The 72,089-nt window shown below is 42.3% G+C and overlaps 1 protein-coding gene across 2 annotated transcripts; it reads left to right on the top strand.

The window, feature by feature from the left end:
• Window positions 1–17,389: 17,389 nt before the first annotated feature.
• Window positions 17,390–57,395, top strand: SLC5A7 (solute carrier family 5 member 7). Of its 2 annotated transcripts, none has more exons than XM_044287317.1 (9): window positions 17,390–17,527; window positions 18,214–18,467; window positions 19,481–19,594; window positions 23,487–23,642; window positions 32,570–32,718; window positions 52,114–52,257; window positions 54,470–54,623; window positions 55,093–55,310; window positions 56,241–57,395. In XM_044287317.1, exons 2-9 carry the CDS (start codon window positions 18,290–18,292, stop codon window positions 56,868–56,870), a joined length of 1,743 nt encoding a protein of 580 aa, XP_044143252.1. In that variant the 5' UTR covers window positions 17,390–17,527; window positions 18,214–18,289; the 3' UTR covers window positions 56,871–57,395. The 2 variants fall into 2 exon arrangements, with proteins under 2 accessions (XP_044143252.1, XP_044143253.1); XM_044287318.1 differs by lacking the exon at window positions 17,390–17,527 and adding an exon at window positions 18,080–18,114.
• Window positions 57,396–72,089: the final 14,694 nt, after the last annotated feature.

The raw sequence follows: 72,089 nt of genomic DNA, 5'->3' as shown, positions 1-72,089 counted from the left end.
GCCAAAATGGGACCCGGGTCTTCAAAATTCCCACCTCCCGGAAAACAACGTGACAGGGCATCCGCCTTCACATTCTTAACCCCAGGGCGGAACGTGACAACAAAATTAAACCTTGAAAAGAACAAAGACCATCTGGCCTGTCTCGAGTTCAGACGCTTGGCTGACTCCAAGTAGGCCAGATTCTTATGGTCAGTTAACACGGTAATAGGGTGTCTGGCTCCCTCTAGCCAATGGCGCCATTCCTCAAAAGCTAACTTGATGGCCAACAACTCCCTATCTCCCACATCGTAATTTCTCTCTGCAGAGGAGAGTTTCTTCGAGAAAAAGGCACACAGTCGCCATTTGGCAGGAGAGGGACCATGAGACAGGACCGCACCCCCACCCAGCTCAGAAGCATCAATCTCAACTATGAAGGGTAGAGAAATATCAGGTTGTACCAAGATGCGAGCGAAAGCAAAACTCTCCTTGATATTAGAAAAGGCCTTGTGGCGGTTTATAATGTCACGGAAGGTGTATAGAAAACTAGAAGACACAAAATGAAGATCCGACTGACTGGATCCAAAACTAAGGAACAAAAGGGAGAGCCCTGCAACAGACCTGGCTCTCTCCCTAACTGCTCAGCCTATGCAAAAATCTCAATGGTAGATGATCGCGTATCCTCGTACCTCAACTGTATAACACCTGAACACCCTATAATAGTGAGGGGACACGACCACCGGCTCCCTACACTTGATACGGAGGGAGTCAGGGTCACCTGGGATCCAGCAAACAGGAAAACACAAATGAATGAACAAAACTTATCTGTAGAAGACTCAGTAGTAGCATCCAGCATGCATACACTCCAGGAAGTTGTATAAACCGCAAAGTGATGCAGTATGGGAAGGGATTTAAAGGGATGCAATCAGTGCAACTACATGACAGCTGAGAGAGGCTAACAAGATGAGAAAAGGAAAGCAAAACAAAAGGAACCTCAAGGAGGAGGTTCTGAAGGACGTCTGTCAGAGCTTCTCAGATATCTGGTGGTGACACTAAGCCCTCATTCTGATGTGATAAAATCGAAGACTCTCAGTTAATATATTCTGATCAAAACACATCTGTGCCCACCTACCCACGCCAAGGTGGTCGTAGTCAGGCAGGTCCTACTCTAAACCTACCTATGTGTCACGGAAGGTGTGCAGGAAACTAGAAAACACAAAATGAATATACGACTGACTGGATCCAAAACTAAGGAACAAAAAGGGAGAGCCCTGCATCAGACCTGGCTCTCTCCCTGACTGCTCAGCCTATGCGAAAATCCCAATGGTAGATGATCGCATATCCTCGTACCTCGACTGTATAACACCTGAACACCCTTTAATAGTGAGGGGACACGACCACCGGCTCCCGACTCTAGATACGGAGGGAGTCAGGGTCACCTGGGATCCAGCAAACAGAAAGACACAAATAAATGAACAAAACTTATCTTGTACAAGACTCAGAAGTAGGAACAACATGCACACACTCCAGGAAGTAGTATAAACCGCAAAGTGATGCACTATGGGAAAAGGATTTAAAGGGATGCAATCAGTGCAACTACATGACAGCTGAGAGAGGCTAACGAGATGAGAAAATGAAAGCAAAACAAAGGAACCTCAAGGAGGAGGTTCTAGACATCTGTCAGAGCTTCTCAGATGTCTGGTGGTGACAGTACCCCTCCTTCTACGAGTGGACTCCGGACACTCAGAGCCCACCTTCTCATGATGGGACCTATGGAAAGCCCTGATGAGACGAGTGGCCTTAATGTCCGTCACTGGGACCCACATCCTCTCCTCAGGACCATAACCCTCCCAATGAACGAGGTACTGGAGAGAACCGCGGACAACACGAGAATCCACAATCCTAGAGACCTGAAATTCAAGATTACCATCAACCACAATCGGAGGAGGAGGCAAAGATGAGGGTACAATGGGTTGGACATAAGGTTTTAATAAGGACTTATGAAAAACATTATGGATCTTCCAAGTCTGAGGAAGATCAAGACGGTAGGCAACAGGATTGATGACGGACAAGATTTTGTAAGGCCCAATAAACTTAGGACCCAACTTCCAGGAGGGAACCTTCAATTTGATATTCTTAGTAGACAACCACACCAGATCACCAACATTCAGGTCTGGACCAGGCACACGTCTCTTATCCGCCACACGCTTATATCTCTCACTCATGCTCTTTAGATTATCCTGAATCTTTTGCCAAATAGATGACAACAACGAGGAGAATCTGTCCTCATCAGGTAAACCAGAAGACCCCTCTCCCGAGAATGTCCCAAACTGCGGATGAAACCCATATGCACCAAAAAATGGTGACTTATCAGAGGACTCTTGACAACGGTTATTTAAAGCAAACTCAGCAAGAGACAAAAAAGAACACCAATCCTCCTGATTCTCCGCCACAAAACAGCGCAGATATGTCTCCAGATTCTGATTGACGCGCTCCGTCTGGCCATTCGACTGCGGGTGGAAAGCAGAAGACAATGACAACCGAACCCCCAAGCGAGAACAGAAAGCCTTCCAGAATCTGGAAACAAACTGCTTGCCCCTATCAGAGACTATGTCTGAAGGAATACCATGCAATTTGACAATGTGATCAATAAATGCCTGCGCCAGCGTCTTAGCATTGGGCAAGCCAGGAAAAGGGATGAAATGCACCATTTTGCTAAAAGGGTCCACCACCACCAGAATCACAGTCTTCCCCGCGGAACGAGGCAGGTCTGTAATGAAGTCCATGGACAGATGTGTCCAAGGACGGGAAGGAATGGGTAAGGGAAGGAGAGGACCTGATGGCCGTGAATGAGGGACTTTGGCACGAGCGCAGGTCTCGCAGGCTGCCCTCAACCGACTTACGAAGCGCCGGCCACCAGAATCTCCGAGCGATGAGATCCACTGTGGCTCTTGCCCCCGGGTGCCCAGCAAGGACAGTATCGTGGTGTTCCTTAAAAATCTTGTATCTTAAAGAGAGAGGCACAAACAACCTCCCAGGAGGACAAAGATCAGGAGCCTCTGACTGGGCTACCTGAACCTCTGCTTCTAATTCAGGATAAAGAGCAGAGACCACCACACCTTCAGCCAAAATGGGACCCGGGTCTTCAAAATTCCCACCTCCCGGAAAACAACATGACAGGGCATCCGCCTTCACATTCTTAACCCCAGGGCGGAACGTGACAACAAAATTAAACCTGGAAAAGAACAAAGACCATCTGGCCTGTCTCGGGTTCAGACGCTTGGCTGACTCCAAGTAGGCCAGATTCTTATGGTCAGTGAACACGGTAATATGGTGTCTGGCTCCCTCTAGCCAATGGCGCCATTCCTCAAAAGCCAATTTGATGGCCAACAACTCCCTATCTCCCACATCGTAATTTCTATCCGCGGAAGAGAGTTTCTTTGAGAAAAAGGCACACGGTCGCCATTTGGCAGGAGAGGGACCCTGAGACAAGACCGCACCCACAACCACCTCAGAAGCATCAACCTCAACTATGAAGGGTAGAGAAATATTAGGTTGTACCAAGATGGGAGCGGAAGCAAAACTCTCCTTGATATTAGAAAAGGCCTTACGCACCTCTACCGACCAGGAGGAAAAATCTACCCCCCTTCTAGTCATATCAGTGAGTGGTTTAACAACAGAGGAATAATTCAAAATAAACTTCCTGTAATAATTGGCAAAGCCCAAAAAACGCATCAGCGCCTTCTTATTCTCAGGAAGCTCCCACTCAAGCACAGCGCGGACCTTCTCGGGGTCCATGCGAAAACCAGCGGAGAGAAGAAACCAAGCGGAGAGAAGAAACCCCAGAAATTGAATTTCTGGAATCATAAACACACATTTCTCCTGTTTAGCGTACAATTTATTCTCCCGCAGGATGAACAAGACCTGAAGTAAGTGTTCCCTATGAGTTTTGAAATCAGGAGAAAAAATCTAAATGTTATCCAGATACACTAATACAAATTTCCCCATTAAATGATAAAAAAAATGCTGTTCACAAAATGCTGAAAGACGGCTGGAGCATTCATCAAAGCAAAAGGCATAACCAAATTCTCAAAATGGCCCTCAGGGGTATATAAGGCCATCTTCCATTCGTTTCCTTCTCTGACCCTGACCAGGTTGTATGCCCCTCTTAGATCCAACTTGGAAAAAACTTTAGCCCCAACAATCTGGTTAACCCCTTAAGGACACAGCCCTATTTCACCTTAAGGACCCGGCCATTTTTTGCAAATCTGACCAGAGTCACTTTAAGTGCTTATAACTTTAAAACGCTTTGACTTATCCAGGCCATTCTGAGATTGTTTTTTCGTCACATATTGTACTTCATGACACTGGTAAAATGAAGTCAAAAAAATTATTTTTTTTGCACCAAAAAATACCAAATTTAACAAAAATTTGGAAAAATTAGCAAATTTCAAAGTTCCAGTTTCTCTACTTCTGTAATACATAGTAATACCCCCAAAAATTTGGATGACTTTACATTCCCCATATGTCTACTTCATGTTTGAATTATTTTGGGAATGATATTTTATTTTTTGGGGATGTTATAAGGCTTAGAAGTTTAGAAGCAAATCTTGAAATTTTTCAGAAATTTACAAAAACTCAATTTTTAGGGACCAGTTCAGGTCTCAAGTCACTTTGCGAGGCTTACATAATAGAAACCACCCAAAAATGACCCCATCTAAGAAACTACACCCCTCAAGGTATTCAAAACTGATTTTGAATACGTTGTTAACCCTTTAGGTGTTGCACAAGAGTTATTGGCAAATGGGGAGGAAATTTGAGAATTTTTTTTTTTTGTCTAATTTTTCATTTTAACCCATTTTTTCCACTAACAAAGCAAGGGTTAACAGCCAAACAAGATGGTATCTTTATTGCCCTGACTCTGCCGTTTACAGAAACACCCAATATGTGGCCGTAAACTACTGTACGGCCACACAGCGGGGCGTAGAGTGAAAGGTGCGCCGTTTGGTTTTTGGAAGGCTGATTTTTATGGACTGGTTTATTTACACCATGTCCCATTTGAAGCCCCCTGATGCACCCCTAGAGGAGAAACTCCCTAAAAGTGACCCCATCTAAGAAACTACACCCCTCAAGGTATTCAAAACTGATTTTACATACGTCGTTAACCCTTTAGGTGTTGCACAAGAGTTATTGGCAAATGGCGATGAAATTTGAGAATTTCATTTTTTTGCCTAATTTTCCATTTTAACCCATTTTTTCCACTAACAAAGCAAGGGTTAACAGCCAAACAAGACTGTATCTTTATTGCCCTGACTCTGCTGTTTACAGAAACACCCCATATGTGGCCGTAAACTACTGTACGTCCACACAGCGGGGCGTAGAGGGAAAGGTGCGCCGTTTGTTTTTTGGAGGGCTGATTTTTATGGACCGGTTTTTTGACACCAAGTCCCATTTGAAGCCCCCCTGATGCACCCCCAGATTATAAACTCCATAAAAGTGACCCCATCTAAGAAACTACACCCATCAAGGTATTCAAAACGGATTTTACAAACTTTGTTAACCCTTTAGGTGTTGCACAAGATTTAATGGAAAATAGAGATACAATTTCAAAATTTCACTTTTTTGGCAGATTTTCCATTTAAATTTTTTTTTTCCAGTTACAAAGCAAGGGTTAACAGCCAAACAAAACTCATTATTTATGGCCCTGATTCTGTAGTTTACAGAAACACCCCATATGTGGTCGTAAACCGCTGTACGGGCACACGGCAGGGCGCAGAAGGAAAGGAATGCCATACGGTTTTTGGAAGGCAGGTTTTGCTGGACTGTTTTTTTTTACACCATGTCCCATTTGAAGCCCCCCTGATGCACCCCTAGAGTAGAAACTCCAAAAAAGTGACCCCATTTTAGAAACTACGGGATAGGGTGGCAGTTTTGTTGGTACTAGTTTAGGGTACATATGATTTTTGGTTGCTCTATATTACACTTTTTGTGCGGCAAGGTAACAAGAAATAGCTTTTTTGGCAGCGTTTTTTATTTTTTTATTTACAACATTCATCTGACAGGTTAGATCATGTGGTAATTTTATAGAGCAGGTTGTCACGGACGCGGCGATACCTAATATGTATACAATTTTTTTTATTTATGTACGTTTTACACAATGATTTCATTTTTAAAACAAAAAAATGTTTTAGTGTCTCCATAGTCTAAGAGCCATTGTTTTTTCAGTTTTTGGGTGATTATCTTAAGTAGGGTCTCATTTTTTGCGGGATGAGATGACGGTTTGATTGGCACTATTTTGGGGTGCATATGACTTTTTGATCGCTTGCTATTACACTTTTTGTGACGTAGGATGACAAAAAATGGCTTTTTTACACCGTTTTTTTATTTTTTTATTTTTTTATTACGGTGGTCACCTGAGGGGTTAGGTCATGTGATATTTTTATAGAGCCGGTCGATACGGACGCGGCGATACCTAATATGTATACTTTTTTTTATTTATGTAAGTTTTACACAATGATTTCATTTTTGAAACAAAAAAAATGATGTTTTAGTGTTTCCATAGTCTAAGAGCCATAGTTTTTTCAGTTTTTGGGCGATTATCTTAAGTAGGGTCTCATTTTTTGCGGGATGAGATTACGGTTTGATTGGCACTATTTTGGGGTGCATATGACTTTTTGATCGCTTGCTATTACACTTTTTGTGACGTAAGATGACAAAAAATGGCTTTTTTTACACCGTTTTTATTTTTATTTTTTTACGGTGGTCACCTGAGGGGTTAGGTCATGTGATATTTTTATAGAGTCGGTCGATACGGACGTGGCGATACCTAATATGTATACTTTTTTTTTATTTATGTAAGTTTTACACAATGATTTCATTTTTGAAACCAAAAAAATGATGTTTTAGTGTTTCCATAGTCTAAGAGCCATAGTTTTTTCAGTTTTTGGGCGATTATCTTAAGTAGGGTCTCATTTTTTGCGGGATGAGATGACGGTTTGATTGTTACAATTTTGGCGTACATGCGACTTTTTTGATCACTTTTATTACCTTTTTTTGGGAAGTAAGGTGGACAAAATTTCAATTTCATCATAGTTTTTTATTTTTTATTTTTATGGCGTTCACCGTTCGGGTAAAGTAACATGACCGTTTTATAGATCAGGTCGTTACGGAAGCGGCGATACCAAACATGTGTAGGGAATTTTATTTTTTTAATTTTTAATCAGTGATAAATGTGTTTTTTGATTTTTACCTTTTTTTCACTTTTTTTTTGACCCAGACCCACTTGGTTCTTGAAGATCCAGTGGGTCTGATGTCTGCATAATACAGTACAGTACAATATATATTGCACTGTACTATATTTTACTTACACTGAACAGATCTATGCTTTCAGCACAGATCTGTTCAGCACCATGGACAGCAGGACGCCTGAGAGGCGTCCTGTTGCCATGGGAACCTTCCCCGTCTGCTCAGTTATGGTCAGAACTGCGCAGACGGGGAAGGGTAAGGACGGGGCTCTGGGGGGGCTGTCTGGGGGCTCTCTCCCTCTCCATCGGGGGGCTGCAAAGGCACTGCAGCCCCCCGATCGGAGAGGGAGGGAGCTCCCTCTTACTGTTAACTTTTTCCATACAGCGGTCCGTACGGACCGCTGTATGGAAAGGGTTAAACGGCTGACATCGCATCACAGATGTCAGCCGTTTATACCAGGGTGCCAGCAATGTGCTGGCACCCTGGTATACCCACTGTACACCAACGATTACGCAATAGGAGGCGGGCGGGGGATCGCGATCCCGCCTGCCGCACCGCCCGCCTCCCGCACCGCCCCCACCGCCCGCAACACCCCCCCTGCACCTCCCACCGGGCTAAAATCATTCAGAGGTGCAGGGGGGGTGATAAATATATATTTTCGCCACACTAAAGTTTCTGATCGCCGCGGTCAGGGACCGCAGCGATCAGAAACTGCAGAAAGCGCAACAAACCGCAGGTCTGAATTGACCTGCGGTTTGTTGCGATCGCGGACATGGGGGGGTCACGGGACCCCCCCGCGCATTTAGCCGAGGTGCCTGCTCAATGATTTGAGCAGGCACCTTGTTCCGATCACAGCCGGCCGCACGGCAGTGATCGGAACAACACATGACGTACCGGTACGTCATGTGTCCTTAAGGACTCGGGAAACATGCCGTACCGATACGTCATGTGTCCTTAAGGGGTTAAACAGGTCCGGGATCAAAGGAAGCGGATAAGGGTCACGAATTGTGATACTGTTCAGCTCCCTGAAATCCAGACATGGTCTTAAAGAACCATCTTTTTTCTTAACAAAGAAAAAAACTGCGGCAACAGGTGACTTCGAGGGTCGTATGTGTCCCTTTCTCAGACTCTCAGAGAAATAAGCAGGCATAGCGACCCTTTCAGGTTGGGGGAGATTGTATAAACGAGATTTAGGCAGCTTGGCGCCTGGGATGAGATTATTAGGGCAATCGTACTCCCTGTGCGGGGGCAAGTCCTGAACACCACTCTCAGAGAAGACATCCAAAAATTCAGAGAGAAAAGATGGTACAGTCTTAGTAAAAACCTCAGAAACAGATGTCGTGAGGCAATTCTCTCTGCAAAAGTCACTCCAACCATTTATTTGCCTCGCTTGCCAATCAATGGTGGGGTTATGTTTAGTGAGTGTCATGGAACCATGAACCAGACGTACAACAAGAGATAAGTGGAAATAAGAAGGCTTTATTGAAAACCAAGCTGTAAGGCAAAAGTCCAAACGGATGGCTAAACCGAAGCAGGGTCTTGCGAAGCCAGAGGTCAGGAACCAGAAGGGTAGTCAGACGAAGCCTGGATCAGGAACCAGCAGGGTAGTCAGATGAAGCCTGGATCAGGAACCAGCAGGGTAGTCAGACGAAGCCAGGATCAGGAACCAGAAGCAGCAGCAGTCTTAGAAGCATGTGAACACAGGAGGACCAAGCAAGGAACTGAAGCCACAGACCTCCTATATATTGAGCTAGGCATCCAGCTCCTCCCAGTGGGAAGGAGAAGCCGCAGGGTGGGAGGCTACAAGAAACCCAGAAACCAAGATGGCCGCCAGCACATGTCAAACGAAGGAGAACAGCAAGAAGGTAAGACCATGACAGTACCTCCCCCTCAAGGGCCCCTCCTCCGCGGAGTAAAGAACGGTTTCTGAGGGAAGCGTGCGTGGAAGGCTCGGAGCAAGGCAGGAGCATGGACATTTGCGGAGGGAACCCAGGAACGCTCCTCTGGACCATAACCACGCCAATGGACCAAAAACTGCACCCGACCGCGGACCAGGCGTGAGTCCAGGATATTGCTCACCTCATACTCCTCACGATTGCCCACTTGGACAGGACGAGGCCGAGGAACCGAGGAAGTGAAACGATTACACACCAGTGGCTTCAACAGGGAGACATGAAACACGTTGGAGATCCGCATGCCAGGAGGAAGCGCAAGGGCATAGGCTACCGGGTTTACCCTGCAAAGCACTCGGAAGGGACCAACAAAGCGAGGCGCCAGCTTGGGAGTGGGCACTCGAAGGTTGAGGTTGCGGGTGGACAACCATACGCGGTCTCCGACCTGGTAGGAAGGAGCGGGCGCTCGTCTGCGATCAGCCTGGAGTCTCTGGCGCTGCGCAGAGACCTCAAGGGACCTCTGGATCTGTACCCAAGAAGCACGTAGGACGGAAAGGTGATCCTCCACAGCCGGAATATCCTGGGGAGAGAATACCTCCGGTAACACGGCAGGTTGGAACCCATAATTGGCCATGAAGGGAGACGTCCCAGAGGAAGAGTTCACCGCCGTGTTCCTGGCAAACTCAGCCCAAGGCAGGAGGTCAACCCAATCGTCTTGGTGATCGGAGACATAGCAACGAAGGAATTGCTCCAAGGCCTGATTGGATCGTTCTGCGGCCCCATTGGACTGAGGGTGGTAGGCCGAGGAGAAAGAGAGATGAATCCCCAACTGGGAGCAAAAGGCGCGCCAGAACCTGGACACAAACTGACTCCCCCGATCCGACACAATCTCCTTGGGCAAACCGTGCAACCGGAAGACCTCCCTGGCAAAAATCGTGGCCAACTCTTGTGCAGAGGGTAACTTCTTGAGAGGAACACAGTGGCACATTTTGGAAAACCGATCCACAATCATGAGAATGACCGTATGGCCTCGGGATGCAGGGAGGTCCACAATGAAATCCATCCCCAGGTGTGACCATGGACGCTCCCCGGTGGCTATGGGTTGCAAAAGGCCCAACGGAAGGTGCCGAGGGGACTTACTCTGGGCACAAACGGAGCATGCCGCTACATATGCGGCGATGTCGGAACGTAGAGAAGGCCACCAGAACAGACGTGAAACAGCCCAGGACAGCTGATTCTTTCCAGGATGCCCCGCGGCCTTGGAGTTATGGTAGGTTCGCAACAACCGAGTGCGCAACTCCTCAGGCACAAAACATCTGCCGTTGGGTCTCCCAGAGGGAGCACCAGATTGAGCCGCCAAAATCTGCTCACCCAGGGGAGAGGTCAGGCTGGTGCGAATGGCGGCCAGGATCTGATTCGGAGGTATGACCGAAGTCGGAATCGACTCCTCCCCGGACAGCTCAGAGTACTGCCGTGATAAGGCATCCGCTCTGATGTTCTTGGAACCGGGTAGGTAGGAGACCACGTAATTAAAACGTGACAAGAACAGAGCCCATCTGGCCTGACGTGGTGTCAATCTCTTGGCCTCAGAGAGGTAGGTCAGATTCTTGTGGTCCGTCAGGATGAGAACCGGAACCACCGAGCCCTCGAGCAAGTGCCTCCATTCTTTAAGGGCCTGCACGATGGCCAATAACTCCCTGTCACCAATCTGATAGTTGCACTCCGCGGAAGACAGTTTCCGGGAGTAAAACCCACAAGGAAGCAGAGGACCCTCTGGTGTTCTACGCTGAGACAGAAGGGCGCCTACTCCCGTCTCAGACGCGTCCACCTCGAGGACAAAAGGCAACCCAGGGTTGGGATGCGACAGAATCGGAGCCGACACAAAGGCGGACTTTAGAGCCTCAAAAGCTCGGATGGCCTCGAGCGGCCAGACCTGGGGATTACTGCCCTTCCTGGTCAGATCCGTGAGAGGCTTGGCTAGCATGGAAAAGTCCCTGATGAACTTCCGATAATAATTGGCGAAGCCCAAAAAGCGCTGCAGGGCACGAAGACCACTGGGCTGGGGCCACTGTAAGACAGCCGAAACCTTCTCAGGATCCATGGAGAACCCCTCAGCGGAAATGATGTAACCTAAGAAGGTTACCTGGGATCGGTGAAATTCGCATTTCTCAAGCTTACCGAACAGCTTGTTCTCTCGTAACCGTTGCAACACTCGTCTGACATCCAGAATGTGGGCCTCCATGGATTCAGAATATACCAAGATGTCATCCAAATAGACCACCACACACTGCTGCAACAGGTCACGGAAAACATCGTTGATGAATTCCTGGAAGACTGCGGGCGCATTGCACAACCCAAAGGGCATAACCAAGGATTCATAATGACCGGTCCTGGTGTTAAACGCGGTCTTCCACTCATCGCCCGCCTTGATCCTTACCAGGTTATATGCCGCCCTCAGGTCGAGTTTGGTAAAGACCGTGGCCCCTTTGAGGTGATCGAACAGCTCGGAAATCAAGGGTATCGGGTAAGCGTTCTTGATCGTGATGCGATTGAGACCCCTGTAATCGATGCAAGGCCTCAACTCACCGCCCTTCTTTTTCACAAAGAAAAATCCAGCCCCTGCCGGGGACGAGGATTTGCGAATGTGTCCGCGTGAAAGCGCCTCCCTCACGTACTCCTCCATGGCCTCATTCTCCGCTACCGACAGTGGATAGACCTTGCCACGAGGAGGAACGGCACCAGGTTGTAACTCTATGGCACAATCGTATGGGCGGTGCGGAGGTAGGGCAACCGCACGCACCTTATCGAATACATCCCGGTACTCCTCGTATTCAGGAGGCAACAGAGAGTCCGAGGAAGTACACAGCAACTTGACAGGCCCATGGATGCAACTAGCCCCACACTGCGGTGACCACGAGAGGATCTCGGCCGATCTCCAATCGAAAGTCGGATTATGCTTCTGGAGCCAGGGGTACCCCAAGACCACCGAGTAGTGTGGAGACGAAATAACCTGGAGACAGACCGACTCTCTGTGAACGGCACCAATGGCCATCCCCACTGGAAGGGTCTCCTGAGTCACGTGTGGCGGCAGAAGGGGTCTGCCGTCTATCGCCTCAAGAGCCAGTGGGGAACCTCGAGGCTGCAGAGGAATGGAATTGGCGGCAGCGAACACACTATCAATGAACAAACCACCAGCACCAGAGTCCACCAACGCCTGGGTCGTCACCGAGCCCCCGACCCAGGAGAGGACAACAGTAATCAGTGGTTTGTCAACACGGGAAACCGGGGACGAGGAGACTCCACCCAAGATCTGCCCCCGACAGGATCTCAGGTGCGAGCGTTTCCCGGACGGTTCGGGCATGCCAACCGAAAATGCCCACCGAGACCACAGTACATGCATCGGCCCTCGCGTCTCCGGAGTACCCTCTCCCCCTCGGACAGGCGAGCAAACCCCAGCTGCATGGGTTCACCCCCAGACAAGTCATCCCCAGGAGGCGTGGGAGGAGAGGGAGGCACGGGTGGGACAGCAAACGTAGGCGCCAATCTGTTAGGAGACCTCCGCAGGCTCTCCTTAAAGGAAGGTCTCTCCCTGAGTCTGGTGTCAATCAAAATCAGGAAAGAAATAAGAGACTCGAGCTCCACTGGTAGGTCCTTAGCTGCAACCTCATCCTTCAAGGCATCCGAGAGACCATGAGAGAAAGCAGCGACCAGAGCCTCATTATTCCAGCCCACCTCTGCTGCCAGGGTACGAAACTCAATGGCGTATTCAGCTGCGGATTGTGAACCCTGTCTGATGGACATAAGGAGCTTCGCAGCAGAGGCGGCACGAGCCGGCACATCGAATACCTTCCGAAGAGAAGCAACAAAACCGGAAAACTCGGCAACCACCAGATTGTTGTTCTCCCATAAAGGGCTGGCCCAGGCCAAGGCCTTGTCCGAGAGCAGCGAGATCAAGAAGCCCACCTTTGATCTCTCAGTAGGAAAGGCATGTGGCAGCAACTCGAAATAAATGCCCACCTGGTTAAGGAAACCTCGGCACTGAGTTGGCTCTCCCCCAAAGCGCTGTGGAAGGGGGGCAGAACCGGTCATACCCCGAAACACCGCAGGCGCAGCAACAGGTGTCGGGGTAGACTCTGGCGCAACAACCGGAGCGGCAGTAGGAGCGGGCCCAGGAGCGACAACCGACCCATCGGCAACGGAAGCTAAATGAGCCGTGCTTTCAAGCAGGGTTTGCAACGCCACAGCGAACCGACCCAACAGGTGATCCTGCTGATCAAGTCTGGCAACCAGCGTAGGTAGCGAGGATGGCCCTGTACCGTCAGAATTCATGGCTTGGTCCTAATGTCATGGAACCATGAACCAGACGTACAACAAGAGATAAGTGGAAATAAGAAGGCTTTATTGAAAACCAAGCTGTAAGGCAAAAGTCCAAACGGATGGCTAAACCGAAGCAGGGTCTTGCGAAGCCAGAGGTCAGGAACCAGAAGGGTAGTCAGACGAAGCCTGGATCAGGAACCAGCAGGGTAGTCAGATGAAGCCTGGATCAGGAACCAGCAGGGTAGTCAGACGAAGCCAGGATCAGGAACCAGAAGCAGCAGCAGTCTTAGAAGCATGTGAACACAGGAGGACCAAGCAAGGAACTGAAGCCACATACCTCCTATATATATGAGCTAGGCATCCAGCTCCTCCCAGTGGGAAGGAGAAGCCGCAGGGTGGGAGGCTACAAGAAACCCAGAAACCAAGATGGCCGCCAGCACATGTCAAACGAAGGAGAACAGCAAGAAGGTAAGACCATGACAGTGAGCCAGGGTAGCCCCAACACTAGATGAGTAGGCAACCCGCTAAGGACGAAACATGACACATCCTCAACATGAGCATCACTCACAATCAAACGGATATTGTGAACTATGCCCTTTAATGATTTCTGAGAAAGTGGAGCGGAATCAATAGCAAAAACAGGTATATCCTTTCCCAAAGTGCATACCTGGAAACCATGAGTTATAGCAAATTGATTATAAATGAGATTGACAGCTGCTCCACTATCTACAAAAATCTCACAAAAAATGTTCTTGCTCTCTAGCGCCACCCTGGCAGGTAGGACAAAACGGGAACTACAAGCAAACGGAAAACCTTCAATTTCCGCATCAACCTTGCCAATGGTAACAGATGGAACATTTTTAAAGGATTTTTTCCTTTTTGTTTCTTTATTACTCTCAAAAAACTGCCTGAATCTCCTAGAGGGACAAACATTTGCCAAATGATTTATACCTCCACAACAGAAACAAACCTTCCCATGAGGGCTGAATCTTCTATTGTTAGAGGCAATCAAACCCAGCTGCATGGGCTCCTGCTCAGAAGGGGTTGACAGCGACTGAGACCCCTGTGCACAGAATGAGACCGCCGCACTGGGATTGAGTATGAAAGGAAGGAGTGATCTCTCCTCTCTCTCTAAGACACCTGTCAATACGAACGGCCCGAGACATGGCAGAGTCCAAGGAGGTAGGCCTCTCATGAAAGGCAAATGCATCTTTCAATCCCTCTGAAAGACCATGGCAAAATTGACTTCGGAGTGCAGCATCATTCCAACCAGTATCAGCTGCCCATCTCCGAAATTCTGAACAGTATATCTCTGCGGATTGTTTACCCTGACATAAGAGACTTAGTCTAGACTCAGCCAGAGCAACAGGATCCCAGGGCTAAAAAGAATTCATCCACTGAACGGAGGGGCCGTGCCCCCACCGGCAGCAAAAAGGTCCAGGACTGAGCGTTATCCCTGAGCAGCAATATGATGATCCTCACCCTCCGTTCCTCATCACCAGAGGAATGGGGAAGTAGGCAAAAATGGAGTTTGCAAGCCTCTCTAAAACGCACAAAATTCTCACTACCCCCGGAGAACGTATCCGGGAGCGAGATCTTAGGCTCAGAACAAGCTCCATGAACGCAAGCTGAAACGGTCACTTGAAACTGAGAAAGAGTCTTACGGAGATCTGCTACCTCCAATGAAAGACCCTTCATGCGTTCAGTCAAAAGTGAAACCGGATCCATGCTTGAGACGGTTTTGGCGGTTTATAATGTCACGGAAGGTGTGCAGGAAACTAGAAAACACAAAATGAATATACGACTGACTGGATCCAAAACTAAGGAACAAAAAGGGAGAGCCCTGCATCAGACCTGGCTCTCTCCCTGACTGCTCAGCCTATGCGAAAATCCCAATGGTAGATGATCGCATATCCTCGTACCTCGACTGTATAACACCTGAACACCCTATAATAGTGAGGGGACATGACCACCGACTCCCTACTCTAGATACGGTCACCTGGGATCCAGCAAACAGAAAGACACAAATAAATGAACAAAACTTATCTTGTACAAGACTCAGAAGTAGGAACAACATGCACACACTCCAGGAAGTAGTATAAACCGCAAAGTGATGCACTATGGAAAAGGATTTAAAGGGATGCAATCAGTGCAACTACATGACAGCTGAGAGAGGCTATTGAGATGAGAAAATGAAAGCAAAACAAAGGAACCTCAAGGAGGAGGTTCTAGACGTCTGTCAGAGCTTCTCAGATGTCTGGTGGTGGCACTATGCTGTTGGGCATCTACATTCAGGAGAGCAGACCCTGCACATATAGTGTGCTGCTCCTAGTTACCTCTGTGCGCATCAATCAACCAATGATAGGAGGAGAATATATAACTATATGTACCACCTAATCAAGGTCGCCTGTGGGATTAGCGGGGCAAAAGTGCACAGAAATGCTATAATGTTTGCATCTATTGTGTTAGTGCATTATTTTCAGTGATTTTTTAGTCATACAGAGACTACCCTGCAGTGAAACCCACATCCATGTGGCTAGTCCTTGCTCTCCATGTGCACCAATAAGCCTTGAGCAACTATGACTCCTTGAACCACTTTTTATTGGTGCTAACAGCTGCATGCACCCCACAAGACCTACAGTTTTTTTAGATACTCTGATCTAGTGGTCCAGCCATCACAATATGGCTCTTGTCAAAGTCACTCCGATTTGTACACTTGCCAATTCTTCCTGCTTCCAACACATCAACTTCAAGAACTGCCTGTTCACTTGATGTCTAATATATACCACCACTAGACATTGTCACAAAATGATAATCAATGCTTTTCACATGTTTTTCATATTATGGCTGAATATCATTGCCTAAATGTGAGCAACATTTTAGTTGCGAATCAGTTTGTTAATATTGTCTTTTCTCTACTCTACTTCACTACATTAGAATTTTCATTATGTTGACAAGAATGGTGGCTACAAATGTGGTGACCTGTTTCTTCAATCAATCTTTCAATTGTATTTGGCAGCTGAGCCTAAAAATTGCAGTCAAAGACTAGCCATTGAGGAATAAACCTTTCTCCGTTAATCAGTCAAATGGAAGAGGTGGAGAAGTCTGCAGTGCGTCATGGCCAGAAGATTTATTAAAAGTCATACGGGATGAGAATTTCTTGAGGTGTGCCTGGGTTATTTTAAGCTTCTGATGATGTCTATCCCTATTTTTATCTCATTTTTTCACACTACCATTTTCCTATATACGCGCCCTTCCCCATAACTCTTTGCCAATAATTATTCATTTATTCCTCTCAAAAGCCGCATAACGCTTTCTGACGTCCAGCAACTGATCTCTGACGAACAACCTTCTGGCTTTATAAGAATTTTTCTTTTAATAAAACAAACTAATTTGCCGTTGACTTCAGTATGTCACACGCCTGCCTCATTAAAGATCTAATAGGCTTATAATAATCCTAACTGCAATTTTTTTATTTATTTTTTAAACATTGGAAGAAGTGGAGAAGTCCTGTAGGTCCGGAATTCCCTGTACTGGTAAGACTATCGCTCTACTACTATCAATGACAGCCATTGTTTGATAGGGGGTGTATCGCATGTACCCCAAGTAAGGGTGCAGGAGATACGCCCCGTCTAGAGAATTAGTCCTATGAGAAGGCTAAAACTAGCTTCTTCCCTCTGTGGTCTACTTTTTTAGATTAAGTAGCTGTAAGGACTGTAGATTGGATCAGGACCTAGGACAGTTCCACTATGTATACATATTTACGATAAATAGACTGAGATAACAAGACTCATTATGATATTGAATATGATGTATATCCTCAACCTTCATGAGTAAAAAGAATACATTTCTCTGTTTTTGACAGCGCGATTTGACAGAGGAAAGCAGACTGCAGCTCTCAGGGGGTGGATTTTCTCTTTACTTCAATGAGAAGTGAATTGTGGAGCATAGGAGCAGCAGGGGGATTGTGCTTCTGCTTATGAAGCAGGGTGTGTGCAGCCAGAAGCAGAGCAGGGAGTGGGCATACACTGGGAGTTGAAGGTTGCAGATGGATGATGAGCACCCTTTGAACAAGTGTTTGATGACCTATGCATAATGTGAGTATTCTACATTGCCAATATATGAGCACTAAACTAAAGGTTTATTTGACCATTCAAAAATATACTTCAACTTTTATAGCAAAGTGGTAAGAATTAGAAATTCAACTGTTTATAATCCTGAGCAATCTGGGCATAGTTGTATGATGTTACCAACGTGAATCCGACAAAGACAAAAACTAGTGTAATTTTACTAATAGATTGTAACCTTTGCATCCCTTTAAAATCTATAAGGGGCAGGGTCCACTCTCTCTCCTTTTGTTTCATTGTTAGCAGATGTCTTAGTCACTATCTGGTTATTTTTGCATGTATTATATAGTAGTATGACTATTACTAGCAGACATTAGTTAGGAACAAAGGTTTTTATGGAATAATATTTGACTGTGAGATAAATACATACATTATAGAGTTGCAATAACATTTCCTACCAGTTATGATCTGGTAATACAGCCAGTAGAAGTAAATTATGATTTCCCTGCCTTTTTATGGTGGAATCATGCAGAGGAATTCTTAGCATTGTGAGACAGGCAGGAGTGATTGATGATGGCAGGAGCGGAGAGCAGGCAGAGAGGAGCAACAATTTACAGGTGACTGACTTGTTGATATTTTCCTGTGACTTCTTAGATGGTTATTATTCTACATAGAGGAATGTTGAGTTGACTATTTGTGTTCTGTCTTTTTCCTAGTTCTTCATGTACAGGAGACAAGAGTGCTGTACGGATATAGACTCATTCATGAAATAGCCAGACCTTGCTCTAGAAGATGGCTTTCCACGTGGAGGGGCTGGTGGCAATAATCTTTTTCTATTTGGCTATCCTGTCTGTGGGCATTTGGGCTGCCTGGAGAACTAAGAACTCACGTGGTGATGGAGACCCCAGGGAAGGCATTATTGTGGGTGGAAGAGATATAGGACTCCTGGTTGGAGCTTTTACTACTACAGGTGAGGATCCACTGTCTTTATGGAGTTTTATAACACTGATTTATGAGCGTTATAAGGAGTAATGGAAGATTGAGGGCAGAAAAGGACCGCATGGTCCATCTAGTCTGCCCTTGTATTACCACTTCTCTTAGGACAGACATGTGTTTATCCCATGCATGTTTAAATTCACTTAGTGTACATTTCCCAACCACATCTGCTGGTAGGTTGATTCAAGCGTCAACTACTCTATCACTGTAAAAATATTTTCTGATATTGGTGTTGATCTTCTCACCAACTAATTTTAGATTGTGCCCCCTTGTTCTTGTGTTAAGTCAGGCAGCTTATTACTGATACAAATAAGGCACCGTACACACAAAGTGTATGGGTTTCAGGTTAAAGATTTTACTGCCTGTCATGTTGACTAGAGATGGTAAAATTGATGTACCAGCATCTAAATTTACAGCATATTGGTCTGATTTGTGTCTTGAAGAGTCACAGAAGAGAAAAAAGATCCATTCATCTCGATTTCTGATTCCTCAATTATCTGAGGTGCATTACAGCTAGATTAGACAGCCTTTACTGTATTCCTAATTGTGTATTATTTAATTACTTTCCACCTACCGCTTTATACACTGCTACATTATCTGCTGTGCATAATCCATGTTAATGATGGAATGATTAACTGCAGCAATGTTTGCTTTGCCAGGGCTCGGCTAGATGGGTTTAATGTTAGTTATGCAGTTACTTAGTAAACAATTAAGCAATGCACTAAAATATTTGTCTTTGTTTTAAGCTACGTATCGTTCTTTATTTAACACTCCTCAAATCTTCAAGTCAAATGTGTGGATTGAAAGAATCTTGAATGAATCAATCAATCAATATAAAAAAAAAATGAATTAAAAGAGATGCACTAATAAATCTTTCACATGTTGTGCCTCCCCCTTCCCCCACTAAATATACATTTCTATATGTCTCATTTTCAACATTTCTCTAATCATTATTATCTCTTTTTCAATATCAATGCAATTCATTAGCAACATGGGTTGGTGGAGGATACATCAATGGGACGGCAGAAGCGGTGTATGTGTCAGGGTATGGGCTGGCGTGGGCTCAGGCACCCATTGGCTACTCGATCAGTCTTATCTTAGGTAAGTTGTAATTAAATCACATGTATTGATATTTGTCTCAGCCAAAACTATGGTCATCCGCAAATCAAATAAGGGTTGAGGAATACAGATATCAGGGAGATGCAGAGGTTAATGCATGACTAATTTAATAAGCAGACATATCTAATCAGTGTTCCTTCGGGAGGCTTCATTTAACCTTTTCAGGCCTTCAATGTGGTGTGCTGTTTTACTTCAGGACGTATAAAAGATAATGCAATGGTGCTCATATTAGGAGCAAAGTATAATACAAACTAATTTAAAATTCTGCCTATCTTGCACTCTAAGCTAGGGAAAACAAATTCTGGATCATATTTTTCACATGAGAAAAATGTATTATTGTGTTAAATATCTGGATGTATAATGTTCCCCGGATGCATGCCTGGGCATAGAAAGCTTCATCATTCATGGGGTGCTACACTGCGTCAATACTGTCTGCCTCTTGGCCTTTAATATTGCCTATAAATGCCACATTCTACAGTAACTGAATGGAAATGAAAGTCATGACAAGCTGCATAAGGAACATTCTAAAGGATGCCATGATTTTTTTTTTTTTCACCAACTGAATTTTTTGTTCTGTTTGTTTAGTTTTTAGCCTGTGATATGTTTGCACACATTTCATGATATTAATAAGTCATACTAATACATAGTACAGTATATACTACTGTAGATCAGCTTATTTCTCATTATATTTTATAGGGGATCTAAACTCTATATGTATTAAAGGCAAAGCAAAAAAATGGTTTAACAGATAACTTAATTTATGGCCCCCGTTGCTAATTCAGGTTCCCAAACGATATAAGCGGTCATATACTGTAAGGGCCATTAAATGGTGGAATACACTCTTCCAATAAGCAGCAAATAAATCGAATTAAGTGTCATATATTTCTGGACAACAGCATATACTGACTATAAATATGTATTGGCAATACTGACTTAGTGAGTTGTTCCAGGAATATGTCTCATTTTCAGTGCAGGACCAGGAGGGAGTGTTACCAGTTTGGGTACAATGTAAAGGAGTCTCACCTCAGACATTGGAGACATACCGTTAGCATATGCCACCAATGTCCGATAGCAGCAGGTCACACCTCTGGGACCTGCTCCTATCTCCAGAACAGGACCGCCAAAGTGAACAGAGGGCAGCCGTGCATGCACGGCCACCAGGGGCGGTCTGGGAACTAAAAATGGTGCTAGGAAAAACTAAAAGGGGCCCTGTGATGTAGACAACAGAAGGCATGGCCACCACAAGTAGGCAGAGCCAAATGCCACAGTGTATCACAAAATACTCATCCAGCAGAACCAAATACCACAGTGCATCACAAAATACTCACCCAGCAGATCCAAATGCCACAGTGCATCACAAAATACTCACCCAGCAGATCCAAATGCCACAGTGCATCACAAAATACTCACCCAGCAGATCCAAATGCCACAGTGCATCACAAAATGCTCACCCAGCAGATCCAAATACCACAGTGCATCGCAAAATACTCACCCAGCAGATCCAAATACCACAGTGCATCGCAAAATACTCACCCAGCAGATCCAAATGCCACAGTGCATCACAAAATACTCACCCAGCAGAACCAAATACCGCAGTGCATCACAAAATACTCACCCAGCAGAACCAAATACCACAGTGCATCACAAAATACTCACCCAGCAGAGCCAAATACCGCAGTGCATCACAAAATACTCACCCAGCAGAACCAAATACCACAGTGCATCACAAAATACTCACCCAGCAGATCCAAATACCACAGTGCATCGCAAAATACTCACCCAGCAGATCCAAATGCCACAGTGCATCACAAAATACTCACCCAGCAGAACCAAATACCGCAGTGCATCACAAAATACTCACCCAGCAGAACCAAATACCACAGTGCATCACAAAATACTCACCCAGCAGAGCCAAATACCACAGTGCATCACAAAATACTCACCCAGCAGAGTCAAATACCACAGTGCATCACAAAATACTCACCCAACAGAACCAAATACCACAGTGCATCGCAAAATACTCACCCAGCAGAACCAAATACCACAATGCATCGCAAAATACTCACCCAGCAGAACCAAATACCACAGTGCATCACAAAATACTCATCCAGCAGAACCAAATACCACAGTGCATCACAAAATACTCACCCAGCAGATCCAAATGCCACAGTGCATCACAAAATACTCACCCAGCAGATCCAAATGCCACAGTGCATCACAAAATACTCACCCAGCAGATCCAAATGCCACAATGCATCGCAAAATACTCACCCAGCAGAACCAAATACCACAGTGCATCACAAAATACTCATCCAGCAGAACCAAATACCACAGTGCATCACAAAATACTCACCCAGCAGAACCAAATACCACAGTGCATCACAAAATGCTCACCCAGCAGATCCAAATGCCACAGTGCATCACAAAATACTCACCCAGCAGATCCAAATGCCACAGTGCATCACAAAATACTCACCCAGCAGATCCAAATGCCACAGTGCATCACAAAATGCTCACCCAGCAGATCCAAATGCCACAGTGCATCACAAAATGCTCACCCAGCAGATCCAAATACCACAGTGCATCACAAAATACTCACCCAGCAGATCCAAATACCACAGTGCATCGCAAAATACTCACCCAGCAGAGCCAAATGCCACAGTGCATCACAAAATACTCACCCAGCAGAACCAAATACCGCAGTGCATCACAAAATACTCACCCAGCAGAACCAAATACCACAGTGCATCGCAAAATACTCACCCAGCAGAACCAAATACCACAGTGCATCACAAAATACTCACCCAACAGAACCAAATACCACAGTGCATCACAAAATACTCACCCAGCAGAACCAAATACCACAGTGCATCACAAAATACTCACCCAGCAGAACCAAATACCACAGTGCATCACAAAATACTCACCCAGCAGAACCAAATACCACAATGCATCGCAAAATACTCACCCAGCAGATCCAAATGCCACAGTGCATCACAAAATACTCACCCAGCAGAACCAAATACCACAGTGCATCACAAAATACTCACCCAGCAGAACCAAATACCACAGTGCATCGCAAATTAATGCTCCAGCAGCACAAAGAATCTTCCCCACTTTGGTGGCCAGAGGCAACTGCCATGTTCTATTCCCCTACTCCAGTTACCTCAGGGTGACAATACAGTTGAATTCAGGAGTCAGGAGGGAACCTGCAGCCATCGGCCAAAGTATATAAGTGCTTGATGCTACTAGCATTAATTAACTGTGGGAGCATCAGACTATTACTTCTTTAGCTGGTAGCCATAAGAAGGCTCAGACACTTCCCTGGGCATTGGCCCATTGGGAAGTTTCCCTGTAGGTTTTATGGCCAGTACAGCCCTGGCAGACACCTTCCATTCATTTCTGAGGGACTTCTGAAAATAGCCAATTGCTCGCTGACCCATATAGGTAAATGGAGCAGTGGCCATGCTTGTTAATTTTTGGAACTTCTATAGAAATTAAAGGAGAGCACACCATGCATGCTTTGTGCCCTTTCCTTCACTTTTGGGATCCCTTTCTGGACCTCTAGGAGCCGCACCTATCTGATATTGGTGACATGCCCTAATGATATGCCACCAATGTCTGAGATGATAAAGCCCCTGCTGTTTGTTATCGTATCTGTCCTCTGTACTTCCATCAAATAACATGTAACATTATATCTAAATGGCTGTGCTTGGATTTCAGAGGTACCTTTAATATAAAGACATGAACCTGCTTGACAACAATTGCTGGGTCATCTGGTCATGACAATACTGAGTCTCGTCCTGTATATTTTATGTGCCTTCTTACAGCAAAAGGTCCACCAAATATAAATGTACTATACATCTTTCTCTAGGTGGTCTGTTCTTTGCTAAGCCGATGCGATCAAGGGGATATGTAACCATGCTAGACCCTTTCCAGCAGATTTATGGAAAGCGAATGGGCGGCTTACTTTTCATACCAGCATTAATGGGAGAGATGTTCTGGGCCGCTGCAATACTTTCTGCTTTGGGTAAGGCTTTTATATACTTTTATTGATTGAATTATATGTCATCTAGTGTATCTAACAGAATCTTCTACAAGTAATAGTATTCAACGTATACTCAGTAAAAGAAAGAAGCATTAATGTGCCGTATACAGCACAAATAACTTGGCATTTAGGCCTCCTGCACATGATTGTATCTGTTTTAGCAGTCTGCAAGCCACGGATCCGCCTATTGCATCTTGCAGTTTTCTCCAACCCATTGTAGAATTACCTATTCATGTGTGCAAAGTGAACAAGAATAGGACATGGATGCAGACAGCACATGGATGACATCTTTGTGCTGTCTCCATTTTTTGCGGCACCATAGAAATGGATGGGTCCATGTGTGATCCGCAAAAAATGCGGATCGGATGTGGACTGCAAATACAGTGGTGTGCATGAGGCCTTAGGCCCCTTTCACATGGGCGAGTATTCCACGCGGGTTCAATGCGTGAGGTGAACGCATTGCACCCGCACTGAATCCCGACCCATTCATTTCTATGGGGCTGTTCACATGAGTGGTGATTTTCATGCATCACTTATGCGTTGCATGAAAATCGCAGCATGCTCTGTTTTTCACGTAACGCAGGCCCCATAGAAATGAATGGGGTTGCATGAAAATCGCAAGCATCCGCAAGCAAGTGCGGATGCGATGCGATTTTCACGCACGGTTGCTAGGAGACGATCGGGATGGAGACCCGATCATTATTATTTTCCCTTATAACATGGTTATAAGGGAAAATAATAGCATTCTGAATACAGAATGCATAGTACAATAGCGCTGGAGGGGTTAAAAAATAATAAAAATAATAATAATTTAACTCACCTTAGTCCACTTGATCGTGAAGCCGGCATCTCCTTCTGTCTTCATCTTAGCTGTGTGGAGGAACAGGACCTGTGGTGACGTCACTCCGGTCATCACATGACCCATCACCATGGTAAAAGATCATGTGATGGATCATGTGATGACCGGAGTGACGTCACCACAGGTCCTGTTCCTCCACACAGCTAAGATGAAGACAGAAGGAGATGCCGGCTTCGCGATCAAGTGGACTAAGGTGAGTTAAATTATTTTCTTCTTTTTTTAACCCCTCCAGTGCTATTTTACTATGCATTCTGTATTCAGAATGCTATTATTTTCCCTTATAACCATGTTATAAGGGAAAATAATACAATCTACAGAACACCGATCCCAAGCCCAAACTTCTGTGAAAAAGTTCGGGTTTGGGTACCAAACATGCACGATTTTTCTCACGCGAGTGCAAAACGCATTACAATGTTTTGCACTCGCGCGGAAAGATTGCGTGTGTTCCCGCAACGCACGCGCACATTTTCCTGCAACGCCCGCGTGAAACCAGTCTTATAGAGTATGTCTTACAAACTGAACTCTACAAACATCCTTCACAGCGTGGAGACGTCATAGGTGCAGCCACAATGCTGGTCCTTGACTTAGCCCAGCGTTGAGTCTTACATGGCCATTAACCCTTGACCGGCCAACACTATAATGTGTAATATCACTACATATACAGTGCATTTCAAATTAAACACACAGACATATTTGTATCCTATCAGAGGGTTTGTGACTCACAAAGGTGTTATTGCTGCTTCACATGGGCATAAGAAGTATTCAATGATGTTTGTATCTTTTAATTTCATCACACATGCAGCCGCGTGACCGTGTGACATTAAATAATTACGTTCTAAGTTTCTCTTCTATTAAAAGTAGGATTGTTTGATTGTATAGCATAATGTTTTTTATAATGGTGAGTCGTTCCAGTGTGAAATATTAGAAGGTATATATTTGTGATAGTGTAAAAAAAAAATTAACGTTAGAAAATGAACTATTGTTTAAATTACGTTTTCCCACAAGCCACTGAGCTTCACAATAGACTGACACCTTTTGTTCTGTAACACTTCTTAGCAGTCATTTTATTATCATCATAGACAAGATTACAATGAAAGATAATGCATGTATATAGATATGTCATGATCCCCCATTCACAATACATGACGCACACAGCCCATCTCCAACCCTTCTCTGCACAGGTCACAGAGAATGACTAGAACACAATGAGACCTTTCCAGACTCTAGATTTGTATGGAGTGTGTGGCTGCTATTAGCTGTGGTTAACAGATGCTGCTGCTTTGGCAAGATGTCTGCACCCTGATCATGCCCCTGTATGAATGGAGCGGCAGGTTGAGCAGGCTGCTTCATTCACTCTTTATACATGGTCTGGAGATACCATAGCTGAGTGCAGCACTCGGCTATCTCCAGCAGTTCCTTAGAGAATGAATGGAGAGACATGCTCAACCTGCAGCTCCATTAGGATGTGGGTACAGGACACCTGTTTTTAGGATCGGTGGGGATTACAGTGGTAGAAATCCAGCAATCACTTATGTTGCTGCAATTTAGGATAAGTCCCAAACTAGGGGACTACACCTGGCTTTCCTATGGGGTCCAAATTGGTTAATAGTCTTCGTTGTGCCTAGGGAAATCAGCCTGCCTAAATAACAAAGATGCAGACAGCTTGCTTTGTAATGGATTTTCTCTTTGATGAACTAGAAGTGGTCTGCCCTCTCCTCCACACCAATTTCAATATAACCAATTACAAGCATTTATTAAAGTAATCAGAAGGCTACATATATCTGCTTACCAGGTTCCGGATCCTGCCATCCTCCTCAGCTAGAGTACTCCATTTGAATTTTAAAATATAAAAAAAAAAAAAAAAAAAATTTAAGTAACCAATAAGAAGCATGATGTAAAAATATATCTGTTACATTTAGACATTACATATGAGGGCATGATCCATGCTTTTGCAAAAAGCCCCATTCTAAATAATGTCTCAGCAGTTCCTCTACTTGCAAATACAACTACATTAAAGTACCTTATAAATAATAATTGCAAAAGAGATTAAAGAAAACACAGGCTATACCTAATAAGGGGGGTTCAGCCCGCACAACCCCTAGCAGGTGCACATTGCTATGGCGAAATACAGATACAAACGCAAAAACACAAAATGCTATCGCACTCTGCAACCAGCATTATACTTAATAAAGGTCCATTCACACTTCCATAGTTTGGGTCCGCATTTGTTCCGCAATTTGCGGACCCGTTCACTTTTAATGGGGATGGAACGGATGCAAATATGCATTTCCAGGATCCGCATCCGCATTTTCGGGATCTGCATCCGTTTTTTCGGGATCCATTTTTTCGGGATCCGCAATTCCGTTCCTGAATAAAAATAGCACATGTCCTATTCTTGTCCATGCGGACCAGAAAAGGCATTTTCTATTATAGTGTCTGTGATGTGCAGTCCGCAAATTGCGGATCGCACATTGCAGGTGTCCGTGTTGCAGGTGTCCGTGTCCATTGCGGATCTGAAAAACACTTACGGACGTGTGAATGGACACTTAAGTAGACAAAATAGATGCTGCTTAACACATATACTAAAATATTGCTGGCTTCATCAGTTCCTCTTTCCTTGCAGTCTGTACAAATCATGCTCTTCATGACTCTTAGGCCTCTTTCACACTACCGTTTTTTTTTTTTCCGTTTTGCGGTCCGTTTTTTGCGTTCCGTATACGGTCCGTATAAGGAACCATTCATTTGAATGGTTCCGCAAAAAAACAGAATGTGTTCCGTATGCATTCCGTTTCCGTATTTCCATTTTTCCGTTCCGTTGAAAAGATAGAACATGTCCTATATTTGGCCGCAAATCACAGTCCGTGGCTCCATTCAAGTCAATGGGTCCGCAAAAAAAACGGAACAAATACGGAAATGCATCCGTATGTCTTCCGTATCCGTTCCGTTTTTTGCGGAACCATCAATTGAAAATGTTATGCCCAGCCCAATTTTTTCTATGTAATTACTGTATACTGTATATGCCATACGGAAAAACGGAACGGAACAACGGAACGGAAACGGAACCACAACGGAAGCAAAAAACGGAACAACGGATCCGTGAAAAATGGACTGCAAAACACTGAAATGGACATACTGTAGTGTGAAAGAGGCCTTAGGGTTGTGGATCCGCAAAACACGGACACCTGCAATGTGCGATCCGCAATTTGTGGACCGCACATCACAGACACTATAATAGAAAATGCCTTTTCTGGTCCGCAATTGCGGACAAGAATAGGACGTGTTCTATTTTTTTCAGGAACGGAATTGTGGATCCTGAAAAAACGGATGCGGATCCCGGAAATGCCGGTTTGCATCCGTTCCAGCCTCATTGAAAGTGAACGGGTCCAAAAATTGCGGAACGAATGCGGACCCAAATAACGGACATGTGAATAGACCCTTAGACCTCTTGCACACAAACGTTTTTTTTTACGTTTACGTTCCGTTCTTTGCGTTCCGTATACGAACTGTATACAGAATCATTTATTTGAATGGATCCGCAAAAAAAAAAAAACAGAAGGTACTCCGTATGCCTTCTGTTTCAGTATTTCCATTTTTCCGTTCCGTTCGAAGATAGAACATGTCCTATTATTGTCCGCATAATGGACAAGTATAGTACTGTTCTATCAGGGGCCTGCTGTTCCGTTCTGCAAAAAACGGAATGCACACAGACGTCATCCGTATTTTTTGCAGATACTTTTTTTGCGAACCGCAAAATACTGAAAAACCCATACGGTCGTGTGCAAGAGGCCTTAAGTAGATGTTAAAAAACAAACAGACATTTTAGCATAAAGGAGAATACTTAACAAAACGTAACCATGGACAAGAGTGACAATCTTTCCGGAAAAAACAGGAAATTTTTTAAATCTTAGACAAGCTTTTTATGTTCAGTTAGTGTACTGAAATATACAAACTTTTGCCCAAACCATCCACAATATAGATATTGGCAACAGTATTAAAGGACTGGATTTTTACAGTAAATTCATAAATTACATATAAATATTCATAGCAATAATACAAAGACTCAGCCCATGACTGTAAATATGTCATGTATGATATTATGGGCAGAGCTCATGTGGATACATAAATAGTCATTACATGGACTCTCTTTCATGTAGCTATGAATTAAGGATGTTCCTGTGAAATGCTGAAATGAGGGAAGTAGGTGACAACCCTTACATCATGCTGGGGAGAGGGGAAACATATATCGGAAACACAAGTAGGGGTCTAAGGTCTCAGCTTTTATCTCACAGGTAAGTATGTGAAAAAAATCTAATAGTTAAGATTTACATTTTAAATAAGCAACATTCTTTCTCAGAGATCTTGTAATAACTTGTAATAACACTTGGTGTGAGTCATCTATATAGGAAATCCAAATTGGAAGTCATTTACCTGTGTTGCTGCCCACTTAGATTTGATTCAAGTGATTTTGCCTCGGGTTGACTGGTCTATTTCTTATGCTTGAGGCCAAGCTTCTCTTGTTCTAATAAACCTAATTTACTGTAATTTCCAACTGTGCCCTGATTAGATGAAACAGTAAGGAGCTTGTTTACATTTAGACAATTATCACAGTAATATTGATGTAATTATTCTGCTTTAGACATTAATGGCTCAAAATATAAATTGTAACGTGCTAAAAGTAATCAAAGAATGCAACAAACTAATTGCATACAAAAATACAATTTTCAAGTTTGAAAATACCTACAGTAAAATTCTGAATTTAACAGACTTGACAGACCAGATGGGTGATAAATTACATTATTGTTAGGTTCTCAGCCAGAGCTTGGCCAGGCAATTGGTATATTGCGCTGCAGCTCAGTCCTATTCACTGGAATAGCAGTGCATCTACTACTCTTTCAGTAAAAATAATATTTTCCCCCAACTCGTTTCAGATTCTGTCCCCTTGTTCTTTTGTTCAGTTTATTTAAAACACTTCTCTAAGTGTACTTTCACACTTGCGGCAGGATGGATCTGGCAGGCTGTTCACCCTGTCGGATCCGTCCTTCCAATATTTCGCCATGCTGCTGGACCGCCGCTCCGTCCCCATTGACTATAATGGGGACGGGGCGGAGCTCCAGCGCAGCACGGCAGTGCACGGAGAAAGGCCGCCGGACTTAAAGTCCTGCATGTCCGACATTTTAGTCCGGTGGCCTCTCACCACGAACTGCCGCACTGCGCCGGAGCTCCGGCGGCGCGGCGAAGCAGCGGAAGGACGGATCCGACAGGGTGAACAGCCTCTCGGATCCGTCCTGCCGCAAGTGTGAAAGTAGCCTAAACCTTGTTTAAACCTTTGTAATATTTATGATATATTCTTTGATACTTCCAAGACTATGGGATTTCAGTTTTTGCATTTTCATTTTTACTCCCTGCCTTCCCAGATCCATAACTTGTTTTTATTTTTCTGTGCCATATGAAAACTTTTTATTTGACAAGTTGTACTTTTTAATAGCATCGTTTAATTTTGCATACGATGTAGTGGGAAGCTGGAAAAAATAGCAAATGTTGTGAAAAAAGAAATTCTGCCATAGCTTTATAAATTTCCCTATTACGTAAAACCAACCTGTTCCCTTCATTCTCTGGGTCAGTATGATTACAGTGATACCACATTTATATAGTTTTCTTTTGGTGTAATACTGAAAAACAAATAAAAACATTGGGGGGGGGGGAATTTGCATCGCTATATTCTGACCACCATAACTTTTTTTTACATTTATGTCTATGGAGCTGTGTGGGGGCTCATATTTTGTGGGGTGATGTGTAGTTTCAGTGGTTTAATTTTGGAGTTAGTATGACCTTTTAATCACTTTTTATTTAGTTTATTGGGGAGGTGAAGTGACGAAAAAATTGCAAATCGGTCACTTGTCCCATAGATCATTAATTGCAGCCTATGGAACAATCAATACATTCCTAAGGAAACCTGCTACAGGCAGGGTTCCATGAGAACTATCACTGTGGTAGCCTCAGAACCTTCAGAGGGACCAATGCTACCACAGAGAATAAATGACTTCCCCAATAACCACGCAGGGGAGCTGTTTGGGCCCAGTAAGTTGCAGCATTCCTGGAGAAAGCCATCTCAGATGACCATAGCATCTGAGGCATTAAATGTCTATGATCGACCTTTTCTCATAAAACTATGGCAGAATTGATTTTGTTTTCCTTTTCCACCCCATTTGGTATTTTTTCCATCTTTCCACTACATCATATACAATATTACATTATGTTATTATAAATAGAGATGAGTGAATTTCTAAAAAATTCGATTCGGCTAGTTCGATCTAGAATTCGGCTAGAATCTTCTGAAAAAATTTGCTTCAATCTGAATATATTCGAAACGAATCGCGATAAAAAAACGGCTATTTCCTGGCTGCATAGAGCCTTTATATGGATGTAGAACACTGTGCCTTGCAGTACCACGCATAGGGAGTCTGCTGTGGTAGTGAAATAATACTGTGAGTCCGTATGACATGCAGATGACAGGCGTCGCTTTTAGAATCACTGCGCACTTCACTTATTTGGGCAGTCACGGGGCCAAATAACTCAAGTATTAAATCAGCCTTACAGGTCCATGTTAGCATCAAGAAGAAGCACACTAGAAGAATATGACAAGAAACGCTTTCACCGCAAATAACACCAAATGTGAACTGCATCTATTTTTCTCGTATTGAAGTGAAATACGACAATAAACGCTTTTAGGGCAAATAACAGCAAATATGAACTCAGTCTATTTTTCTCTTTTTATCTAGAAATAGGACAATAAACGCTTTTAGCACAAATAACACCAAATGTGAACTGCGTCTATTTTTCTCGTATTGTAGTGAAATGCGACAAGAAACACTTTTAGTGCAAATAACACCAAATGTGAACTGCGTCTATTTTTCTCGTATTGTAGTGAAATATGACAAGAAACGCTTTTAGCGCAAATAACAGCAAATATGAACTTCGTCTATTTTTCTCTTTTTCTCTAGAAGTATGGCAATAAACGCTTTTATTGAAATAGGCCACTAAATGATATCAGCGCAGTTAACAGCAAAAGTTACCTGCGTATATATTTATCTTTTTCCACATATGAAAACCACTAAAGGTTTTTCGACATAGCACTTGCACCCCGATAACTAATTGCTGGAATCACAGAGCTGTATTATGAGACTATCTTGATCCCCAAGTAATGTTTCCCTGCACTTGTAAATCGCTTTTTTTCACAATGAGGATTTTCCTGTGACTCTCCCTAGCATCTGCACACGTCTCTCCCTGTCTGTGAAATGATTCCTCTCACTATCCTTACCCGGCACTAGTAAATCGCTTCTTTCCTTTTTTTTTTACAATTACTTTTTCTTTTACTCTCCCTAGCACCTGCATACACGTCTGTCCCTGAACAAAGTACGATAGTGAATGGCAGACTCTAATATGGTCGCCGTATTTATAGGGCTTTGACATCACTGGGGCTGGCTGCTAATTGGCTGCATGCATGGCATTATGGGTCATCCCTTCCCAGAGTTCCTTGCCCCATGTCCTTACATGTCCTTATGTTCCTAGCCGCCATTTTAGCCGTCAAGTTAGGAAAAATTGCGTTTCGTGACCACGAAGCGCAAGGAAATTCGTATTTGTTCAGAACCAAATTTTTCCTGAAATTTGGAACAAATTCGACTTCGTCAGTTTCGATTCTGTCATCTCTAATTATAAAGTACAGCTTGTCCCACAAAAAAATTTACTTATGGCTTTTTGAACAGAAAAATAAAATACTTATGAGTCTGGAAAAGCAAGAAGTAAAATTTTTAAAAAAATGGAAAAGTACCAGAATACTTGACTCGCAGAAAAGCCAATGTGAACAGAGCCTTAAAACATATAACAGCATTCTGCTAAATCATGGTCTTGAAAAAACAATATGCATATACACAATGAAGTGACATGTATGCAACAGTATTAAAAGATGCTGGCCTATGGAGTCTGCTGAGGTTCAGATGATACACCAACATCACATGAATTTACTTGTCTTTTTGTATGTTTTTCTCACAAGGTGCCACCATAAGTGTTATCGTGGACATTGACATTAACATTTCAGTGGTAGTCTCTGCCTTCATTGCCATTTTCTATACCCTTGTTGGTGGATTGTATTCGGTAGCCTACACCGATGTTGTTCAGCTCTTCTGCATCTTTATAGGACTGGTGAGTAGACAGAAAAGCTAACTATCTAGCAATTTTTTAATTACCTTTTCTAGTCACTTTAAGTTGAAAGCTAAGGGCTTGTACCCAGATGGATTAAAATTCATTGTGCATTTCCATGACAGAAATCTGAAATAAGAAATAAGTTCACAGGTTATATGACAAGTCAGATTCTATAATAATGAAAGCAAAAAGCCCTACGGTGACTACAAACCCCTGGGGATGCCATTTCTTGTGGCAATACACATCGGGATTATTCTATAAAAGTAAAAATGAGCAAATTGTACAAACTGAATTCACTCAAAATTAGCCTTTTTGAACAGTGAAGGGCTGGCCCCACTGCTCAAAAGACTCCCCCCTTCCCTTTAATTGATAGGGCCAGGCATTTTGTGCCTGTACAGCTGCTCCGAGTAGCAGTGCAATCTCTAGGCCCTGCTACTGCCTGAGCGACACAGCTGTCGACTTTGCATGTTCCGCTACACATCCGGGAGTCTCTTGAGCAGCAGGGCCAGCCCTCACCGCACGAATTTATGCAAATCGATGTGCGCATCTCTAGATACAAGTCTTCAGCTCCCACACTGTTAGCATGTATTTATGTAGTAACAGTTATGGTTATATTGGTCATATTACGTATTTATTTTTTATTCAGTTTGCACAATGTGTCTCTTATTGGCATGCACACATTCAAGGGTGGGGTGTGGCAGGCGCAGCACTATGAAGTACCTTTCGCGCTGTGGCTTTAGAAGAATTTTGATATCTCTGACTTTTTAGTCTAACCAGACTGTCTATTACTCTGTAATTCCTCTAGGGCTGTTCTATGGAAACAGTAGGTTTAAAGAGCACACCAAATGCTTGAATTAAGTTCTTTATTAACTTCAACTTTTCTTCATATACAGTCAGGTACATAAATATTGGGACATCAACACAATTCTAACATTTTTAGCTCTATACGCCACCACAATAGATTTGAAATGAAACAAACAAGATGTACTTTAACTGCAGACTGTCAGCTTTAATTTGAGGGTATTTACATCCAAATCAGGTGAACGGTGTAGGAATTACAACAGTTTGCATATGTGCCTCCCACTTGTTAGGGGGCCAAAAGTAAGGGGACATAATAATAATCTTAATAAACTTTCACTTTATAATACTCGGTTGCAAATCCTTTGCAGTCAATTACAGCCTGAAGTCTGGAACGCATAGACATCACCAGACGCTGGGTTTCATCCCTGGTGATGCTCTGCCAGGCCTCTACTGCAACTGTCTTCAGTTCCTGCTTGTTCTTGGGGCATTTTCTCTTCAGTTTTGTCTTTAGCAAGTGAAATGCATGCTCAATCGGATTCAGGTCAGGTGATTGACTTGGCCATTGCATAACATTCCACTTCTTTCCCTTAAAAAACTATTTGGTTGCTTTTGCAGTATGCTTTGGGTCATTGTCCATCTGCACTGTGAAGCGCCGTCCAATGTGTTCTGAAGCATTTGGCTGAATATGAGCAGATAATATTGCCCGAAACACTTCAGAATTCATCCTGCTGCTTTTGTCAGCAGTCACATCATCAATAAATACAAGAGAACCAGTTCCATTGGCAGCCATACATGCCCACGCCATGACACTACCACCACCATGCTTCACTGATGAGGTCATATGCTTAGGATCATGAGCAAATTCTTTCCTTCTCCATACTCTTCTATTCCCATCAGTCTGATACAAATTGATCATGGTCTCATTTGTCCATAGGATGTTGTTCCAGAACTGTGAAGGCTTTTTTAGATGTCGTTGGGCAAACTCTAATCTGGCCTTCCTGTTTTTAAGGCTCACCAATGGTTTACATCTTGTGGTGAACCCTCTGTATTCACTCTGGTGAAGTCTTCTCTTGATTGTTGACTTTGACACACATACACCTACCTCCTGGAGAGTGTTCTTGGATCTGGCCAACTGTTGTGAAGGGAGTTTTCTTCACCAGGGAAAGAATTCTTCGGTCATCCACCACAGTTTTTCCTTGGTCTTCTGGGTCTTTTGGTGTTGCTGAGCTCACGATGCGTTCCTTCTTTTTAAGAATGTTCCAAACAGTTGTTTTGGCCACGCCTAATGTTTTTGCTATCTCTTGTTTTGTTTTTTCAGCCTAATGATGGCTTTCTTCACTGATAGTGACAGCTCTTTGGATCTCATCTTGAGAGTTGACAGCAAGAGATTCCAAATGCAAATAGCACACTTGAAATGAACTCTGGACCTTTTATCTGCTCATTTTAATTGGGATAATGAGGGTATAACACACACCTGGCCATGGAACAGCTAAGAAGCCAGTTGTCCCATTACTTCTGGTCCCTTAACAAGTGGGAGGCACATATGCAAACTGTTGTAATTCCTACATCGTTCACCTGATTTGGATGTAAATACCCTCAAATTAAAGCTGACAGTCTGCAGTTAAAGCACATCTTGTTTGTTTCATTTCAAATCCATTGTGGTGGTGTATAGAGCCAAAAATGTTAGAATTGTGTTGATGTCCCAATATTTATAGGACCTGGCTGTATAACACTGCCGCCTCTGCAGTGGATAATCCATGTATAAAACATGTGTTGAAAAGATATCACAAAATGGCAGTATACATAAGATGGTGGTTCAACTGTTCAATCTTGTCATTAAACATAAAATGGTGGATATATTTCTCTCTTGAGTATCTGTACTCTTACTTTAAGTTATTTAAGCACTTTATGATCTCTCTGAGAGATATAGCTGAGATCTAACTAATAGTTCACTTGCTAAATTTGGTCACAATTTGCACTATGCAGTTAGCAGTAACTATTTGCAGATTAATTGAGTATGATCTGGTAGGGTTGTATGCAATTTGGATTGCAATATGGAATTTGAATTTGGATTGTGAACTTTGTAGTTTGCCATTGATTTGTAGTTTACAATTGGATTTGGTGGACCCGTAAGTAAACACACATATAACTGGTTCAGTATACAGTTCAAATCACTATATTAACAGTAGGAACATTATACAACTGTTTTAAATACCTATTTTGGCCTCTCTGCTTCCATGAAACACAGCTCTTAGTAGAGTGAATGTCTGTTTAGCTTCTCTCTCTGGTGAATAATGAGTCCAGCAGCTCCTGCTAGGGGAATTTTCCACACAAGCTGTGTGTGAGGCAGGCTGTAATTGGTCAAAACTCCTGGGCTGTGTGGGGCTGGCTAGGATTGGTCAAGACTCCTGCCCAGCACCAACAGGTTAACACTATGCTTTCTGTTGTTTCTGCTGTGTCACTGAGCTTACCTCACATTAATATAATGAATCTTAAAGGCATATTATCTTTTCTGCTTCTGTGAACACAATATATAACAGTTATATGACATCCAAACATAAAGTCACTGTAAATAACTCTGCTTTTGTCTTTACACACAAACATAGGAACTGTGTTAATGTTATTGGCAGGTCTAGTGTATAAACACACAAGCTATATTAGCAACCTAGGACAGGTCTTAGCTGGCCAGCTACACTCCCATCAGAATTACCTATAATTCTATGTTCTCAGTAGTAGGCCTTAACCATTAATTTGAGGAATTTTCCATCATGTTCTCAACTTTCAAGTGTCTTTTATAACTCTCAAGTACAACAACTAACTTTTGTATAGGACGTTCCAACCTGAGTGGAGTAGTGACACGTTTTCCTTTTTTGTCAAGTTTTAAGACTCTTATTTGTAACAACACTCTTCTTACTAGTTTGTCTTCATCCTTTAGAACTTCTAGAAATTTGGCCAATTTCCATTGACTTCTAGGTAAATCTTCTTCTTTCGCTAACACTATGTCACCAACTTGGACATTTCTTCTGGGTGTTTGCCATTTACTTCTTAGCGTAAGATTGGCAGAGTACTCTTTTCTCCATCTATTCCAAAACTGTTCTGATAGATATTGAACTCTTCGCCATCTTCTTTTGGCATATAAATCCTCTTTGGTGAACTTGCCAGGCGGTGGCTATATGTAATCAGACTTAAGGTGAAGTAAATGGTTTGGAGTTAAAGGGTCCAAACTTGTTGGGTCGTTAATGTTATCAACTGTAAGTGGACGACTGTTAACAATAGACATTACTTCATAGAACAGGGTCCTAAGTGAAGCATCATCTATTCTTCCGGCGTTCTTTTTCAACACTGAACTTAACACATTTCTTACAGTTCTGATTTGTCTTTCCCAAACTCCTTCTGTATGGCTTGCATGTGGAGCATTCATATGAAAATCACACTGTTTCTCTAACAAATACTCAGTTACCTTTTCTTTATCAATCTCTTTTAGAGCTTTCTTCAATTCATTCTTTGCTCCGACAAAACTTGATCCTTGGTCAGATCTAAGCTCTCTGACGGTACCTCTAATAAAACATCTCAAGGCGTTGATGTGTACTCCTGTATATCCTCTAACATTTTCAGGTGAATTGGTCTGGAGTTCAGACATGTAAATATTAGTCCATATCTCTTGTACTCCTTGTGGTTATGTTTGGTGATGAATGGGCCAAAACAATCCATTCCGCTATAAAGAAATGGTGGTGGTGGGTTTACACGATCTGCCAGTAAATCTGCCATTCTTTGTTCTTCGGTAGGCCTACGTGCCTTTCTGCAGACTACTTATTTACTTATATACTTTGCTATAACTTTGTTTCCTTTCACTATCCAGTAACCACCTTCTCTCAAACAGCTTTGGGTAAAGCTTCTTCCTTGATGCAAGGATATGTTGTGGTAGTGATCAATAATCAATCTTGTGAAGATAGAGTTTTTGGGTAGAATTGCTGAATGCTTCACTTTGCTAGGTAACAATGCATTTTCCAGTCTCCCTCCCACCTTCAGTACACCATCTTGCAGAACAAGATTAGGCTTGTACAATGGGTGGTTGTTTGGAAGCCTTTTAGGTTCTTGACTAAGTCTCTTCAACTCTTCACAGTAGAATCTCTGTTGAATGAGTCTTATGACTGTTTCTTCAGCTTTAATTTTTTCTTCTACATTCAACAATTCCTTCTTTCTGATTCCCTTTGCAAAACGTTGAATTAGAGCTACTACATTTATGACTGTATTCCATTTTGAACATCTGGCTAGTCTTTCAAGTATGTCATCTTGACACTTGGCAGCGCTCAATGTTTGTACAACTTTTAGTTCTGGATCACCCATAGACAATTCTGTGTAACCTTTACTGGGCGTGATTTCCTTTTCCCACAGGAACTCTGGGCCTGTGAACCAATTAGAATTTTTCAATTCTGTTACATTCAGGCCTCTTGAAGCATGATCTGCTGGGTTATGCTTTGTGTCAATGTGATGCCAATGTTCTGGATTTGTTATTTCCCAAATTTTCTCAACTCTGTTAGGGACAAAGATATGGAATATTCGTGCTTCATTGTTTATATATCCTAGGACAACTTGTGAGTCTGTCCAAAAATATTATTCATCTATTTTCAATTCCAATTCTTCTCTCAGAAACTTGCTTACTAATGCTGAAACTACGGCTGCTGTCAGTTCTTGGTATTGTCTGAATACTGGTAGGTGCGACTCTGGCCTTCCCAATAACCAGGGCACAGTGTATCTTTTCTTCTCCTATTACTCTGATGTAGGAGCACTGACCATAACCATAACTATTGGCATCTGAAAAAGGATAAAGTTCTATTTTCTTGTACTTTCCAAAATCATGAGGTACAAAACATCTGGGTATCCGAACTTTTCTCAAGTTTTGCAAGTCTCTTATCCCACTCTCCCACCATGGCCTCAAATTTTCAGGTATGAGCTCATCCCATCCCAACTTCTGTCTGCATAATTCTTGTAGTATTTATTTTGCTCTGAGCATTACTGGGGCCAAGAATCCCAATGGAACAAATATAGAAGCCACTGAGGAAAGAATGGTATGTCTAGTTGCAATTTTCTCTTCAATAGATACTTCAAAGAAGAACTCGTCATTCTCTACATTCCATCCCAATCCAAGTACGTTCTCAACTGAAAGATGAGCCTAATTGAGATCTACATTCATCATTGTTGATGCACGTTCAGAGTCACTGATGGATTCCAGTACCTCTCTGTTGTTTGAGATGAATTTATGAAGGCGCAGGTTTCCTCTTGCGCATAACTCTTGGCCTTCTTTCACTAGTTTCTGTAACGGGGTGCCGAAGGCGCACTCGGTCTCCCATCAGCCGCAGACCTGCTGCTTAGCTTCGGGAGCGAGGGTCTGTGTTTGACCTCGTTCCCAGGGTGGCTTTGCTAGCTGGGAGGCTCCCTGCTCTTAGGTCTGCCTTGAGCGTCGAGCTGATCACTCGGTGCTCGACTGGTCGGTCTGTCGGTCATGTGACGCTGGCCACGTAACATGACCCTCACTCCCCACTATAAATACAGGCAGCCTGCTGGCCACAGGTTGCCTGTTAATTTAGGTTCCTGGCAGTTGTTGGATACCTCTATACTTACCTGATCCTGTTCCCTGACGATCCTTTGCCTGCTCCTCCTGTACTGCGCATCCTTCCTGGTATATTGACCTCGGCTTCCACCTGACTATTCTTTGCGGGTCCTTTGGTACTTCTCGACTCTCCTGGTATTTATGACCCCGGCTTCTCCTGACTTTTCTTTGCTTATCCCTCTGTACTGCGTTGTCCTTTTGGTTTTGACCCGGTCCGTTCACTATCCGTTATTTGTCTTGTCTGTCTTTCCCGCACGTATCCTAAGTTAGGGACTGCCGTCCAGTTGTCCCCTGTCATCAGGACTCGTGAGGCAAGTAGGCAGGGCCAGGGGTGAGGGTGGAGCGCAGTGGTCACTATCCTCCCCCCTGTGTGTGTGTGTGTGACCGTTACAGTTTCATTGCAGATTCTGTGGACTTTAGACTTATGAGACCATCATCTACATAAAAAAATTTCTTAAGAAAATTTGCTGCTGATGGGCAATCCTTTTTATTCTGATTGGCCAGGTATTTCATACCATAATTGACACAACCTGGAGATGATGCTGCTCCAAACAAGTGTACTTTCATTCTATATTCTGCTGGCTCTGTTTCTGTATTTCTGTTCTCCCACCATAGAAACCTCATGAAGTCTCTATCTTCATTCTTCACATAAAACTGGTGGAACATATTTTCAACGTCGCACATGACCACTACGGGATACTTTCTGAATCTACAGAGTACTCTAGGCAGAGTGTTTGTAAGAGCTGGTCCTTTTAGTAGATGATCATTCAATGCAACACCATTGTACTTTGCTGAGCAATCAAATACTACTCTAATGTTATCTGGTTTCTTTGAGTGGTAAACACCTTGATGTGGGAAGTACCATACTTCTCCTTCTTTAGGTTGGTTATTAACTTTCTCTGCATGTCCTTCTTCAAGGATGCCTTCCATGAATTTCAAATAATCATTCTTGAGTTTGGGATCTCTTCCCATCCTTTTCTTCAAACATTTCAATCTTGCTAGGGCAAGATTTCTGTTTTATGTCAGAAGAGGTCACTCTGTTAAGGGTAAGGGCATTTCAAGATGACCTTGTTGATTCTGCCGAATACTTTCTTCTAGAGTGTGTACGGACTTTATGTCTTCTTGGGATACATTCTTTTCTTTAAAACTTATATCTGCAAAGTCGGATTCAAGGATTTTGATTACTTTTGCTGGACTTACAGTTGGTAACTCTTGGACAGATATTCGATTACACAATCCTATCACCTGTCTTGAGTTTGCGATCTGCTGTTTTCCTCCAACAACACCCCATCCTAGATCAGTTTGAACAGCGTAGGGTTCACCCTTTCCTCCTGTGATTACCTTTCGTGGCACCAAGCCTGTAATGAGATATGACAGATAGGTGCGCCCATTTATTGGCTGTTTCACAGGTAGGTATGCGATCTCGATCTAGAGGTATATCGTCTTTTGTATAAGCTGGAGGTAGATTTAATGTGAAGTTTGAATGAAGTCCTCTAACTCTCTGTCCTTTGACCCTTTGACTGTTCACTAATGTGTCTCTCCCCGTCATTGTGGTAAGTTTGAGCTTCTGGTTCTGTAGCCACTTGTAATTTCTTGCAGATTTCTTGATCAACGAAGGTGACGTCACTCTGGGCATCCAGTAGCGCATAGGCATATACCTTTTTGTTCCTCCTTTTAAGATTTGAAATGCAAACTGGTACAACCATTGATGTGCCGTTGCTTTCTCCTTCCCTCACTCTGCAAGAGAATACCGATACTTTCTTTCCTTCCTCAGTATCTTTAGGTATGGAGGATTTATTTTTCTTTGGACGTTCTTCATGTAGTGGTGTAGAATAGTGTCCTTTGCAAATGCTGCATGTGGCCTTTCTTTTACACTCCTTAGTAACATGGCGTTTTCTTACTCAACCGAAACACAGTTTATTCTCAAGTACAAAGCTTTTCTTTTAATCTGGGGACGTCTTCAATTGTTGACACTTCTGTATGGAGTGGTTCTCTCCACAGAACATACACTTGAAGATAGTCTGAAGATTTGTCGGTTCTGTCTCTCTGCTGATCCCAATAGTGACTTTGCACTTGCTCTCGTAGGTATCTGGACCTTTTGCTGCAGTGTTGGTTGCAAAGCTAGTTGCTCTTGCGCGTCTTATCTCTCTTGCAGACCTTTCTTCTAAGGATTTTAAGACATAAGATTACAATGTTACTGGATTACATGCTATCTGTGCTTCCTTATTGACAAAAATATAAAAGAGAGAAGAGAAAGGAGACAGGAGGCCGTGCCTCGTGTGTGTGTGTGTGTGGCTGTATAACAGTTTTATGGCACTTTATACAAGAAGCGCTTACCATTTGTTGTTGTGTAGAGCCACAACAACTGTATGATGCTTTTGCTGGTATTTTCCCGTCCAGCGTGCGGGGTCCTGTACTGCTGCCAAGGTTCCTTTGCTCTGCCCCAGGTGCGGCAAGAGAGATAAAGTATTGAGGATAAAGAGTAGTATTTTCTGAACCTTTTTGTCGGCGCTTAAAACAGGAGGCAATGTTCCGCGTAGATTTTTATTATTTTTGTCAACGCGTTTCAAGGGCGCACAGCCCTCTTCATCAGGACAATAAAAGCGTATAATGAGTGATGTCAGAACATCGTCTTTTAAACAGTATTTTGGCGCGCAGGCCAGTAGTTTTGTGGGCGGGGAGCTGATGTTTCTGACGCTACTGGTGATGTCAGATAGAAACGCCCCCATCCGCCCGGGTGTCACCGGAGGTAAAGATGTGATTATTATATGTTAGCTGTCTATATGGTTTGTGCATTTTTTATTCAAAAGTGTTTATATATGTTGGACCTCTTTGTCTATCAAGATGTTGTTCGGGCCGTCCTATTGTTTCATCTGTGCTTTCGTGCTATATGGTTCTTTTGCTATTAGCAGCACGGTTAAGCATGGGGGTCAGGCTTGGGTAGCGCTGTGAATTACCGCAGTTGATGGATAAAATATGCAGATGGATCCAAAGTTGATCGTGTTCTCATTGGTGCATAGATCTGGCACTGACCAGCAGCAGGGAAGGATGTACTGCAGGTCACAGCATCGGGTATGAATGCTCATGTTTTAGGGAAGAGATGAGGGATCCAAGGAGATGGTGTCATAACTAGCGTTTCGGTTTGGTGACGAACGGCAATGGAGCTGTATACTGCATGAGGTGTCGATGTACTAGCGATATTATGTTGCTACTTAGCCAGAGGAGAGAAAAGGTATATCTGTTCTGACGTAGCAAGCATTAAAATTACAGTATGTTTATATGTTTCGATGTTAAATTGTAATCACTATTAGTTACATTTTGATTGAAAGTAGGGGCTGGTTTCTGCATGCTCGATTAATATTGTTTGTGAGCTTGTTGTTTTAAATGTATGCTGTACTTTGCATTAGTACAGTGAAATTTAATTTATACATAGAAGTCAATGGGAATTTTAAAAATCTGATATGCATGTATGCCTAATCACCCAATATAATACATCCAATAAAACCATCCGTTCAATATTAGCCAAACATTGGCACATCTTACAACAAGACCCCTATCTTGACAAATTCCTGCCAACACAACCAAGAATTATCTATAGAAGAGCCCCCACTATGAAAAACATGCTAGCTCCCAGCAAACCAAAACAGCACAACAGCCAGGTCTGAAAGGCAGCTATAAATGTGGAATAAAAACCTGTCTATGCTGCAAGACTATCACACACAATTGCACACAATTTACCTCAAACAGAAATGGGTCCACCTTCATGATTAGACATCATATGACATGCCAAACGTGTTATGTAATATACCTCAATTTAACATCGAAACATATAAGCATACTGTAATTTTAATGTTTGCTACGTCAGAACAGATATACCTTTTCTCTCCTCTGGCTAAGTAGCAACATAATATCGCTAGTACATCGACACCTCATGCAGTATACAGCTCCATTGCCGTTCGTCACCAAACCGAAACGCTAGTTATGACACCATCTCCTTGGATCCCTCTGATACCATTACCGTTGTATGTACGTTTATATACAGTTAAATACTACAGGTCATGTGAACCTGTAACATTCTGTAAAAGTTTTTGATAATTTTATGTATCATAAATGACAAAAGAAAGTTTGCAATAGAAGTTGCTAAAATGTTTTTGTAGGTTAATTAGACTCTATCCTTTCTTAAAATAAAACATATCGAGAAGACACGATATAAAAATGTATCATAATGTGGATGCACCAATGCCTTTGAAATAATATGTAAAGCATAATCCTCATATGACTTATATCACTTGTGTTGAAAGCGATATATATCTCTGATACTTCAATAAAAATTACTTTGACTAAAAATAAACTGATATTACATCTACAAAAAAAAAAAAAAAAAAAGATGGGACAAATTGTATAACCCCTGCCCAAAATAAGCCATCACTACCTCTGCCCAAAATAACCACTATTCTGAAACAACCAACAGAATAGATCTCTTCCCCAAAACATGAGCACTATAATCCTATCACATTCAGACCCGATGCTGCGACCTGCAGTACATCCTTCCCTGCTGCTGGTCAGTGCCAGATCTATGCACCAATGAGAACACGATCAACTTTGGATCCATCCGCATATTTTATCTATCACCTGCGGTAATTCACAGCGCTACCCAAGCCTGACCCCCATGCTTTACCGTGCCGCTAGTAGCAAAAGAACCATATCGCGCGAGAGCGCAGATGAAAAGATAGGACGGCCCGAACAACATCTTGATAGACAAAGAGGTCCAACATATATAAACACTTTTAAATAAAAAATGCACAAACCATATAGACAGCTAACATATAATAATCACATCTTTACCTCCCGTGACAGTCGGACAGATGAAGGCGTTTCTATCTGACATCACCAGTAGCGACAGAAACATCAAATCCCCGCCCACAAAACTACTGGCCTGCGTGCCAAAATACTGTTTAAAAGACGATGTTCTGACATCACTCATTATACGCTTTTATTGTCCTGATGAAGAGGGCTGTGCGCCCTTGAAACGCGTTGACAAAAATAATAAAAATCTACTTGTTTTATAAAAAATTACGCTGAAAATTGCCTCCTGTTTTCAGCGCCGACAAAAAGGTTCAGAAAATACTACTCTTTATCCTCAATTCCTTATTGACAAACTCAGAGAACTCTTTAAAACTTGGGAAGTTCTTGCCTAGATCTAACTGTTCAGTCACATAGCGATTCCATCTAGAAGCTACTTCTTCAGGTAGCTTGGCTAGCATCCTGTGGTTTTCTAGATAGTCGTTCAGTACTTCTAGACCTTAAACATGTGGGATGGCAATGCTGCATGCTTGCAGGAAGTCACCCTACTTTTGGAGTCTGAAGTGTTCTTTAGGACCTATTTTAGGCCAGTTATTCAATTTCTCTCAAAAAGCTCTTTGTACTAAGAAAGGATGACCATATCTTGCATTTAATTTTTCCCAAGCTTGCTTGTAGTCTTATTCATCAATGATGCTCAATGATCATTTCAAAACTTGCCTTCCACTCTATGAACTTCAGTACGTCTCCCGAAAAGAAAGTAGGTTCCGGAACGGGAAGTCTAGTTAGGATTGTTCTCTGTGATCTTACTGGGACAATGGTTGTTACATTCTCCTGAGCATTGCTGTGGCATCTAGGAATACAATCATCCGGTTCTATTTTCTCACTTATTTCCCTTTCTTCTTCTTTTCTAGTAGAGATAGAGGGTAAATCCACACACCTTTTTTACTAACACTGGACTAGGCCTCTCTTTATCTTTCTTAGCAGGGATGGAAGGATGATGACTTATTTCCTCACTAAGTGCTGGAGATTTCCTTCCATTCTCCTGGGAGTATGTAGGGAAGTAGAAGTCTGCTTCTTCACTTAGTACAGATTTGAACCTATGACTACTCTGATTCATTAATAAAAAGATACTGGGCACTCTCTAACTGATGGAACCTAATAGTTTAATAAAATACACCATATACAATTCAATACATTAAGCATAAAAATACATACAATAACAATAAACATAGATTCCTCCACCTATTGGTACCAATTAAAATCTATATATTTAAAATAGAATAAAGTGGCCTCTGGGTGTTCGGGGTATAGATCAATCCTTGAAATATGTGTCCTTAGGGAGAAAGACTTTGTATATAATTCCGCAAGAACAAGTTGTTGCAATCAAATATTGGTGCAGTGATAGTATTGAGCGGCGTCCCGCTTTTACTCACTGTTGCTCTGCAGCATTAAGCTCCGCTGTTATGGAAGTCCTTTGGATCAGGGATTTCTCCGGCAGTCCGCGGATCCCCTGCTGTTTCTCTAGCGTCGCTCCGTAGGTGAAAGAGCCGGCGCTTAGATAGTTTTCACAGCCTCCTTTTCTTGCGCTACACTCGTTGTGCTGGTGGGCGTGCTCAGATTTTGAAATCCGCTCCCAGAGAGTGCGCGTCAAGGCTGTTGTTGCGGTAGCAAAGGTTCCGATAGCAGCGATAGAGTAGTCCAAGGCGTCCAAATGTAACGGGGGTCGTAAGTGACCGCAGGTTGACATATGCTGCCATAAGTTCTGATTCAGATTCTTCTACCGTCTCTACCATATCACTCAAGTTCCCTTTTATTCTTTCTTATTTTAACTTTCCACGAATGCCTTTAATGTATAATTTCCACTTCTCATACATTCTGGCAAACTTTTTTCCTTTTAATGCTGCTTCTTGCTCCAAATTTTCCAGCATCTTTTGAGTCCGTTTTCTGGCACATGATAAACGTCTTAGTTCATCTGCTTGGGCTATATTGGTTTGAAGCAAGACTAATGCTGCATCAGACTCTTCTACCTCAGACAGGTTCCCATTCTCTTCAACTTCTACTCTATCTATCTTTGTATCTTCTAACAGTGGTATGGTAATACTAGACTCAGACGTTTTACTTTAAATGCAATACCGACAATCAATACGAATAATAAGATGCCTTTCACTTTAAATGCAATATTGACAAATGCAAAAATAAATGACTTTCACTTTAAATGTAACAGCGATAAATGCAGGCAATAAATGACTTTCACTTTAAATGCATTAGAGTCCATATACTACAAACTGCCCTTTGTTTTTACTTTAAAGTCTCTTATTTATGAACACAAAAAATGTCTCTTAATGCCAAAGCCTATAGGCAATGATAAGAAAGGAAAGCTCTAACCTTATTTTGAAGAGCAGGAACAAATGTCAGTCTTAAAGGAGAATTGTCTTTTCTTGATGTGATGCAATGCTTTGTGCTGACTTGCGATGCACCATGCTGACTTGCGATGATCTGTGCTGACTTGCGATAATCTGTACCTAGATACGCTGTCTTGCGATGGGCTGGCTTGGATACGCTGACTTGCGAAGTGCTGGCTTGGATACGCTGCTGCAGGCTTTAGGCCTAGTGGCGGGAACTAGCTGGCTGCAGTACGTGGCCTCTTCGTGGATAGCGGTGCAGGTACTCTAGCTATGGACTTTGTCCTCCCACCATGTGTCTCTTTCTCTCTCTAGGGATCGCAGGAGGGTTGGTGCTCTTTCTCTGACTATTTTGCCTTTGCCGTTCTGCCACTTTAAGAGTTGGCTGCAGTTTGACTAATGTGCACGTTCTATGGCCTCTATGGTAGCTCTGTTGAGGTGTCTTTGCTTGCTCACTCAGGGATCAGTTTCTGCGCAGCAGTATATGCTGGTGCTCCGCTGCTTTAATGTGCTCTTTTTTGTGCAAGTTGAGGAGCATTATCGCTTCGCCCTCTGAGGGTAATAGTTCTACTGTGGTAAGCGCAGCACCATGAAGTGCCTTTTGCGCTGTGGCATTAGAAGAATTTTGATATCACTTTTAGTCTAACCAGACTGTCTATTACTCTGTAATTTCTCTAGGTCCATTCTATGGAAACAGTAGGTTTAAAGAGCACACCAAATGCTTGAAATAACTTCTTTATTAACTTCAACTTTTCATCTTATATAATACTGCCGCCTCTGCAGTGGATAGTCCATGTACAAAACACGTGTTGAAAAGATATCACAAAATGGCTGTATGCTTAAGATGGGGGTTCAACTGTTCATTCTTGTCATTCAACATAAAATGGTGGATATATTTCTCTCTTGAGTATCTGTACTCTCATTTTAAGTTATTTAAGCACTTTATGATCTCTCTGAGAGGTATATCTGAGATCTAACTAATAGTTCACTTGCTGAATTTGGTCGCCATTTGCACTATGCTGTTAGCAGTAGCTATTTGCAGATTGGTTGAGTATGATTGGTATGGTTGTATGCAAATTGTATTGCAATATGGAATTTGAATTTGAAATGTGAACTTTGTAATTTGCAATTGATTTCTAGTTTGTAATTAGATTTGGTGGAACTGTAAGTAAACACACATATAACTGGTTCAGTATACAGTTCTAATCACTATATTAACAGTAGGAACTTTATATAACTGTTTTAAATACCTATTTTAGCCTCTCTGCTTCCATGAAAAACAGCTCTTAGTGGAGTGAATGTCTGTTCAGTTTCTCTTTCTGGTGAATAATGATTCCAGCAGCTCCTGCTAAGGGAAATTCCCACACAAGCTGTGTGTGAGGCTGGCTGTAATTGGTCAAAACTCCTGGGCTGTGTGAGGCTGGCTAGGATTGGTCAAGACTCCTGCCCAGCAACAACAGTTTAACCCTATGCTTTCTCTTGTTTCTGCTGTGTCATTGAGCTTACCTCACATTAATATAATGAATCTTAAAGGCATATTATCATTTCTGCTTCTGTGAACACAATATACAGTTGCAAGAAAAAGTATGTGAACCCTTTGGAATGATCTGGATTTCTGCACAAATTGGTCATAAAATGTGATCTGATCTTCATCTAAGTCACAACAATAGACAATCACAGTCTGCTTAAACTAATAACACACAAATAATTAAATGTTACCATGTTTTATTGAACACACCATGTAAACATTCACAGTGTAGGTGGAAAAAGTATGTGAACCCCTAGACTAATGACATCTCCAAGAGCTAATTGGAGTGAGGTGTCAGCCAACTGGAGTCCAATCAATAAGATGAGATTGGAGGTGTTGGTTACAGCTGCCCCACCCTATTAAAAACACATGGCAGTTCTGGGTTTGCTTTTCACAAGAAGCATTGCCTGATGTGAATGATGCCTTGCACAAAAGAGCTCTCAGAAGACCTACGATTAAGAATTGTTGACTTGCATAAAGCTGGAAAGGGTTATACAAGTATCTCCAAAAGCCTTGCTGTTCATCCGTCCATGGTAAGACAAATTGTCTATAAATGGAGAAAGTTCAGCACTGCTGCTACTCTCCCTAGGAGTAGCTGTCCTGTAAAGATGACTGCAAGAGCACAGTGCAGACTGCTCAATGAGGTGAAAAAGACTCCTAGAGTGTCAGCTAAAGACTTACAAAAGTCTATGGCATATGCTAACATCCCTGTTAGCGAATCTACGATATGTAAAACACTAAACAAGAATGGATTTCATGGGAGGATACCACAGAGGAAGCCACTGCTGTCCAAAGAAAACATTGCTGCACATTTACAGTTTGCACAAGAGCACCTGGATGTTCCACAGCAGTACTGGCAAAATATTCTGTGGACAGATGGAACCAAAGTATAGTTGTTTGTAAGAAACACACAACACTATGTGTGGAGAAAAAGAGGCACACCAACAACAAAACCTCATCCTAACTGTGAAGCATGGTGGTGGGGGCATCATGGTTTGGGTCTGCTTTGCTGCGTTAGGGCCTTGACGGATTGCTATCATCGAAGGAAAAATGAATTCCCACATTTATCAAGACATTTTGCAGGAGAACTTAAAGCCATCTGTCCACCAGCTGAAGTTCAAAAGAAGGTGGATGTTGCAACAGGACAACGACTCAAAGCATAAAGTAAATCAACAACAGAATGGCATAAACAGAAGAAAATACGCCTTCTGGAGTGGCCCTGTCAGAGTCCTGACCTCAACCGGATTGAGATGCTGTGGCATGACCTCAAGAAAGCGATTCACACCAGACATCCCAAGAATATTGCTGAACTGAAACAGTTCAGTAAAGAGGAATGGTCCAGAATTACTCCTGACCGTTGTGCACATCTGATCTGCAACTACAGAAAACGTTTGGTTGAAGTTATTGCTGCCAAAGGAGGTTCAACAAGTTATTAAATCCAAGGGTTCACATACTTTTTCCATCTGCACTGTGAATGTTTACATGGTGTGTTCAATAAAAACATGGTAATATTTAATTATTTGTGTGTTATTAGTTTAATCAGACTGTGATTGTCTAATGTTGTGACTTAGATGAAGATCAGATCACATTTTATTACCAATTTGTGCAGAAATCTAGATCATTCCAAAGGGTTCACATACTTTTTCTTGCAACTGTATAACAGTTATGTGACATCTAAACTTGAAGTCACTGTAAATAACTCTGCGTTTGTCTTTAACACACAAACATAGGAACTGAATTAAGGTTATTGGCAGGTCTAGATGTATAAACACACAAGCTATATTAGCAACCTAGGACAGGTCTGGCCAGCTACACAGGGGTTTTTGCTTTCCTTATTATAGGACTTTACTTTTAAGATGTGCAAACTTAGTTTTTTTCTATGTATGTCTCTGCATGCATTTATTAGAAATACTGTGTGTGGTTTTGTAGCATTAATAAAAAAAAAATTCTAATTAAATGTTTGGATGTGCAACTGCTTTGGCGTTTCTTGTTTAAAATACATGACATACCACTTATTTCTGCTGCAGACTTTTTCCACGGCACATCTAAAAGGCCACTTGAAAATTTTCCACAACAGGGTTGTGGAAACCATATTTATAATATGGGATATGGGTTGTTAAAGGGTTTTCCAGTTTCAGGAGGAGACTGAACAGCACCTGACAGGACCCCCACTGCTGCTTTGGTTCTTGCAGCAGGGCTCTATTTACCCAGCTGCAGCAGTGACATCACATCATTGACGTGACTACTGCAGCTGATCACTGGACTTAGCAGTGCACTGAAGAATCCAGTGGTGGGCTGCAATTGTCACATGTTCAATATGATGTCACTGCCGAAGCTGGGTAAAAAATATTGAGCTGTTCTGTCACAAAGGGTGAACTGTTTTTCTTATTGTGTGACTGGTGCCTTCACTTTGTGCCAGTCATCTAATAAACCTTATCTCTAATCTCTCTAAGAGGTCATAAACACTTATTTAAGCCACATTCTTAATAGTATGATAAGAACTGAGCTATAATGAGTGTTTATAATGTTAGAGAGCAGAGATAAGGAGTCTGTCTGCTCCTGGTCTGGTAGAAAAGACAGAAAATCCAAAGGATGCTACTAGAGCATGTCAGCTCTGTACAAAAAAGGACGCCATATTTTTTCTAAAACCAATTTAAAAAAATGAGTACAATGCAATAATAAAAAAATGCTCCCAAAAGTGTAGATAGCCTTTAATCGTTGTTTAAATGAAAAGTTCTACAATTTCCCTATATTTTCTATATATGTTTAAATTTCTCACCATTTGTAACATTTTACTTTCAATTTAATCAAGAGTATTCTTATTTATTGACATCATAGGCAGCAAACCTGTACATAATGTACCCAGTCCTCTCTGCTGAGAAGTGAACACAATTGTATCCAATGTAGGAAATAGTCTATGCACTAAATAAATCAGCAGCAGTTAAACAAAACCCTTCACCCCATTTTTGCTGGTTTTCTGTACTGCATCAGTCTGGAATCCAGGCTGTTCCTACCCTAGACAGTTATGGCATTACATATTCTTCTCTGGGGACTGCAGCTATCTCCAGAACGTGGGTCATTTGACTCCTGTCCCACCTGGTGAGGCTGCCACTGGTAGCAGTATCCAGGTGCAAAATGAATGAGAGGTGTTCTCTAGAGAGATTAATAAATTTCACTCTGTGGAAGTCTGATGGATAGATCTGGACTATCAGAATGCATAGCACATACTGTAGAATTTTGTGAAGGATGGACAATGGCTACCTTTCAGGGTTTGGAATAGGTCCCTAATTTCCAATAAGAGATAGTATCTTAATGCTACAACATTTAAACAGATTTTAGACAATTATTTGCATTCAACTTTGTAGCAACAGTTTGGGGAAAAATGTTCCAGCATGACTGTGCAAAATTTTAAATCCATTAAGACAAGGTTTGACGACGTTGGTGTTGGAAAACTCAAGCTGCCTGGACCTCAACCATACCAAAAAACGTGAGGGTGAACTGGAATGCTGATCTTGAGTCAGACCTTTTTGTCCAGAATAGGTGGCTAAATGGGCACAAATTTCCCACAGACACACTCCAAAATCTTGTGGAGGCTATAAAAAGGGGTACAACCTCATGGTTTTGGTTCGTATAGGTGTGATGCTCAGGTGTCCACATTCTTTTGGCCACATAGCACGTTTGGAGTGTGTTCAATTTTAGCAATATTACATCTACAGTCAAAAACTGCAGTGAATTGCCAAAACATCCAGTGTACAGATTGAGTTTAATTTTCTGCAAGAGCAAAATGATATGTGTTGTCTTAAATAGAATGTCCCCATTGGGTGCTTTTGTCATGGCTATAATTTCTGTAATTCCATGGGCCCCCAATGGAAAAGAAATAGCAAGGAACCCAGATGGCAGGCTGAAAAATCAGCTCATTCACTTTCTGATCTGGATCTGTAGGGGGATATTGCTCTGATGAGGAATGATAATGTGATAAGAGGGTTGAAAGAGATATTCTATGAATATCAAATGTATCTATTATCAATCTCTCTATCAGTCGATTTTTCTTTCTTACTATCTACTACAGATATTGCTTTATCATTCCAGTGATTTGCCATTTGGCTCATTTTCAATGACTGTCTGGGAATGCCAGACCTGTGTCTGTCATATGACATCCCATAAAATACATTACCTTTTTTTAAAGGGAAAAATGGCCATGTTTATTACCAGTGTCATTTCATCAGACATACTGTCTCTTTGTGTTGCAGTGGATCAGTGTACCGTTTGCAATGACTCATCCTGCAGTTACAGACATCACAGTGACAGCTGTAGAAGAAGTCTACAAGGATCCTTGGTTGGGCAACATAAGGAAGGAAGATGCCTGGTCTTGGATTGACAGTTTCTTGCTTCTGGTAAACAATATTTTCTAGAAATCTTCTTTTCATATTGTTGAGACTTGTGTGAAAAAGAACACAGCTTGAAAATGGAAGACTTCAACATCACCTTTAATTCAGGATAACTTCTGTATTTGAAAAAATAATTTCCTAAATATTAAATGGACACATTCACAATTTGCTGGAAATAATGTGGCATATTTATAAATGACATTTGGCAATTTTTCCTACAAGCTTCTTGTCTATAAGCTTCAGGCCGTGTTAACACAGTGCAGTTTTGAAGCAGTTATGTGATCACAACAGAACTGGGATTATATAAATCCATGGGCATGCAGCAAGCCCAGGAGTGGAGTGCTCAGCGAGGAAGATAGTGGGGGTGGCAGCAATGATGGTGCTGCCTGGGCTCTGCAGTGGTTGGAGGGGCACAACCTTTATTCCCCTTGGGCACATCCTAGCTTTGGGGCTCTTGCCTGGTGTTAAGTGGGGTGCCCTTGATGTAGTTGGGTTTTCAGATGCAAGGCAGGGGACCTGAATAGTAGCAGCAATGCCAGTGTTGGTGCATGCCATAACGAGATTGGTTTTAGGGGTAACAGATGAACCACTTTACTGGCAACTTTAGCAGTTGTGAGTACAGCTGCTTGCAATAATAGGTAGATTTTTCATCACACGCGTTGCATAGGCATCTGTCTCAAGGCTGTGTATAGGGGTTATAAACAGCATATAGATTCCCATGAGTCACTTTTCTGATAACTTGTGCAAGCTGACAAGTTGGCCAAGGCATGCAATTTTTCTCTCTCTTCATTTGCACCTCTACGGCACCCTCAACAGGGTGCAGTATCTCAGACTGTTTCTGCTTCTCTAGGCTGTGTCCACTCTCAAACAGAAGCTCCTCAACTCTCTCCTGGCAGCTGGCAGCTCTAGCCTACAGGGGTGGGACCAGCCGACACCTAACAATTGTTATTAAGGGCTGCCAGTTAACTGTTTCCTGCCTATATGCAGCCTTTGGTGAGGGATAGATAAGGCAAGCACATTAACCCCTTATGCAGTGGGCTGCCAGCAGACTGCACACATGCCACATCTTTTAGGGTAAAGTTAAGTATGGTTTTGAATAATGATGTTCAAAGTAATTTCCTGTTTAAAATGTTGCAAGCTTCCTGTGGTGAGCATTAAAGTGATTTTCCAGGGCTAATATATTGATGATCTATCTATAGGATAGGCCATCAATATGGGATTGGTGGGGCCCAACACCCTGCAACCAGTGATGGTCAGTTTGCATTGTTCACCAGCGAACACATGCGGGCTGCCATCTTGACTCACGCATTCGGCAAAGCACAGGTAAGCCCTTACCTGTGCCTGTGCCGGGAGCCGGTCTGAAATCAAATGCGGTCACCGGGAGCAGGCAGTTCCGAGAACAGCCCGATGAAGGCCCCTGGCGGCTGCTCCCAGTGACCGCATTTGATTTCAGAACGGCTCCCGGCACAGGCACAGGTAAGGGTTTACCTCTGCATCGCCGGACGGGTGAGTCAAGATGGCAGCCCGCATGTGTTCGCTGGCGAACAATGCCAACTGACCATCACTGCCTGCAACCCCACCAATCTGCTGTTAGTAATAACTGCAGATTCTGGAAGTAAAGAATATATGGAGCTGAAACAGCACAATTTTGTCAATTGTGTAGTGGCCATTCGCTGGCAATGCAGGTTTTCAATGAATGTGAGCTAGGCTGCAGTACCTGAGAACAAGCACTACACACTGTACAGAGCTGTGGTCTTCTATATCTGTACCCTGTTTACTTTCTGTAACCTGCAGCTGCCTGGAAAGTCCTGGAAAACCCCTTTAAGGGCTCATTCAGATGGCCGTATGTTGTCTGCAAAAATGCGGATCCGTTTTTTTGCGGATTAGATGCTGAACAATTCACTTCTATGGGGCCCCTTTGTTCCATTCCACGGCTCCACAAAACAAGTGAAACATGTCCTATACTTGTCAGAGAAAATCAGGACATGGCCCTATTGAAGTCTATGGGCCCGCAAAAATACTGAATGCTATAAGTTTTTTTGCGGACATGCTGAACTGTCATTTATTTTTGTAAAGAAACAAAACATCAGTGGTGACTTTCTGCTTTCTGTTGTCTAGCATTGCTCTGTCAATTTATCCTTTATAAAGATACTATTTTAAATGCTCCTCAAGTAAAAAATAGCTATGCTATAAGTTAATTTTTATTTTTATTTTGTAGATGCTGGGAGGGATCCCCTGGCAGGCATATTTCCAACGGGTCTTATCAGCATCCTCAGCAACCTATGCCCAAGTTCTCTCTATCTTAGCTGCTTTTGGATGTTTAGTAATGGCTATTCCCTCAGTTCTCATTGGTGCTATAGGAGCTTCAACAGGTATGAAAAGTTTACATATTTACATTTTTTCATTGGAAACTTACAGTATTCTATGGTATGGTATTTTTATAGCTACCACCTCTGGGACCCACTCCTATCTCCAGAACAAACATCCCAAAGTAGAAGCGAATTGAAGATGGTCATAAGTGCGCAATGCACTCTCTTTCACTTTGGGAGCCCAATTCTGGAGATAGGATGGGGTTACAGAGGTGGTATCCACACCTATCTGACATTGGTGGCATAGCCTAGTGATATGCCACCAATGTCAGCGATGGGAATTCTGCTTTAATCTCTAGGTTTGATGATCTTGTACACAGCATATGGTGTATACTATGGACATCAGTGAAAGACACTGATAACTATCCTTATATTCACAGCAGCCTATTAATGTAAGACAAATGCAATTTATCTTTATTTTTTTAGAATGTAGTAGTCTAACAGAAAGCCTTTGCTTCCACATTTTTTTTAGAGTGGAATCAAACTGCCTATGGTTTACCGGACCCACAAAGCAGAAATGAAACAGATATGATCCTGCCCATTGTTCTTCAGTATCTGTGTCCTCCTTACATTTCTTTCTTTGGACTTGGTGCCGTATCCGCTGCTGTGATGTCATCCGCTGATTCTTCAATCTTGTCTGCTAGTTCTATGTTTGCCAGAAATATCTATCAGCTTTCATTTAGACAAAATGTAAGTTACTGCTGAGAAATTTCTCTACTAGACAAGTATTGTCACACATGTTTAAGACAATAATGACCATAAAAAAGCTATAATACCACACTAACATAACATTAAGACACAGTTTATAAGACTGAAAAAGACTGTTAACCTGCAATTTTGACTGAAAAGAATGAAAAAAAAAAACCTCATGAGGTAGAATTCAATTTTCTTCACCTTAGAAAAAAAATCTTTGTCAACTATAATTTGCAATATTAGTACACTCAGGTAATTAATACATTCCTGTCCCTTCTGAACTTTTTGAGTTCACCATCACAACCTAATCTGGCTGACAGTTCCATACTCTCACTGCTTTTACATAACTTAAACTAAAATTCAATATTTTCCAGTCTTGCTAACTAGATGATAAAGGAAGGAATGAGAATAAAGGAAGGTTGAATTAATTGCTGGTGCAATTTCCCTCTACTACAAGAAAAGGTTTAAAAGTTACCTAAATTTAAAATAGAGAGTTATCTAAATTGGTTATTTGGTTTAGAAAACTCATTTTCATATTCATTGTTAGTGGTTTATGAGATAGTACAGAACAGGTCTTTCCAGGATATCATCAAACCTGAGTGGATAGCTTCTACAAAGAGTATATCTTGATCTGAACAACCTGGTATGTCCATGCATCCCATGGTATTATTCTCCTTTTCACCTGCTGATCTTCTGCAGGGTAATAAAACATTTGGTGCCAAGTTCTCCAGCATTTACTCCTTGACTGAGCAATCTGCTGCCTACTCCAACCATTCAGTATAGCAAAACATAAAATGAATGATAGAGACAGTATAGCAAAGATCATTGGTAATTTTTATAACTCATTTACCTACATATGGGGTCAAAAAAGTGCTGTCTCTTGTAGACATGACTACATTTTTACTCAAATACCACTTTATTTTCCAGGCATCCGAGAGGGAAATCTCCTTGGTTATGAAGATCACAGTCTTTATATTTGGGGCAGGTGCAACAGCCATGGCATTACTTGCCAAGTCGGTATATGGACTTTGGTACCTGAGCTCTGACTTGGTCTACATCGTCATTTTTCCTCAGCTGCTCTGTGTCTTGTTTATCAAAGGAACCAATACCTATGGCTCTGTTATAGGGTACATCTTTGGGCTTTTTCTACGAATAAGTGGAGGAGAACCATATCTACATCTACAGGCTCTGATCTGTTATGGGGACTGCTATGTAGACAAGAACAACATATATTTACAAAGATTCCCATTTAAAACACTCTCTATGCTGGTTTCATTTGTTAGCAATATTACCATCTCTTACTTGGCCAAATATCTATTTGAAAAGGGAATATTGTCACCAAAGTATGACTTCCTAAATGCTGTGGTGGCCAAGCACAGCGAAGAGAACATGGACAAGACAACTCTTGTGAAGAATGATAATATCAATTTGTCAGAGTTAGCTCCAGTGAAGCCAAGACACAGCATAACATTGGGGAACACCTTTGTAAATAAGCAGGCAATCAGTGACTTGGACTCAAGCCCAGAGTCTCCAGAACTTGAGAACAAGGACCTCTGATATAGCCATAATAAGAACGCTACTTCTTAATAATTAGCAATGAAAACTCTATAAATAGAAATAAAGATGGTAAGCAGTGTTTTACTACAATTTTATGGTTTATATATGTATGGCATTGCACAATTAAACATACACATCATATCAACCCTCCCAGTATGAAGTCACGTATTGCTGATCTTCATACAAACTTTACTAAAATATTGTGATACTTTTTGAGCTAGGTTTTGTTTTACAGACCCAGCAATATTTTCAATATGTTAAAATACACATACATACATTGAAGTCCTCTTTACACCAGCTAGCAATTGGGCCCTTGCTAGGAAGGTACATTCCTAGGAACTCTCGTTCCCGATAACTGGCCAGTGTAAAGGTGTAGCCGATCTCCCAATGAACAAGCAAACACTAATTCATCAGGTGAACGCATTGTTGAGACAGACACCAAAAACATTGCTTTGGGGGTAGCAAATCATACTGTGTAAACAAAAATCTAGTGCCCGGAAAATAAAATTTTCTAGGGTGACAGGCAATCACTGGAGTGATGGTTTATCCCAATTCAGAGCAGATCTAAATGCAGCTCTCACCTCCTCTGATGACCCTCCTATGTGGGCCTGTATTCAATGAAACTACTGCGCCAAAAATGCCTATTGTGTGTATCTGCAGCTTTTCTTTATGTGTAATTCTCCTTAGAACTTAAATGATTAGATAGTAGCCATAGATCACTGCCATATCATTTATCAGATGTGATTACATGGCAGAACATTTCACATTACATAGATTTTATTTTTATGATATGGTTTTATAACACCAGCAGTTCTGCACTTACGTGACCAGGAATAACATATGTAATGTTTTTTTCATTGCTCATCTAACTGCAAATAACATTTCATAATATTTACTCGGTATAACTATGGAGAAGTATTAATGGTATAGAAATTATTTAGGCAGCTTTCTAGAAGAACCTAAATTCAACTCATTTTCACAAGTGAACACCCTTCTCCTTTCCCCTGAAACTTTATATTCATTGGTCTCTTATTTCTGTTATAGAGTTTGATAAATTAGTGCTGCCTAAAGACCCTTTTACATGCCGATTATTAGGACTATTATCAGGGATGAGAGTTTGTATGACAGCTAATTCACGATAATTGTTTTGTGTAAAGGTGCCTTTAATCTCCTAATGAACAAGCAAATACTCACTCATTGGGTGATATCTCCTTTGTTCAGCTTAGAATCCCCAGGGATGTGTTGCAAACAAACAAGGAAACTGTAGGGGGATGAATGATCATAACTACGATCATTCACCACCATACAACAGCGGTCATTGCTGCATGTAAATGCATTTAACATGTGTACAATGATCAGACAGGAATGTTCCTAGGAACGTTCTTTCCCAAGCTTTGGCTGCTCTGTACAGCCTTAGTTACTGAACAGGGATGTGTCAATCCAACCAATCATCACTACACAACCCTAAACTTATCCAAGAGATTAAAGGATTTATTAAGAAATACATAAAGAGACATGGCTTTGTCTAACCCAGTATCTAAGCCCCATTTCCACTCGAAATTGGTATGTTGTTTTTGACTGGAGACTATAATAATCTGTAAATTAACTATGATTGCAGTTCATTTTGTTTAACAAGATCATAAATCACTGCGAAAGGTGCACTATAATGATATGCAACTCACACACCGTAGGTAGTCTAGTGGTAGGAACCCATGCTACGCTGAGATACCTTGACGGTGGTGCAAAAGGGCTCTGATGAGTTCCTGACAGGAATACATTGGCTAAATACATCAGCCTGAGGGGTTAGCCAGTGTTGTCAGTTGCATATCATTGTGGTGCACCTTTCGCAGTGATTTATGTATTTTTATATTTGCATCCACACGTTATCCCATCTTGTGTAGGATGCCATTGTGGTGCATGTGGTCCGCTGCCGACATCCTCCATTGTATGCATTTTTGCTGGGGATTGTTGTTAGCAACGGATCACATGGGGAGGAATTGCTCCCCAGTTATAAATACGCCACAGTGTTTGGAGTTTTTGAGCCTTTCCTCCCATTTAGGCCTCTTTATTTCAGTTTTTTTTCTTAACAAGATCATAGCCAGATTCTTGTTTACATTATAAAAGGGAATTCAATCAAAACTGATCTTTTGACGTTGCCTATTAACATGATCATGGTGTCTTTGGTGTTTCCAATCTTGAACCTCCACTGATTTCCATAATTACAGAGCTTTGAAGCCCCTGCAGCATTTCTCATAGAACATTCTAGACAAAAGAACATTAAGATTAACATTGCCTTTCTTTGAAAATTGGACTGGGAAAATCAGTAACACACATATATATATATAAAACAGCAACATCCCATTGACATAAGGTGTCACCGCCTTCCCCTCCCTGCACAATGACCTCTGCACAGATCATAGAGTATGCCTTTGACACATACCCATAGAAGTCAATGAACATCTCCAGACTACAAGTTCCTATGGTCCTTAGGGCTGCTGTAAAATGTATCTCTGAACACTGTTGGCAGCAGCTTGAGGAAGATGACTGCCCCCCCCCCCCCCCCCATAATCATGCATAAAAATAGAATTTAAAAAAATCTACAAACAGAAAATATAAACACATTATAAAAATTAATATGCATCACTATCTGGTTTCAATTAGTAAAAATTCTATAGGTAATACATTCCTTTTAAAATTAGGGCAGATTTTTGTTTTATCAACGTGCAGCTAAAGGCCCCTTTACATGAGTAGATAATTGATTTGATGGAACGATGAATGAGTTGTTATCTGAGTGGTTAATGTTTGAACGACAACCCTTTAGATGCACAGAGTATCTTGTAAATATTCATGAGTGCGATCGTGTTATAGGTCATTTGTCAAGCAAACACTAAAAGATAACCGACCTTCTGGGCAGTGTTTGGGGAAAAAAGGGATTGTTTCATAACTTTGAAGGTGTGAAAGGTTTGTCTTCAGTTCAGACAACACAATTGCAAGATAAACTTGTGGGCAAAACATCTCCTTGTGATAGGAAATAATGAACATTTCTACCTACACAATAGCAGAACCGCAGACACTTGTATTTAATATGTTCATTTGCTGTAGGATTGTGGTGTTCGATGTTCGACAAGTAAATATTTGTTTGGAGTTCAGAAGTGGGAAAAAGTGTTTACTTCCACTTAAGCTCCATTCACACGTCCGCAAATGGGTCCGCATCCATTCCGCAATTTTGCGTAACCTGAGCGGACCCATTCATTCTCTATAGGAACAGAAAAGATGCGGGCAGCGGCACGGAAATGCAGATGCGGACAGCACACTGTGTTGTCCGCATCTACATTTCCGTGCCGCGGCCCCGAACTTCAGGCGCATGCCCAATACAAAGCTATGGACATCGGACTCCATTTTATCTTCAGCGCATGCGCCCGGCACCCTCACTGGCCGGGATCACATCGCGCCTGCATAGCTTTGTATTGGGCATGCGGCGGATCTTGTAAAGTCGGGGACAGCAGAAGCCGCCCAGCGAAGTGAATATTGATGAGCACTTCAAAACGGCGGTTGGGGGGCGGCTGCCTGGGCAGAAGTGAAGCAGAAACGCCGCCCCTTGGGCAGAAAGACAAGCAAATCTATCAGGTTATAAAACATCATTTTACAGTCTTCATAAAGTGGACAGGAGTTAGACTTATATGTTTTTATTACACAATAGAACAGTGTTTCCCAACCAGTGTGCCTCCAGCTGTTGCAAAACTACAACTCCCAGCATGCCTGGACAGCCTTTGGCTGTGTGGGCATGCTGGGAGTTGTAGTTTTGCAACAGCTGGAGGCACACTGGTTGGGAAACACTGCAATAGAAGACCTGTGCATACATATATACAGCTAATTATGCTTATTCAGCCTGTCAGTGTCCCTTTAATGCTTTTACACTTTTACTCAATGATACGTTTTTGTAAAATGATTATCTACTTGTATAAAGGGGCCTTAAGGGAAGAGTTTATCTTCAAGCGAATCTCTTTATATTAGTGGGCAGAACATTAGAATGAAAGAATGATAGCTCCATTGCTCTCTTGATACACCTATAGTGGATTTATATGCACAGAGGAGCATCCAGTTATCTAGAAGGAAGCATTTCTTCCTGACAAATGGCTGCTCATTCAGAGGAGCTGAAGCACTGCATTTACATGCAGCGATCACCTCCACAGTATGAGAACGGGTGATCACTATTGCAATCGCTTGTCCTCATACAGCTGCTTTGTTCCTGGGCAGCCGATCGCTGTTTAGACATCACAATCTGCTGCACCGAGATGATAATTTACATGCCAGCACTAACAATAGTTTCACCCGATGAACAAGCATTTCAATTGTTCATTGGATGATCGGCTGCACCTTTAGACGGGCAGATTGTTTGGAATGAGCGTCCGCAGCAACATTTGTTCCCAATAATCTGTCCTAAGATCTGCTTGTGTAAATCGACCACTAGATAAACATAGCCTACACAGACAGAGCAAATTACCAAATGCAGTTCTTTACTTTTCACCATATTTTTCAACAATCTTACACCTAGACGAGGAATAACATTACATTGTCCATTGTGGCTAGTATATCTACTTGGTACACCAATATTAAAGGCTACAGATAATGATGAACACTACACTGTACATGAACAGCCACTACACTGTATTGTTTCCGACACCAGCAGCTTCCTGAAACAGCTGATCGGAGGGGCTGCCAGATGTCAAAACCCTACGAATCTAATATGGCTGACCTATCCTGAGGATTGGTCATGAATATCTGTAGCCCAGACAAATCCTTTAATAAGTATGTTCTATTGTACTTTGCAAATTGGTGTCTATTGTGGCCTAGGCCTTGCGCATAGACTGTGCAAGTCTCCTGTCAGAGGTACATGCTCCTAATGTATACCTGCCAAAAATGACACCAATGTTTGAACTGTATAGACACACACTGGAAAAAAGCAACAAAGGACCATTTGGCATTTGCCAAGTGAATGGGTCACTAAATGTATACAATGGGAGTTTTACCAGCATATCCATAAAACATATGTCTCAGATGTAGTATACAAAGAATTTATCACCAAACCTGCTACCCCAATCACAAGGGGCCATAATGTTATTTTCTTATATACACTATGACTTCACATATAATTGTAATTTCAGTTATTATTGTAGTGCTGTTGTGTCTGCACTGTCTCTATGCAGCAGGGGTGGACTGGGAACTTAAAGTGGCCCTGGAAAAAATACTAAAAGTGGCCCCGTTTTGAAGTCAGGTCCAAATTGATGGAAGGCAGGGCCAGCAATACCATATTGTGGCACATTATACCACCCAAACAGACGCAAATACCACAGTCCATCATAAAATACTGCCATCAGCACAAAAATCATCCCCCAAAACTTCCACTGGCCGGCCGTGAGGAGGCAGCCCCCTGTAAGGTCTATGTGGGAGGTTTCCCTGTAAGGTCTATGGCCAATCCGCCCCTGCTATGCAGGCATGTTCACACTAGCAACAGAAGATCATTTGTCTTATGTTGTAATGTTAAATACATGGGATTTTTCTCATTGCCCTTTTTTACATTAAAGGAATGGAGTATGAATTAGGAAAGTGATGCAAAGTGCCAGTTGGCACGTCCAGTCCTCATATTAGAAATGCAAAAGTTCAAGGATGCTGCTATGACCAAATTTTCATTATGATAACTTCAAGGATATAGGCAACTAACTATGGGGGTTCAGTGATAACCACTGCTGCCTTACAACACTGGGGGGCTACTCTACCTGTGAATGATTTTTCCCTTAGTACACCTTCTCCCTAACATATTTGGGCCAGGAACGTATATAAGTGGATATTTGGCATACTTCTACTCATAAGAGAATAACAAGGGTTATTCTCATCTCATAAAGTGATCTTAGTACGGCTAGGATAGGCCAATACTTTATTATCGGTGCGGATCCCTCCTCTCTGAGCCTCATCGATCCTAAGAATGAAGGGACTGCAGTATTGATTTTCTCAGTGCTCCGGCCACCTGCTTCGCAGGGGAAAGCAGCGCCTCTCCATTTAAGTAAATGGGACAGTTTGCAACTCCCCATGCAGTAGCCCTGTCTCACAGGCTGATGAAAATGTTACCAAAGCGGGCTAGGTGCCTACAGACACTTCAAATGCGACCCACTCCTTGGAGCTTACCAGGCAATAAGCAGCTGAAATCTTTAAAAGCCCAACCATACATCAATAATGTTTCATTGTCTTTTCTGTTGTATTTTATATTAGACTGTGTTTCTGTCAGAATGCACTTATTATCCACATACTGTGATGATTACTATGTATTAAATGTTTGCCTATGTTTAATGAACGTTACTGCTGATCTTATGTGGTTAGCCCCTGAGGGTCCTCACATAAATCATTAAGATTCTTCATCACTGAATGGTTGAGCTAGCAAAACTGCAAACCACTTTGACACCGGCTAGAAAACACATAATACACTTACCTTTTAGACTGTGAACATCAACTAGTGCCTTACAGTCCACATGAGGTCCTTACTGTGAAGATTTAAGTGACGTTTTCCTACATTTCACATACGATATGCACATTTTCACATGTTTATGAATTAGAATATTGACTAATTCGTAATAAAAACGTTTTTTTCTAGATTAAGATAATACCGCCACAGTTGTTATTATTTTGTTATATTGACTAAGGCCCTGCTTACATAATCATATTTCTGTTCTGTATTTTATTTTTTACATTTTCATTCAGCAAAACAGGATTGGACCTCAGAGGGAAGCAGTAAAAAGTTACTTTGGGGAACATTTTTCTTCTTTGTGAGCATTCTTTTTTTTTTTTTAATAGTTGCAAAATTCATAAGGGACTACAGACATGCAATACACTTGTTAGTGAGAAGGCAGAGAGGAAGTAGAATCTATTGCAGCTGATTTTTTTTATACTTTTGGTATTCCCATGTCCATGAAGCTATACATATTATTATTAATTTTTTCTGCTTGGTCTGTTTAGATCCATTCCATACTATCAGTATCGATCTGGCTCACCAGAGTACCAGAGGATCCTTTGGTGGGCCCAGGCTCTGATACCGCAGTGGACCCCAAAGGTCCAGGAGAAAAAAAAAAGTGGAACAGACTTTGAAACCAAAAATTTGCCACCAAGGTCTATTTCTTTGGATAAAAAGACTTTATTGATTAGTTTGGGAACCGATGAGTTTGGGAACCGAGAATAATTTTATCAGGTGGGCCCAGTCCGACCCCGCATACTATACCAAATTTGATAAATCTGTTTAAGAAATAATAGAAAAGTACAAAAATACATTTATGGCCACATGATCAGGTTTCCTGATGCAGTTTTGGAAGCCAAAACCAGGAGTGAATTCAAAAAGAAGAGAAGTCTTATCTGTCCTTAAGGCCTCATGCACACGACCGTTGTTTCATTCCGTGTCCGTTGTTCCGTTTTTCGTGATTTTCTGCGGACCCATTGACTTTTAATGGGTCCGTTGAAAACTCGGCTAATGCACCGTTTGTCATCCGCGTCCGTGATCCGTGGTTTCAGTCCGTCAAAAAAATATAACCTGTCCTATTTTTTTCATGGAAAACGGTTCTCGGAGCCATTTAAGTCAATGGGTCAGTGAAAAAAAGCGGAGGCACGCAAGATTGTCATCCGCAGTCCGTTTTTTTCCTATCATTTGCATGGCAAACTTGACTTAGATTTTTTTTTTACTTTCCTTCATGTCTGGAGATCCTCCAAAAATCAAGGAAGACACACGGAAACAAAAACGGACAGTGAAAAAATACTGTCATGTGCATGAGTCCTTATACTTTCTCTCCTTTTATGATCCACTCCTGATTTTGGCTTCCAAACCTGCATCAGGAGATGTGAATGTGTGGCCCTTCTCTTAGACTTCTTATAAATTAGGCAGAACTCCTTCAGTAGAAGAACTAGTGAGCAGATTACCAATGACCATTTTACATGCATTTGTCAATTCACTGTGTACTCAGTTTTGCAGTTGCAAGCAAAATTATATTACTATAAAGGAAAGTTAAAAATTAAATTGAACTTTCTTCACAGAAACTGATATCCTATTCTGCATTTGCGTGTACATTTGTGTTTTCCGGAACCAAAATGTGTTGTGGGTTTTCGGCTTTGTAACTATACTAGTCCCACATACAGATAAGTGTACTGTCATTCTATAACTTGCATAATGTGTCTGCTGTTAAAACCCCAAAATAATTGATGTTGTCTCATTGTGATTTCAATCTGCAACAGAGGCAGAAACACATTGTAAATCTGTCAGTTCAGCGACTTTCACATTACTGTAATAAAATATATATTTTTGTTTCTTTCAGATATGATATATAGTAAAATGCTTAAGAAATAAGATAAAATATATCTATTGTTCAAGTACTGTATTAAATAGTGCCAAATAAGTTCTGGAATCTAATTGTGTAATATAAACTTTATATTTATCTATGTAACCCACAGATATACATATTTATTTTATTAGTACTAAGAATCTTATGTGTGTAGCATAGCAAGAGAGATATGCTTTAATAAACTTTTTTTTCTTATTCATGGTGGCACTTTGCTTGGCTATAGTGAAAAAATGAAGATAGAAACAGTTGAGGTTGCATTGCCTGGATTTGACTATCAAACAGAAAATGCTTAAAGGGACTCTGTCACCACTTTCTAACCCCCACTTTTAAAACTATAGTTCTGTCCATGGAGCCCCTGTGATTTCAATGGTGTTGTTATATGCGAAATCCGCAGGCTCGTTTTGATAAAAAAAACCTTTTATCTAACCTGTCAGTCATGAGGATAAGGTGCCCAGGGCGTTTCTCCTGGTCTGAACATGCCGCCCGCCGCCGCCGCCGTTGGTGCCCAGCTCCTCCTCTGCCTTGAATTAGCGCCGCCTGAATGGGAAGAAATACGCCTCCGGCTCTCCCTCAGTCCCCCCTCCTTCTTTTCTAAGATCCCGCGCGTGCAGCAGTGTTCGCGTTAGCGGGAGGTTGAGCGAAGTGCGCATGCGCACTTCGCTCATTGAGGCTGAATCGAAAAGTCCGCACGGGCGCATCAGGCACAGGCCTGTGCGCACGCGTGAAATTTTAGAAAAGGAGGGGGGACTGAGGGAGAGCCGGAGGCGTATTTCTTCACATTCAGGCGGCGCTGAAAGGATCAGAGGAGGAGCTGGGCACCAACGGCGGCGGCGGCGGCGGCATGTTCAGACCGGGAGAAACGCCCTGGGCACCTTATCCTCATGACTGACAGGTTAGATAAAAGTTTTTTTTATCAAAACGAGCCTGCGGATTTCGCATATAACAACACCATTGAAATCACAGGGGCTCCATGGACAGAACTATAGTTTTAAAAGTGGGGGTTAGAAAGTGGTGACAGAGTCCCTTTAAGTAGTTGCACTGTATTTACATTTCTTGTAAGTAAAAATATATCAGAAATGGATTAATTACATGTATTTCTACAGTGTGGCCTCTAGGTATGACCCCAACAGTGCAGCTGGCCACATGCAGCCAAGCCTCCTCCATTCATGACAACTAGAGATGAGCGAATCGAATCCAATGAGGTGGAATTCGATCCAAATTTCTGGATAAATTTGATTTGCCGCAAAGCTGAATTTCCTCTTGCTTTGTGGTAGTGAATAACTTAATCTGAAATAGTGTAAAAAACAAAACAAATCATACTTACCTCCTCCATTTGCTCACGACGGGCCAGCCGCCGCCATCTTGATGGAAGATCTCAGCCGAAATCCCATGCGTGGTGATGTATGATGTCACCACACCAGTCATCTCAGGCCGCGAGAGATTTCACGCAAGAACTTCAAGCACAATGGCGGTGCCTGGCCCGTCTCAAGCAAACGGTAAGGCGGTAAGTATGATTTTATTTTATTTTTTATTACTCTCAGATGCCGCGATCATGTATAAACGCGGCATCTGAGGGGTACAATGATGGGGGGGTTGGCGCTATCCCAGCTCCCTGTCATTGCACCTGCTATTTACAAAAAAATGCGCTTTGTGACAAAGTAATTCATCACAAAGCCAATTTTTTTGTTAAGTTCAGTGAAGCAGCCAAATCGAATTTTCCAAAAGTTTACTCATCTAAAATCGTGCAGCTATTGGCTGCTGTGGGTGACCCTGTCTTGGCCGCATGTGCTCAGTCTTACTGTGGGATTGTGCCCTTTTACTATTAAGGTTCACATGCAGCATTTTAGTCCTTATATACACATATGCGTTCCCTTGTGGTTTCAATCTACAAACCTCCGTCCATCTCCGTGCTATAGAGCTGCAGGCACTCCAGTTGCTAACCTACCATTATTTGTTGGGTGCCACATAGGGAAAAATTTCTCTATGAATACAGTATTAGAGCAAGCCACCATTTTTTGATAGATTTGTAGAATCCAAAATAAATAACATCTCAGTAAATTTCTATATGATATTGGAGGCATATGGAGGAATCAAAGCCCCATAAATCCCTATCCATGTACATGAGGCCTTACACTATGCACTTCAAGCATTTTCAGCTGTTTGTTTATTTTCCAAACTTTTGGGTAAAGTACTTTTTGACATTTTGTACAGTCATTTTGTCTTGAGTTTTCAAAGTTTTTTAGAGAAGCCTCTGGAAAAAAAGATTAGAAAGAAATATCTACAATATGGTACATTTTGAAGAAAACACTACTGATCCCAAAAACATTGCAAACATGCTGAACATTAAAATGTTGTGCATGAAGACTTGACAATATTTTGCTAAAGACTTTGAAGGGCTTTTTGACTAGCCTACAGAGCATGTGATACCTAATGAAAAAATATGTTTGTGTATGTGGGAGTCAGTAGAGATTACTGTCGGCAGAACAAGCATTTGACCAACAGCCATTGGACACATTAAGCCCTCATCTGCATGATTATATTTGGACTTAAAAAAAATATCCCATGCTCCCTTGGATGTTGCACTCTGGACTGAATTTTCCCATAGAACCAATATTTTAATTGCCACTGGGCGACAATTTGGACAATGAAATGGCAAAAGAGTTTAGATAAATGGTATAAAAACCTCACAGCTGCAGCATGCTACATTTTTAACAAAACCATAAAATGAGACAAATACTTGTCTAGCATAATGCTTTGAAAGGGTTGTCTGGGAATACCTTAGTTTTAACTGATGCCCACAGCCTTCGTCCATTATTAAAAGATTTATACTTAGCTGGTCCCCGCCCCTCCATTTTTGCGTGCTGGATCGCACATGTCCATCTTCCAGTCTGCAGCTTGTTTACTTCCTCCCTGGCATGGGTATGGTACCTGCTCCACCAGCAGCCAACCACAAACTTCAGTGGAGAGGTGTCTCTTGTGGACACATCGCTGCTCAAGTTAGTCATTGGATTCTGTGCAGCAGGTGACCATGCCCGTGCTAGGGAGGAAGTAAACAAGTTGCTGAATGGAAGATGGACACACAGGAGCCAGGGCACAAGACCAGAGTGGTGGGGAGCAGGTACTGTAGATGCCTATATGCACTCCCATGGTCTCAGCAACCATAAAGGCCATAGCTTTTTTCCTTTAGTGTGAAGCATGGCCACAGTTGATGGATTGCAGGGTGGTTGTATCCATGGTAACGAGCAGTGTATAATGTGATGGAAAAATGAATCAAGCCAGCAAAGGAGGCAATATGGACTACTATACATTAGTAAGTGCCTTGTATTAACTTTGTCTACATAACAAATCCCATTTGCTGAAGTAAGACAATCCCTTTAAACTGTGTAATATACTTTAAATAATTAAGGGAACTTTTCCAATAAGTGGGTTTCTCGTGGGAGTCTGGCCTCCCACAACCTGGCAAATGTACTAGACTTTAGACCAGAAACTGACATAACTGGCATAGATTTGACTTTCTAGCACATAAATGACCAGAGATATGCTTAATTTATTAAGTGACCAGCACAAACTATATCAAGACTGGCATTTGAAATTCCAATCTTGATATACTGTATTTCTCCCTATGTTCTGCAAGAACCAAACAGGACTAAGGTTCTCTTCACGTCACATTCAGGTATTATATTCAGTGTATACTTGGGGAACTATTCTGGATGTATATCTATAATGTGTTCATACAGTTCTGTTGACAAGATGGATGACAAAAGAGGCATACATTTCTGTACAGAAAAACATAGTTGACTACAGTATTCGATATAACTGTATGCCATAAAAAAAATTTAAGCTACACAGTTTACATTTTGTTATAATGGTAATCAGTGGCATCTGTCTTAGGAATGAGTTTGGTGGCATTATTCAAACATGTATGTCAAAACCTAGGGTTCAAGCATGAACCTAGTCTAACAAAGGCTCAACCACAGACCGCCTATGATCATGGTTAGAGTTGAGCGGACACCTGGATGTTCGGGTTCGACGGGTTCAGCCAAACTTCACAAAAAAGTTCGAGTTCGGGACCCGAACTTGACCCCGAACCTGAATCCCTTTGAAGTCAATGGGGACCCAAACTTTTGAGCACTAAAATGGCTCTAAAAAAGTCATGGAAAGGGGTAGAGGGCTGCAAAAGGCAGCAAAATGTGGTTAAGAGCATGGCTAGTGCTCTACAAACAAATGTGGATAGGGAAATGACTTAAAATAACATAAAATACATTTTAAAAAAATCTTGATCTAGGAGGACGCGGTCCATGTGGAGTAGGAGGCTGAGGAGGCGGTGGATGTGGCGGTGGATGTGGCAGTGTAGGTGGAAGCGATGGTGGAGGAGGAAGAGGTAGCCAACACTGTTTTTTTGTTTTGTTTTTATTTTTTATTTTATTTTTTTAAAATTGTTTAAATTTGGGTAGACCCCAAAACATTGGGAAATATAACCTGTGATAACCCCCTCCAGCCATGCTAAACAAACGTTCAGACAATACACTGGCTGCAGGGCAGGCCAGCACCTCCAAGGTGTAAAGGGCAAGCTCAGGTCATGTGCCCAATTTTGAGACCTAGAAGTTGAAGGGGGCAGACCCATCAGTCATTACGTGTAAGCGTGTGCACATATAATGCTCCACCATGTCGCACGTCCACGTGATGTCCACGATCCAATTGGATATCTTCTCTATCAACTTTCGATGTTCTTTTCTGCGCCTACCATGTTGATCACGGTTAGCGGCGAATCAGGGTTCCACGCCGGAGAGGGAGCGTGAGAAAGGGATACCACATCCAAGGGAGGTCAATGTATGAAATTAAATGTGGTCGAGCGGAAATGTGGGACAAATTATTGAAGCCGAAGCTTCTAAGTAAAGGAGGGGGTGTGCGGCAATTACCCACTCCCGACTCGGGAAGGTAGTGACGATAAATAACAATACAGGACTCTTAAGATGACCTGTTATTGTAATGATTAATACAAAATTATAGGGAATGTCACTGGGGTATTTTGGATTTGGAAACATTAGACAGGAGAGGCCCTGCTGCCGCTTTGTTGACTCTAGATAACTTCTGCCTGATGGCACGTCCCCGTGACGTCCACGATCCAATTGGATATCTTCTTTATCAACTTTCGATGTTCTTTTCTGCACCTACCAGGTTGATCACGGTTAGCGTCGAATCAGGGTTCCACGCCGGAGAGGGAGCGTGAGAATGGGATGCCACATCCAAGGGAGGTCAATGTATGAAATAAAATGTGATCGAGTGGAAATGTGGGACAAATTATTAAAGACGAACTTCCAAGTAAAGGAGGGGGGTGCTGCAATTACCCACTCCCGACTCGGGGAGGTAGTTACGATAAATAACAATGCAGGACTCTTAAGATGACCTGTTATTGTAATGATTAATAAAAAATTATAGGGAATGTCACTGGGGTATTTTGGATTTGGAAACGTTAGACAGGAGAGGCCCTTCTGCCGCTTTGTTGACTCTAGATAACTTCTGCCTGATCGCACGTCCCCCGTGACGTCCACAATCCAATTGGATATCTTCTCTATCAACTTTCGATGTTCTTTTCTGCGCCTACAATGTTAATCACGGTTTGCTGCGAATCAGGGTTCCACACCAGAAAAGGAGTGTGGAAAAGGGATACCACATCGAAGGGAGGTCAATGGCTGAAATGTGATTGAGCGGAAATGTGGGACAAGTTGTTAAAGCGGAAGGATCGAATGAAAGGAGGTGGCGCGCGTCAATTAAAGATGAATTTTAGAAATTTAAGTCCCTGTCACCTATACAGAGCAGGGCTTTTTCATTGGCAAAAATGGGTTAATGTCACCCACCAATTGAACAGACGATTTTAAAAAAATTAGGTCACTGTCACCTATGCAGAGCAGGGGTTTGTATATGGCAAAATTGGTAAAATGCCACCTGACAATGTAACAGACAATTTTTTGAAATTCATGTTCCTGTCACCTATGCAGAGCAGGGGTTTATTCACGGCGAAAATGGTAAAATGTCACCCAAGAATGCAACAGACGCTTTTGCACCCTGCTTTCTCTATTTTGCTGTGCTGGTGCCTCTGTGCGGCCACTGCCTCGCCCTCCGAACTAGACAGGTCACTCGCATGACCTTGATTCCATGTGGGGTCTAGTATCTCATCATCCTCCACATTATCTTCCACCCACTCTATACCCCTGCCCTCCTTGTCGCTCTGCATACTGCAGAAAGCTGCAGCAGTTGGCACCTGTGTTTTGTCATCATCAGAGACGTGCTGCAGTGGTCTTCCAATGTCCTCATCCTGAAACATAAGTAGTTGGGCATCAGTGCACTCAATCTCTTCCACTGAGGCTATATGGATGGCCCACAGAGACCTTGCCCACAGAGTCATCAAAAAGCATAACAGACCTCTGCATGACTTGGGGCTCAGACTGCTTTCCTGATTTGTAAGGGAGTGAGTTGAAAGACAGATGGCCATGGGCTGTAGTTGCCAACTCTGATCTTTCAGCAGGGGACTGGGTGGGAGACAATGTGAAGGAACTGTAGGCACTGTCAGCCCCCCCAATCTACTATAGTCTGTACTTGTTCTGACCTCACCTGATTCGTACTGACCTAAATGCAGTGTAGGACGCAAATGTACTTTCTAGCGCAAAAGATGAGCATTAGTTACCCAACAATGTAACAGACGAATTAGTGAAATGTATTTCCTTGTCCACTAGGTAGAGCAGGGGTATATCACAGCCAAAAATTGGTGAATTTCACCCGACAATGTAACAGACAAATTAGTGACATTTAGTTACCTGTCTACTAGGTAGAGCAGGGGTATATC

This window comes from Bufo gargarizans, chromosome 3, assembly GCF_014858855.1.
Source record: "Bufo gargarizans isolate SCDJY-AF-19 chromosome 3, ASM1485885v1, whole genome shotgun sequence".
NCBI classification, from domain to species: domain Eukaryota; kingdom Metazoa; phylum Chordata; class Amphibia; order Anura; family Bufonidae; genus Bufo; species Bufo gargarizans.
The sequence above is the reverse complement of the archived record's forward strand: the minus strand, read 5'-3'. Positions and strand labels throughout refer to the sequence as shown.

Excerpts from the sequence above, each read along its gene's own strand:
- SLC5A7 (XM_044287317.1), top strand. The coding sequence starts at position 18,290 with ATGGCTTTCCACGTGGAGGGGCTGGTGGCAATAATCTTTTTCTATTTG. Across the intron at positions 32,719-52,113 it reads TCTGCATCTTTATAGGACTG|TGGATCAGTGTACCGTTTGC; the intron begins GTGAGTAGACAG and ends TTTGTGTTGCAG. Across the intron at positions 52,258-54,469 it reads TTGACAGTTTCTTGCTTCTG|ATGCTGGGAGGGATCCCCTG; the intron begins GTAAACAATATT and ends TTTATTTTGTAG.